The sequence below is a fragment of the Rhinoderma darwinii genome, chromosome 11 (genome assembly GCF_050947455.1).
Source record: "Rhinoderma darwinii isolate aRhiDar2 chromosome 11, aRhiDar2.hap1, whole genome shotgun sequence".
NCBI lineage: Eukaryota > Metazoa > Chordata > Amphibia > Anura > Rhinodermatidae > Rhinoderma > Rhinoderma darwinii.
The window spans coordinates 11,565,652-11,637,740 of NC_134697.1; the positions used below are offsets into that span (position 1 = coordinate 11,565,652).

The 72,089-nt window shown below is 45.7% G+C and overlaps 2 protein-coding genes and 2 non-coding genes across 10 annotated transcripts; all 4 read right to left on the bottom strand.

Moving 5' to 3' along the window:
- Positions 1-9,285: 9,285 nt before the first annotated feature.
- Positions 9,286-12,655, bottom strand: C11H12orf57 (chromosome 11 C12orf57 homolog). Of its 2 annotated transcripts, none has more exons than XM_075842941.1 (3): positions 12,081-12,655; positions 10,346-10,522; positions 9,286-9,542 (listed from the first exon to the last, which is right to left on the bottom strand). In XM_075842941.1, the coding sequence occupies exons 1-3, from the start codon at positions 12,280-12,282 to the stop codon at positions 9,400-9,402; spliced, it is 522 nt and encodes a 173-aa protein (XP_075699056.1). In that variant the 5' UTR covers positions 12,283-12,655; the 3' UTR covers positions 9,286-9,399. The 2 variants fall into 2 exon arrangements, with proteins under 2 accessions (XP_075699056.1, XP_075699057.1); XM_075842942.1 differs by having other exon boundaries at positions 12,005-12,174.
- On the bottom strand, positions 12,404-12,459 carry LOC142664218 (U7 small nuclear RNA). The gene has a single exon (XR_012851228.1). It is a non-coding gene; the product is annotated as a U7 small nuclear RNA (small nuclear RNA).
- Positions 12,656-16,576: 3,921 nt separating the features above from the next.
- Positions 16,577-16,632, bottom strand: LOC142664217 (U7 small nuclear RNA). Its single transcript, XR_012851227.1, has one exon. It is a non-coding gene; the product is annotated as a U7 small nuclear RNA (small nuclear RNA).
- A 7,065-nt stretch (positions 16,633-23,697) lies between these two features.
- ATN1 (atrophin 1) lies at positions 23,698-58,937 on the bottom strand. Of its 6 annotated transcripts, none has more exons than XM_075842944.1 (10): positions 58,747-58,937; positions 35,100-35,251; positions 34,804-34,944; positions 34,593-34,703; positions 31,355-33,093; positions 30,945-31,137; positions 29,845-30,661; positions 29,614-29,757; positions 28,688-28,868; positions 23,698-27,830 (listed from the first exon to the last, which is right to left on the bottom strand). In XM_075842944.1, exons 2-10 carry the CDS (start codon positions 35,124-35,126, stop codon positions 27,764-27,766), a joined length of 3,420 nt encoding a protein of 1,139 aa, XP_075699059.1. In that variant the 5' UTR covers positions 35,127-35,251; positions 58,747-58,937; the 3' UTR covers positions 23,698-27,763. The 6 variants fall into 6 exon arrangements, with proteins under 6 accessions (XP_075699059.1, XP_075699061.1, XP_075699062.1 ...); XM_075842946.1 differs by lacking the exon at positions 58,747-58,937 and adding an exon at positions 58,298-58,626 and having other exon boundaries at positions 34,804-34,941; XM_075842947.1 differs by lacking the exon at positions 58,747-58,937 and adding an exon at positions 58,298-58,626 and having other exon boundaries at positions 23,698-27,732.
- Positions 58,938-72,089: the final 13,152 nt, after the last annotated feature.

Below are 72,089 nucleotides of genomic sequence, written 5' to 3' on the forward strand. Positions count from 1 at the left end.
AGGGGGCAGTATTATAGTAGTTATATTCTTGTATATAAGAGCAATATTATAGTAGTTATATTCTTGTATATAGGGAGCAGTATTAGTTATATTCTTGTATATAGGGGCAGTATTATAGTAGTTATATTCTTGTATATAGGAGGCAGTATTATAGTAGTTATATTCCTGTATATAGGGGGCAGTATTATAGTAGTTATATTCCTGTATATAGGGGGCAGTATTATAGTAGTTATATTCCTGTATATAGGAGCAGTATTATAGTAGTTATATTCTTGTATATAGGAGCAATATTATAGTAGTTATATTCTTGTATATAGGGGCAGTATTATAGTAGTTATATTCTTGTATATAGGAGCAGTATTATAGTAGTTATATTCTTGTATATAGGGGTCAGTATTATAGTAGATATATTACTGTATATAGGAGCAGTGTTATAGTAGTTATTTATATTCTTGTATATAGTGGGCAGTATTATAGTAGAATATAACTACTATAATACTGCCCCCTGTATACAAGAATATAACTTTTATATAGGAGCAGTATTATATATATATATATATATATATATATATGCGCTATGTCATAACTTCTTCACTGCAGTATACTAAAATATACCGGCCAGACGGAGGCCAAAGTGCACTCACTGTCTGATAACGGAGCCCAATGGACACATTTATCGTGTGCGTCAGGAGCTCTCTTGACATTCATACTGAATGTATACACAAAACGTGATGTGAACAGCACCTGAACTGTCAGGATCCTGCACCTCAGCAGTTAACGGATTTGCAAATAGGGCCGTCCAACTATGGCTCGTATCAATCAGCTCCCATTATAATCTCTGGTAGAGACATACGTTGTGTCAGGATTATTTTGTCAGTGTATGAAAATTAACACACAACAGAAATAGCTCCACAAAGACGTCTATGCAAATAATGCTACAAGCTGCCAGCGCAGGACTGTCTCTATGGAGCTCTTATAAGGAGAGTCGCCTGCCTAAACTGCGCCGAGCCTTTAATAATCAGTCCTTAAAGAGTCTCTGTCACCACATTATAAGTGCCCTATGTCCTATATAAGAAGATCGGAGCTGTAATGTAGGTGACAGTAGTGATTTTTATTTAGAAAAACGATCTATTTTAAACCACTTTATGGGCGATTTTTAGCTTTATGCTAATGAGTTTCTTAATGCCCAACTGGGCGTGTTTTACTCTAGACCAAGTGGGCGTCATACACTTCTCTCCATTCATTTACACTGCACTAGCGATATAGCTATATCGTTATGTGCAGCCACATACACAAACATTACTGCAGTGTCCTGATAATGAATATACATCACTACCAGCCAGGACATGATGTGTATTCCGAATCCTGACCACTTCTGAATCTTTTCTGTGAGATTCCAGCAAGGCAAACGTAATCTTGCGAGATTACGATGTAACCTGTCATTTCAAACGAGATTACGCTTGCCTTGCTGGAATCTCACAGAAAAGATTCAGAAGTGGTCAGGATTCTGAATAAACATCACGTCCAGGCTGGAGGTCATGTATATTCATTATCAGGACACTGCAGTAACGTTAGTGTTTGTGTATGAGGCTGCACATAACTATATCGCTAGTGCTGTGTAAATGAATGGAGAGAAGTGCGTGACGCTGATTGGTCACCGATTGGTCAGCGTCATACACTCCTCTGTACAACGCCCACTTGGTCTAAAGTAAAAACACGCCCACTTGGGCATTAAGAAATGCATTAGCATAAAGCTAAAATCGCTCATAAAGTGGTTTAAAATAGATCGTTTTTCTAAATAAAAAGCACTGCTGTCACCTACATTACAGCGCCGATCTTCTTATATAGGAGACAGGGCACTTATAATGTGGTGACAGAGACTCTTTAACCATAGGCTCCAGCATGTACATACTATATAGGCGGCCCATGGAGCACTATGCAGATCTAAGTTCGGTTCACTTCAACCGTGGATGGTCTGCGTCTTGCGGTCGCAAAATAATAGCTAAAATCCTCCTTCTTTGGTCATAATATTGCGGTGACTCATCCTTCGGAAGGGGGATGGGATAACCCACAGCAGGGCCCCTTTCCTCTGGCCCGATAGTGTTCGCATGGGCCGCCTCTATAGTATGTACATGCTGGAGGCTATGGTTAAAGGGGGCCCGCCGCTCAAATGCAGCTACGGCAGGCGGGTCACCTTATAATAATTCAATAGACACAATCATGCGTTGGATATCAGCCTAAGGCCTCAATCAGAGCCATGATACGACCACATTTTAGCGTCCGCATTACACCTGCAAGACCCACGCCCTGAACCAAACTTAGACCACCATAGAAACATATAGTGAACTAAAATCAGTTCAGCCACATTACGGCTGCCTGAATGAGGCTTATTTACACCAATGAGGGGAAACTCAGACGTGTTTTTCAATCGTTTGGGACCCCTCATAGACTTGAGTCTATGGAGGGATCCATGAAAATGGAAGATAATATAACATGTTCTATTCTTCAACGGACCCTTCACACGTTCCATTGAAACAACGCGGCGAACGGCCCTATTGAAATACATGTGTCCGTGTGAATAAGCCCTTAGTGTCATAAGACCCTTGTCCAACAAGTGCTGGGGCACAAACGGCTATTGAGACTGCCAGGCCCCATCACTGCTATCAAGGATTGCACAAATTGGATTTTTCCCTTTCTAATTCTTTGTTTCCTCAGAGATAATCGTCACCAGAGGTATCTGGCAGCCACTTAAGGGTACTTTTAGGGTACGTTCACACGGCTTCTTTTCGGCCATTTTTCAGGCCGTAAACGGCCGAAAAATTGGACAGCAGAATGCCTCCAAATATCTGCCCATTGATTTCAATGGGAAAAAAGGCGCTGTTCCGATGGGGCGACTTTTTAAAAACGGTCGCGTAAAAAAAAGGCAGCGAAAAAGAAGTGCATGTCACTTCTTGAGCCGTTTTTGGAGAAGTTTTTCATTGACTCTATAGAAAAACAGCCACGAAAAACGCGTGTTGCTTACAAAACAGCTGAAAATCAGGAGCGGTTTTCCCTTGAGACAGCTCCGTATTTTCAGACGTTTTTGATTTTGTGTGCACATACCCTTACCTGGCCCGACGTAGGCCGTGTAAATGAGCGCCGGTCGATGAGACAGCTCGTTGATCGGCGCTCGTTTTCTCCTGTCACAAGGAGCTATGGATGGGGGCGAGCACTCGTTACACCGATCGCTCGTCCCCATGCATTTCCATCATGGCGGCAGCGCGTCTCCCTCTTTACATGTGCGGCTGACAACGATAATATTTAAGGCATTTAAAACTATACAATCAGCTGATGAACGAGTTTGCCCGATAATTGGCCCGTGTAAAAGGGTCTTATCCTTCCTTTTATTTAAATAACTTACATTGAGCTGATGGCGGTCACACAAGCTATGCCGAATGGTAATTTTTTGCTTTAAAAAAGGAGGGGGATGGGTTAATGGGAATTGTGCCTAGACCCCCTGAAACTTACCTGTGGACCACATCGATTTTCAGACGGAATGTACTGCGGATTCCAGGTTGGATACGCTGCATGATTTTCATGATTTTTACGACCTCTGGGAAACCCGGCCTAAAGCTTATCTTATTTCAATTTGCTATGCAGTTCAATACCATCTATTGTTCCCTGCTTTCAGCCATTCGGAATTACGGACGAGAAATCCAGTATACTTCCTGCTCCATGATCACTAATTTGTGTCACATATTTCGGGAGACGTTACATCCACCTGTGCTGAATGTCGGCCACTTATAACGCTACAGTACGATTAGGCCGGTTTCCCACGGGTCTGATACGCTGCGTAAAACCTGTGCACCGTATCCGACCTGGAACCCGCAGCCCCCTCACATTGTGGTGCGGTTTTTCGAACTGAATTTCTGCGGTGTAAAAAAAACCAAACAACTTCCATACTTACCTCTCCCTCTTCTCTGCGCGTAATCCGGCCTCCTAAGATTACGTAGCAGGCCATGTGACGATGCAGCCGGTGATTGGCTGCAGTGGTCACATTGGATGAAAAGTCATCCCAGAAGGCCGGACTGCAGGAAGAAGGAGAGAGTTCTGGGTAAGTATGTTTTCTTCGTTTTTCTGTTGCGGATTTTCCCCATTGAAGGGATGCAAAACCCGCAACAGGAAGCCAATTTGTTGCTGCGTAATCGCTGCGATTCCACCACAATAGTTGCAACACTTGGCTTCTTGTTGCTGGTTTTGCATCCACATCGAATTCAATGGGAAAAACTCGTAACAGAAAATCAACGAAAAAGCAGCACAAATTGACACGTGATGGATTTAAATTCTGCACCGCAGGTAAATTTATTAACGTTTACGCTGCGTGGGCAGATTTTCTAAATCTCATCCACTTTGCGGCTACTGTAAATGCTGCGGAATTTCCGCACAGAATTCCATTGTGGAAATTGCGCAGTGTTTATGCTACGTGGGCACCCGGCCTTATAAGCTGCTGATTCTATGTCCAGCAGCCATTTCTTTTTGAGGATTGGACCTTTTCGCTGAGACTTTTACAGATCGTGTATCCCTATATCCTTCCGTCTCATGACCTCGTGTGTGGCCGCTAATGTTTACCCAAGAGTCGTGTGTATTTTGGCTGGAATCAGAGTAGAATAGTAGCCCCAGAAGCAACACCATTATCAGCCGGCATAGAAAATCAACAGTAAATATAAGCCCTTGAGTCGTCCTTTTCTGTCGAGGAGTTCAAAATTCTTTACAGCGGTTATATCTGTTTCTGGGAAAGCTGGGTTAAAACCAAGATGGCTGCAGGTTACAGCTCCCACAGAGGATGTCACCCAGCTTTCCTAGACTCTAGATCTCTAGTAATGCAGCAACACAGATCAGAGCTTGTATCGCTGCAGAATTACTATTGAGGGTACTGGGAAAGCTGGGTGAACAAACCTTATAGGATGTGATGTTGGCACAATGAGAGACAGTTTGCAGCCTTGATCAAACATACTCCACTGTTTGTTGGTAGATGAAAATTATAGTTGCGACTGTCAAGATGAAAATGGGAGCATTGACCGTCACGCTAACATTACGTAATGGAACCCACAGGTTTTTCTTCCCTTTTTTCTCTGTATAATGTATTATAATAAGGGAGCAGTGCCATCTAGAGGATGTTAGTGGAATTACATATGAAGTATACTAAAAGTAGAGTGAAAAAACACGGCGCCACATGTGTGTATCAATTATGAATTTGATGGGCAAAAGATCGTAACTGCTCACCTGTAAAGTTAAAAGTAATCCGCGAGTTCAAAGCTGCTGCCGATCCCAACGCAAAACTCCAAAGAGATGCCAAAATTGATTGATAAAGAATAAAAAACGGGATACTGAGGCGCTGCTTGATAAAGAGTTAATACATTTAATTGAGGTAGTATAAATAGACAATTGCTACGCGTTTCAACGCCGGACTGGCGTCTTCCTCAGGCAAGTTAAGATGACAGCAAGGAGGCACATATTTATACACATACGGAATGCAGGGCTAATTAAGCCTAATTCAGACCAGAGTCCTGAAAAAACCGCCAAAACCAAATGTAACTTTGATTTCATAACTGTCACCCCTATTGAGTATATTCCTGTAGATATATCCAATAGGTTCATTAGGTTAAAACAAAGGGAACATTTTTGGATTTACAAACTGGGGACCTTGTATCCAAATGGCCTCAATGACATCGCAGGATCTACATTGGACTGATACCCTTTACTAATTTTAAAAAATGCACCTTTTAAAGCACTTTTACATATGAGCTTCTTCTTATGAATATTAATATTGCTTAATTCTTTTTGTACAATTATTTCTATATGTATCCAGCAGTTGCAAATGCATTTTTATTTATCTTACTTCAATTCTTGTGTTATTTTAAGTTTATGTTCAATGTGCAATTTCATAATCCATTGCCTTTTTGCGCAAATATTTTATGCCATTTTGTTTAAATGATTTAATTACTATATAATTATGCAATTATGCGGTTATGTACTGTCTGATCATTTTATTTCCATTAATGTTGTTAACATATGACAACAATGAATTGTTTTAACACTTTACGTTTGGATTGAACTCTGACCCGCTGGTTTTGGCGGTTTTTTCAGGACTCTGGTCTGAATTAGGCTTAATTAGCCCTGCATTCCGTATGTGTATAAATATGTGCCTCCTTGCTGTCATCTTAACTTGCCTGAGGAAGACGCCAGTCCGGCGTTGAAACGCGTAGCAATTGTCTATTTATACTACCTCAATTAAATGTATTAACTCTTTATCAAGCAGCGCCTCAGTATCCCGTTTTTTATTCTTTATCAATCAATTACATATGAAGTGGCAGGGTTTGATTTTAATAGGAGAAACTTTTTAGCCTGTGACTTGTTTAATAATATATATTATATATATATATATATATATATATATATATATACATACATATATACACACACACACACACACACACACACACACTATTCCGTAGATTCATTACACACAGAGGGATCTATTTCCAGTATTTTTTCTTTTAATGTTGATGATTATGGGAACAGTTCATGAAAACCCAAAATTTAGTCTCTCAGAAAATTAGAATATTGGGTAAAAGTTGAAGCTTGTCGACTCCCGGTGTGACACTCTAATCAGCGAATCAACACAAAACACCTGCAAAGGTTTCCTAAGCCTTTAACTGGTTGCCGACACAAGACGAGCATTGAAGGACCCCAGGGCTGTCTGAACATATTTCCTGTTGTTAGGGCATACTGAGGTCTGCCCTAGCAACTGCCTGTGTACTATCCGTACACGGGCTAATGTACTGGCATATAGATATGTTAAATTAATGTAAAAAAAAACAAAAAAACAATTATGTTGCATTTTTTTTTAAAAAGGAAAAAAAATACTTTTTTTTTTAAAATAAATAAACTTTTTAAAATATAAAGTCCCAAAACATGAAATAATATAGACATATTTGATATCGCCACGACCGCAACAACCTGTACAACAAAGGTAAAACATTATTTATGATGATTGGTGTAAAAATAATATATATTGGAACTGCTTTTTTTCTGCATTTTCGCTAAAATAAAAATTTATATAAATTAAACGATAATGTATTTGTACCAAAAAATGGTACCTACATAAAGTACAACTTGTCACGTAAAAAACAAAGTCTCATACAACTACGTCGTACAAAAAAAAAATGTTATGAGCGTCAGGATGCAAAGAGGCAAATACAAAAAAATTGTTCTGTCTTCAAGGCCAAAATTGTCAGTTTCCTTAAGGGGTTAAAAGGACGGGTCTGCTGCTCAGTGTCCACAGTCCTGTTTTCAGATGAAAGTAAGTTTTGCATTTCATTAGGAAATCTCGGTCCCGGAGTCTGGAGGGAGAGTGGAGAGGCGTCAATCCAAGTGTCCTGCGCTCCAGTGTGAAGTGTCCAGTCAGTGATGGTTTGGGGGCCGTGTCATCTGCTGGTGCCGGTCAATGTTATATCAAGTCCAGAGTCAGCGCAGCGTCTAGCAGGACATTCCCAGCACTTCATGCTTCCCTCTGCTGACGAGCTTTATGGAGATGATGATTTCATTTTCCAGCAGGACTTGGCACCTGCCCACACTGCCAAAAGTACCAACGCCTGGTGTAATAACCACAGTATCTCTGCGTATGATTGGCCAGCAAACTCACCTGACCTAAACCCCATAGAGAATCTATTGTCAAGAGGAAGATGAGATACCCCAGACCCAACAATGCAGACGAGCTGAAGGCCAAGATCAAAGCAACCTGGGCCTCCGTAACACCTCAGCAGTGCCACAGGCTGATCACCCCCATGCCACGCCGCATTGATAACAACTCAGCAGTGCCACAGGCTGATCGCCTCCATGCCACGCCGCATTGATAACACCTCAGCAGCGCCACAGGCTGATCACCCCCATGCCACGCCGCATTGATAACAACTCAGCAGTGCCACAGGCTGATCGCCTCCATGCCACGCCGCATTGATAACACCTCAGCAGCGCCACAGGCTGATCACCCCCATGCCACGCCGCATTGATAACAACTCAGCAGTGCCACAGGCTGATCGCCTCCATGCCACGCCGCATTGATAACACCTCAGCAGCGCCACAGGCTGATCACCCCCATGCCACGCCGCATTGATAACAACTCAGCAGTGCCACAGGCTGATCGCCTCCATGCCACGCCGCATTGATAACACCTCAGCAGTGCCACAGGCTGATCGCCACCATGCCACGCCGCATTGATAACACCTCAGCAGTGCCACAGGCTGATCACCCCCATGCCACGCCGCATTGATAACCCCTCAGCAGTGCCACAGGCTGATCGCCCCATGCCACGACGCATTGATAACACCTCAGCAGTGCCACAGGCTGATCAATGCGGCGTGGCATGGGTGTGATCACACCTCAGCAGTGCCACAGGCTGATCTTCCCATGCCACGCCGCATTGATGCAGTAATTCAAGCAAAGTCGGAGCCCCGGACAAATATTGAGGGCAGATACTGGACTGACTTTTCAGCAGGACGACATTTCGCAATTAAAAATCTTTTTTGAAATTGGGCTTATATAATATTCTCATTTTCTGAGACAATAAGTTTTGGGTTTTTATTAACTGTTCCCATAATCATCAACATTAAAAGAAAAAAATGCTGGAAATAGATGCCTCTCTGTGTGTAATGAATCTATATCATATATGAGAGACACTTTTTGAATTGAATTACTGAAATAAATTAACTTTTTGATGATATTCTAATTCATTGAGAAGGAGTGTGAGAGTGTGTCTGTGTCTGTGTCTCCTGAAGGGGAAAAAAAATAAAATAGAAACATTGAAGTTCCTGCAGACCACAGATCTAGGTGACATTCTGTAAATGATCCAGTCCAGAGGAATACATTTGGCTGCACGCAGATCCCTGCACCCCTGTGGACTGCAGCAGACCCTCGATTGGAAAATCTCCTGCAGAAAGTTTGTGTGTAGCCCTTACCTAAAGCTGGCCCTACACATGACATACTTGTCAGTGGATCCCAATGATTCCCTTGGAATTCACTGAATTTTTTTATGTATTCGGACAGTTGTCTATTCCTGGTTATCTTCCAATTTTTTTCCTCTGGAGATAAGCGGCACTAGAGATGTCCAACAGCTGATTTTCCCCCTTCTCAGTCGAGATGAATGTGCTTCTCCATGCAGGACCCTAGAAAGATAATCCGGCCTATACGTATCTTATTTGTATGGCCGGCAAAAGGAGGCTCACGATACACAGACACCACGACCGCTTCTCTCGGTAGAAAAGAACAATACATTTAATTGCAGATAATATATAGTCGTGTGAGATCCTGACGAGACAGTCCTGTGTGTAGAGTAGAGGCCGCGGCTGGGGGGGGGCTGTCCTATGATGAGGGGATAGGCAGCCCAGCATGAGGGGGTAGGGGCAGGGGTGGAAGGAAGAATGATTTCAGCTTGTTGGACATGGCTGCGATCTCCGGGTCCTGGGACTCAAAGGATTTCACCAGACGAGCAAATCGGAGGACACCTGAAAAGAGGGAAACCCAAATTGGACGTGAAGGGGTCGGCTCTATTACAATCTTGAATTAATATTTGCACCTGTCTAATAATTTCAAGCGGCTGCACTACAGGAAGAAGCCCGGACAAGAGGGGAGGAGATCTGTGAGCGGCTGACCGATCAGGGGACGGACGGACGCGAACACGCATTTACTGCACTGCAAACCGTTCAATAAATGAATATGAAATTCTATATTGCGGAGCTCAGAGGTTCCCCCTCTATTATTGTAGAGGTTACAGGGGCTTAAAGGGGATATCCCAGAATCCACCAAATTCCTGGCGAACTCTGTGGGTTCCAGCGATCAGACAATTATCACCTATTCTGTGGATAAGTGATAAAGGTCGATTCTAGGAATACCCCTTTAAGGGGATTATAGGATATAAAAAGCAGGCTGCGAGGTCTTAAATATAAGCTGTTCCTAAGCCGCGACTCCCCACCAGTTCCTGGTCCTAATAATGACATCACATGACCGTACCGGCCAATCAGCGCCCGGTGACATCCCCATGGTCACTAGTTGGCCGCCGTGGTCATGTGACATTGCATAAACATCACATGATCACATTAATGGGGTTTTGGAGCATAGGCCATCAATGTTTGATCAGTGGGACTTTCCTGACCAGCGTCGAGATAGAAGTCGAACAGAAAGATCGCCGCAGCACCGGTCTTCTAGAAACCGCTGGTTGTCCGAGCTCGGGGTCAGAAGATTAACTTTACAGGAGTTTCCCCTTTAAATATAACTTATTTTAACCCTTCGAAATGATGCAGACACTTACCCTCCCCGTCCGGGCTGAACCCGTAGTTCTGCAGCACCTCTTGTTGGATCTGTACAGCTGCGGGGAGGAGAAGCTGCAGAACTTTTCCCAGGTCGTTCCCAGAATTCTCTCTGGCCTCCTCCAGACGAGCGCTTCCGGTGGGAGACTGCAGAGCGTCCAGCACTTCCCCCAACGCCTCTGCAACAGAAGACGCGGTCACATCATGGAATAATCAAATGCTGCGACTTTACGTTTACAATTCTTCACGAGATCTCTGCTTGCTGAAAGTGAATAAAAACATTCTTGTGTGCATCCAGACGCTAAATCCCATCCTGCTCCCAGTGTGGCTGGTACTTATGGGAACATGTGGCGTGTATGGAGACAGTATGACTGGCACGTAGGGTGCCCCATGACTGGCAGTTGTGTAAGAACGTGGCTGGCACTAATCAGGGCACACTTATTAAGGGGCACCATGGCTGGCACTAATGAAGACCTTGTGATTGTCACTTAATAAGATAACATGGCTACCACTGAGGACCCTATGACCAGCATGTATGGGAACATTTTAATTGGCGCTATAGGGGCACAGTAACCGGCACTTATGGGGACAGTGTTTCGGTAGTGATGGCGACACAATGTAGTTGGCACTTATCTGGAGATAACGTGGCCTTTATGGGGACATTGTAGCAGGGACTTATGAAAACTGTGATTGGCATTAATGGGGCACCAAGGCTGGCACTTAAGGGGACGCCACTCTTGACAGGTGTGGGGTTACTGTAATTGGCGCTTCAGGAGCAGTTTCTGTCTGCAGTAAGTGAAGAAGAACATTCAGGGGCGCTGTAACTTGCCCTTAGGGTATAATCACACAGGGCGGGTACGCTGCGTAAAGGTACACAGCGTATCCACCATGACGGCCGTAAGGAAATTCCGGATGAAGAATTGGGGTGTAGTTTTTCGCCCGGAATGTCTGCTGCGAAAAAAACTAAATATTCCCACGCGTGCCCTCTGACTTCCTGCAGCCCGGCCTCCTGCCGGTTTAGCCCATGCGACCGCTGCAGCCTGTGATTGTCCTGTGATTGGCTGCAGGGGTCACATGGGATAGAACGTCATCCCAGGAGGCCGGGCTGACTGAAGAACAGAATTCTGGGTAAGTAGAAGATTTTTTTTATTTTGAGTTGCGATTTTTGCAGCAGAATCGCAGTTTTTCCCATTGCAAAAAAAACCCAACATTTGCTATTTGTTGCGGGATTTACCTCGCCAATAAAACCTGCAACAAAAAAGCAGCGATTACACAAATACAACTGAAATGTTGCGGATTAAAAAAGCGCACCGCAGGTAAATTTCTGAGCCTTTTTTCTGCTTATTATATACGCAGCGCGTGGATGGGATTTGTTCTCATTTTATCTACTCTGCTGCTATTGTATTATGCTGCCGATTTTCTGCAACAAAATCCGTTGAGGAAAATCTGCAACGTGTGAACTGACCCTTCAGATGCCTGGTAGTCATGGCAACAATGTGGCTGCCACTTCTGAGCATCCCATGGTCTTTATGTACGGACTGGCAGCTATGGGGGGACACGGACTGATAGAAAGGGGCGTGGCCAGTTTCCCTCAGCGCGTGACATAGAACGCTTAGATATCGCAGGGCTGTGGTGTTGGCGGGTTGTGGACACGTTCTTACCTTTCACCTGCTCTAGGCTGAGGGCGACATGCTGGACTGGAGGAGCCGGCCGCTGGAGGCTGGACATGGCGCTCACCTGTGTATAAGAATATCCGAGGACACCTCCGACTTATAACATCGCCGAGCTGTACGTGGTGTGTACACCGGAAGCGGCTCTCAGCTTGATGGCCTTTGAACCTGGCGAGTCGCCGCATGAGAGCGCCCTCTGCCGGGTGGAGGTTTGCGCCGTACGTCACGAACGTTTTTGCAGCGCTGGTCACCAATAATATGGCGACCATAGCTAATTCAACAAAGGGGTTTTCCAGTCGTAAAAATTGAAGCCTCAACTGTGTAGCGACGCTCAGGCGGCCACACGGTAAACCCTAAATCACTTTATACATTTATTTTGGAACAGAAAAGATCGGCTCTTGTTTCCAAGAACCTACTAGACAATTAGCAAAAAAGCTATAATACCAAAGAATGACACGCAGACTGTAGGAGCCCAGTTTTCGACGCTAAATATTCAAATTATGGCGACTCGTCACCTCGGACCAGCATTACAACGAGTGAAATTATAGAATCACCAAATAACGAGCTCTGTATTAGACAGCAGCCACATTACCTACTAGTGATAAATATCTGAGGGAATAATAGATTTACATACAACGTTCAGCCAAATTATTAATCCTGGTGTAATATGCAGATTAGCGAGCGCTGATTGGCTGGATAGAATAATGGGCGTTACCTTCAGGAGACCAAGGAAGGAGGCGGGACTTGTCTCTCTGTTGCTAGGAGACGAGAGCTGTGAACGTGTGTGCTGTCAGTCAGGCGGTGCATTGTGGGAGGCCGGACAGGAATGTCCTTGAGTGACTTGTTCCTGCGTCTTGCCGGCGCTCAGAATACAAATGTAAATAAATAAGAGATTAGTTCTAGGCTGGAGAACCCTCAGCTGGGGGCAGCAACGCAGAATGTGCCAGAATTTGTCCAAAACAATGGGGTTCCTACTGTTCATTAATGGGGTGTACTAGAAATGTTCGATGGGTGATCGCCAAATCTCTGGGACCTCCTTGATCAATAAAACTGGGGTCCCTTATTGTACAAATCCGAGGAGAGGATCAGGGAGAGTCAATTATGAATTTGCGGTCACTCTCTATTATAGTCTATGGGAGCTATGGAAAAAAGCTGAGTTCAACTGTCGACGTATATATCCCCCCGACGTATAATAAGACACGATCTTGTCATACGTTGAGTCAATGGGGTCCTATATACTTACGGCGTAATCGCGGCAGATTTTCACAGTGTGAACAGAGCCTAACGAGACATCAGACCCTCGTCCTCGTGGGGATCCCAGAGATCAGAGTGGCGGCAACAGGGGTCCACATGGCACCTAATGTGCGGTGACTGGTTTCCTTTAGACACACGAGATCCCACATTGAATTATAATTTTGACGTTAGTGCCCATATTGGGCACCGGGATCGATATAGGAGATTAACCCTTTGTGTGCCACTGGCATAACGATCATCCCCCCCCCCCCCCCTAAGTTTTTGATGGAGTCTTTGGTTCAGTTTCTTCAGCAAAAACCAGAAATGGATCCGAAAGGAAGGAAAGGTGTAAAGAAAAGACTGAGGCGTCTCCTTCCTTTTGTGTCCACTTCTGGGTTGGACAGAAAAAACGGAGCCCAAAACTGTGTGTGATCCTTAGAAAGATCCTTCAGAATTGTCTCCAAAAGTGGCAGTAAGTTGTCAGGAAGATGAATTATCACCTATCACCTTGTGAGTCCTCTCAGACATTCATCAGAGCCGAGGGGTCCCATGAAAAGACCCTCCAAGGGCAATAATCCCCTAAAACGCCCCTTATAATTTACTCAGTTTAGCTTCTCTTAAGCCCCATGCGCACGACCAGAGTTTTCACCCATAATTACGGATCCGTATTTGCGGACTGTAAAAACCATTACGGTTGTGGCCTTAGGCCCCACGCACACGAACGTATTGTTGCGGACACAATTCACCCGCAAATCTGCGGGTAAATTGCGGGCCCATTCATTTCAATGGGCCCATGCACACGACCGGGGTTTCCACGGTCCGTGCATCGCCCAGGAGCCTGGACCGCAAAAAGATAGGACATGTCTTATTACGGCCGTGTTTTGCGGTCCAGGCTCATAGAAATGAATGCACGCGGCCATGTGCACGGCCCAGCAGGTGACACTCCGCGGCCATCCGAGCCGAAAATCACGGCCATGCCCATAATCACGGTCCGTGATTACGGGCACGGCCGGCCGCATTTTCGGTCTGTGCTCCTGTACAAAGTATAGGAGCACGGTCCGTAAAAATCAAAAGATGGGACATGTCCTATCATTTGCGGAGGCTTTCTACGGCCCGGGCACCTTCCCGCAAATACACGGACACCTATGGGAAGGTGTCTGTGGGCCATAGAAATGAATAGAGACGCATTTTGTTCCGCAATTACGGTCCGTAGTCGCGGATCTAAATTTTGGTCGTGTGCATGGGGCCCCAGGGGAGTATAAAAGAAAATAAAAAGCAAAAATCAATTAAAAATATAGTGTATAAAGATTTAGTGTCTACTTTGTGACGCGGATGTCTGGAGCACACATAGGGACGGGTTTGAACGTCACTTGTTGTGAGCGAAACCTATTAAAAAAGAAATAATAAAAATGAACCATAAAGAAACTCATTCAGAGGGAATTTGCATGTAACCAGCTGGATTAAAATGAGTTTATTTCTCACACTGGCGGTTCAGGGGCGCGGTGACTGGCACCTATGGCGGACACTGACTGATAGAAGGGGTATGGGCAGTTTGCCTCAGCACGTGACATATAACGCTAAGGGCATGTTCACACAAGGCGGAATTGCAGTGGAATTCTCCGGCGGCCGTTTTTTTACATTTGTTTCAATACAAAGTTACTTCAGACGTTGCGGAAAACTCCGCTCCGGACCAGAGGCTGCGGTGTAAAATTTTCCCTTTCTGGACGTGGCGCAGCCGGTCGCTGGAGATGGCGCTCACCTCCGACCTGTAACATCGCCGAGCTGTACGTTGTGTGTACACCTGAAGCGGCTCTCAGCTTGATGGCGTCTGAACCAGGTGAGACGCAGAAGAAGAGTGCCCTCTGCAGTGCGGAGGTCTGAAACACATCGCAATATGACGCCGTACACGATGTCCATTCTTGCAATACCGGTCACCAATAACATGGCGGCTATAAATAACCCAACAACGTTGAAAGCACCACATTTAACCCGTTAGTGACCGCCCCATAGTGTTTTCACGGCGGTCACTAACGGGCTTTATTCTGATGCAATAGCCTTTTCACGACACAGCATCGGAATAAATAAACAGAGGTAGCTGAGGGCTGGGGGCGTCCCTGCTCGAACCGGTGAGATCGATATTAGTATCGATCTCACTCGTTTAACCCTTCAGATGCGATGCTGAATAGCGAGCGCCGCATCTGAGTTGTTTTGGAGAGAGGGAGGGCGGGAGCTCCCCCTCATCCCACTGACACCCGGCGATAAGATCGCTGAGTGTCTGTGTCTCTGATGGCAGCCGGGGGCCTAATAAAGGCCCCCAGGTCTGCCTGTGGTAAATGCCTTCTAGGTCATGCGTCTGGCATGTCCTAGCAGATGCCTGTCCGGTTTACACGGACAGGCAGTAATACACTGCAATACAGAAGTATTGCAGTGTATTATAATAGCGATCGGATAATCGCATATTAAAGTCCCCTAGTGGGACTAGTAAAAAAAAAAGTTTAAGAAAGGGTGAAGAAAAAAAAAAAGTGAAAAAAATAAAATGAAAAACCCACTTTTCCCCCTTACAAACTGCTTTATTAAAGTAAAAAAGTTACACATATTTGGTATCGCCGCGTCCGTAACGACCCCGACTATAAACGTAATACATTATTTAACCTGCACAGTGAACGTCGAAAAAAATAAAAAAACATGCAAAAATTGTGGTTTTCTTTGAATCCAGCCTTAAAAAAAAAATGTGATAAAAAGTGATCAAAAAGTTGCATCTACTCCAAAATGGTACCGATTAAAAACGACAAGTCGCCCCGCAAGAAAAAAAACCCTCATACAACTGCATTGATGAAAAAATAAAACCGTTACGGCTCTTCAAATATGGAGACAAAAAAACAAATCATGTTGAAAAAAAAAGTGTTTTCACTGTATTAGGGTATGTGCACACACACTAATTACGTCCGTAATTGACGGACGTATTTCGGCCGCAAGTCCCGGACCGAACACAGTGCAGGGAGTCGGGCTCCTAGCATCATACTTATGTACGATGCTAGGAGTCCCTGCCTCTCCGTGGAACTACTGTCCCGTACTGAAAACATGATTACAGTACGGGACAGTTGTCCTGCAGCGAGGCAGGGACTCCTAGCATCGTACATAAGTATTGTGTTATTTATACCACACGAAAAACGGCGTAAATTTAGGAGGCAACAAAGCGACACATTCCCTTTAACACACGGCTACGTCAACACAAAAATAATAAAGTTACAGCTCTTTGAATAAGACAATGGAAAAACGAAAAAAATTACATGATCATTAAAGGGTTAAGTCTACTTTGCACCAATAAAAGGCGGCTCCCGTTTCCAGGAACCTACTAGACAATTAGCAAAAGAGCTATAACACTGCAGAGAAACCCGAGACTGCAGGAGCGCAGCATCCGACGCTTACTATTCAAATGACGGCGACTTGTAACATTGTGACTAAAATGATAATGTGTGGTTATATAATGACGAGCTGTGTATTAGACATTGGCCATATCACCTGTGATAAATATCTAATGGAATAATAGATTCATCTACGACGTTGTTCCAAATTAATCCTGGTGTAATATGCAGATTTGTGAGCGCTGATTCGCTGGATAGACTAATGGGCGTTAAGAGACCAAGGAAGGAGGCGGGACTTCTCTCTCCGTTGCTAAGAGAGCTGTGAACGTGTGCGCTGTCAGTCAGGCGGTACAGGCCAGACAGGAGTGTCCTTGAGTGACTTGCCGGGCGCTCAGAACACGAAAGTAAATAAATAAGATGGTAGATGGTGCCTGAAGCGGGCGAGACGCACCATGAGAGCGCCCTTTGCCTCGTGGAAGGTTGAAGCACAGCGTAAGAAAAGAGTTACGCGCGCTCTCGCCACCACAGCCAACCAATCAGCTGCAATGTTTAAAGTCTAATATTAACCAGAAGAGTGCTGCTCCTGTAATTGCAGACCCAGTGTGACACGAGCTTGCGAAGAGCGACGTGCAGATTAAAGGACCCCAGTAAGCGGCGCGTTACCTTCAGGAGACCAAGGAAGGAGGCGGGACTTGTCTCTCTGCTGCTAGGAGACGAGAGCTGTGAACGTGTGTGCTGTCAGTCAGGCGGTGCATTGTGGGAGGCCGGACAGGAATGTCCTTGAGTGACTTGTTCCTGTGTCTTGCCGGCGCTCAGAATACAAATGTAAATAAATAAGAGATTAGTTCTAGGCTGGAGAACCCTCAGCTGGGGGGCAGCAACGCAGAATGTGCCAGAATTTATCCAAAACAATGGGGTTCCTACTGTTCATTAATGGGGTGTACTAGAAATGTTCGATGGGTGATCGCCAAATCTCTGGGACCTCCTTGATCAATAAAACTGGGGTCCCTTATTGTACAAATCCGAGGAGAGGATCAGGGAGAGTTGACTGAATTCACAGTCACTGTCATTTATAGTCTATGGGAGATATAGATATAGCAGAGGCCGACGATCGCCGTATATCCCCCGACGTATAAGAAGATGACACTATTTTGGCGTATGTTGAGTCAATGGGATCTTACATACGTACAGCCTATGCGCGGCAGCCAGGGGCGTAACTAGGAAACACTGGGCCCCATAGCAATCTTTTGACTGGGCCCCCTCCCCTGGGTGTCACACACAGCCCCCCTGTAGATAGCGCCACACACAGCCCCCCCCTGTAGATGGCGCCACACACAGCCCCCCTGTAGATAGCGCCACACAGCCCCCCTGTAGATAGCTCCACACACAACCCCCTGTAGATAGCGCCACACAGCCCCCCTGTAGATAGCTCCACACACAGCCCCCCTGTACATAGCTCCACACACAGCCCCCCTGTAGATAGCTCCACACAAGCCACCCTGGAGATAGCGCCACACACAGCCCCCCTGTAGATAGCTCCACACACAGCCCCCTGTAGATAGCTCCACACACAGCCCCCCCTGTAGATAGCTCCACACACAGCCCCCCTGTAGATAGCTCCACACACCCCCTGTACATAGCGCCACCCCCCCTGTAGATAGCTCCACACACAGCCCCCCTGTAGAGAGCTCCACACACAGCCCCCCTGTAGATTGCTCCACACACAGCCCCCCTGTAGATAGCTCCACACACAGCCCCCCTGTAGATAGCTCCACACAGCCCCCCTGTAGATAGCTCCACACACAGCCCCCCTGTAGATAGCTCCACACACAGCCCCCCTGTAGATAGCTCCACACAGCCCCCTGTACATAGAGCCACACACAGCCCCCCTGTACATAGCGCCAGACACAGCCCCCCTGTAGATAGCACCACATACAGCCCCCCTGTAGATAGCTCCACACACAGCCCCCCTGTAGATAGCTCCACACACAGCCCCCCTGTAGATAGCTCCACACACAGCCCCCCTGTAGATAGCTCCAGACACAGCCCCCCTGTAGATAGCTCCACACACAGCCCTCCTGTAGATAGCTCCACACACAGCCCCCTGTACATAGAGCCACACACAGCCCCCCTGTACATAGCGCCAGACACAGCCCCCCTGTAGATAGCACCAGACACAGCCCCCCTGTAGATTGCTCCACACACGGCCCCCCTGTAGATAGCTCCACACACAGCCCCCTGTAGATAGCTCTAGACACAGCCCCCCTGTAGATAGCTCCACACACAACCCCCCTGTAGATAGCGCCACACACAGCCCCCCTGTAGATAACTCCACACACAGCCCCCCTGTACATAGCACCAGACACAGCCCCCCTGTACATAGCTCCATACAAAACCCCCCTGTAGATAGCACCAGACACAGCCCCCCTGTAGATAGCTACACACACAGCCCCCCTGTAGATAGCACCACACACAGCCCCTCTGTAGATAGCTCCACACACAGCCCCCCTGTACATAGCACCAGACACAGCCCCCCTGTAGATAGCGCCAGACACAGCCCTCCTGTAGATAGCGCCAGACATAGCCCCCCTGTAGATAGCGCCACACACAGCCCCCCTGTAAATAGCTCCACACACAGTCCCCCTGTAGGTGCCACATTGCCGCCAGAGCGGAGAGCGGTAGAGGTAGCTGGCCCTACTGCTGCCACTCTCCGCTCTGCTTTTGACTTCACTCACCGTCAGAAGTCAGGAGTCTTGCAGCGGCGTTCTCACTGGTGTCGACGCCGGCCCGGGAGTGGACCAGTCCAGTCACCTGACCGGTGAGATCAGATGACAGGTCAGGTGAATGGACTGGTCCACTCCCGGGCCGGCATCGATCGCAGTGAGAGCACCGCCGCAAGACTCCTGCCTTCTTCTGATCGCCGCTGCAGTCAGCAGCGATCAGCTGTTTGGATGCAGCGACCAGCGGGACATTTTGCAGACCGCCGGGACAGCGGTGAGAAACCGGGACTGTCCCGCCGGATCCGGGACGGTTGGGAGGTATGCAAAGAGGGACAATCGATGCGGCACGCAGCTGATTATTTTGTTTCTTTTAAGCCACACCTCTGATCCCACCAAATCCCCACCCATACACACCCGATTCAGCACACACAGTATCATGCTCCTATAGTGCCCCCACACAGTATAATGCTCCCGTAGCTGCCTCCATACAGTATAATGCCCCCATACAGTATACTGACCCATAGATGCCCCCATACAATATAATGCCCACAGTTGCCCCATACAGTATAATGCCCACACAGATGCCACCATACAGTATAATGCCCACACAGATGGCCTATACAGTATAATGCCAACATAGATGTCCCCATGCAGTACAATGCCCAAATTCCCCCATGCAGCATAATACCCCCATAGCTGCCCCATACATATAATGCCACCCACAGCTGACCACCACAGTATAATGCTCTCCATATCTGTACCCACACAGTATAATGCCCCCCATACATTATAATGCCCACCATAGCTGCCCCACAGTATAATGCCCCTACAGTGTAATGCCCCTCCATAGCTGCCCCACAGTATAATGACCCCATATAGTAAAATGCTCCTATAGCTGCCACCATATCAGCCCCCCTTCCCTACCCAGTATAATGCCCCATAGTGCCAAATAGAAAAATAATAACATAATTACTTACCTATCCCCGTTCCTTCTCCTCCCATCTGTGCTGTGAGTGACTCGGCGCAGACAGGCGATGACGTCACAACATCGCGCCTGCCTGCGCCGAGCCGCTCACTGCAGAGTGAATACTGGAGCAAGGAGCCGTCAGCTCCTTGCTCCAGCATTAAATTAACTGTATCAGGTAGCGAGCCAAGCGCGGTCACCGCTGTGTGGCTACGGGGGCCCTGTGGCAGCCTATATTGCCTGTAGCAGCCATAGCAGCTGCTAGCGGAGTCTCCGGGCATGGGTGGGGCGTGCCGCCTGGCGGCACGGGCCCCGTCATGCCGCGGGTCCCATAACAGGCGCTATGGCTGCTACAGTGGTAGTTACGCCACGGGCGGCAGCTTTCCACAGTGTGAATGGAGCCTAACAAGAGACATCAGAGCCTTGTTCTAGTGATCGTGGGGGTCCCAGAGATCAGAGTGGCAGCAACGGGGGAATCAATACGCTATTAATTACATCAAACGACGGAACCCTTGCACAATGGAGACAAACTAAAACCATCGGTACCGGATCCTTTACCATTGAAATCAATGGTGATGGAAACGGAAACCTATGGCTTCTGTTTGTGTCAGTCAGGGCTCCGTTCTGGCGGAAAGCTCTGACGGAACGGAGCCCTGACACAGATGTGAACGAAGCCTTATGACCTTCCACCTTGTGAGTCCTGTCGGACATTTATTAGAGCCATGGAGTCCCATGACTCTCTAAATGTACCAATTGTTGAAGTCTTTACTGTCGTAATCCTATAACGTGCTCCTTACAATTTTTTCAGTTTAGAAAAACGCTTAGAAAATGTCTGGGGGCATCGTGGAAAGGCACATTCTTGTTGGGACATCTGCGGGTGATACACTGTTATGGGGACATCTGTGGGTGATACATTGTTATGGGGACATCTGCGGGTGATACACTGTTATGGGGACATCTGTGGAGGATACACTGTTATGGGGACATCTGTGGATGATACACTGTTATGGGGACATCTGTGGATGATACACTGTTATGAGGACATCTGTGGGTGATACACTGTTATGGAGACATCTGTGGTGATACACTGTTATGGGGACATCTGCGGGTGATACACTGTTATGGGGACATCTGCGGGTGATACACTGTTATGGGGACATCTGTGGGTGATACACTGTTATGGGGACATCTGCGGGTGATACACTGTTATGAGGACATCTGTGGATGATACACTGTTATGGGGACATCTGTGGGTGATACACTGTTATGGGGACATCTGCGGGTGATACACTGTTATGAGGACATCTGTGGGTGATACACTGTTATGGGGACATCTGCGGGTGATACACTGTTATGGGGACATCTGTGGGTGATACACTGTTATGGGGACATCTGTGGGTGATACACTGTTATGAGGACATCTGTGGGTGATACACTGTTATGAGGACATCTGTGGGTGATACACTGTTATGGGGACATCTGTGGATGATACACTGTTATGAGGACATCTGTGGATGATACACTGTTATGAGGACATCTGTGGGTGATACACTGTTATGGGGACATCTGTGGATGATACACTGTTATGAGGACATCTGCGGGTGATACACTGTTATGGGGACATCTGTGGATGATACACTGTTATGAGGACATCTGCGGGTGATACACTGTTATGGGGACATCTGTGGATGATACACTGTTATGGAGACATCTGCGGGTGATACACTGTTATGGGGACATCTGTGGATGATACACTGTTATGAGGACATCTGTGGGTGATACACTGTTATGGGGACATCTGCGGGTGATACACTGTTATGAGGACATCTGTGGGTGATACACTGTTATGGGGACATCTGCGGGTGATACACTGTTATGAGGACATCTGTGGGTGATACACTGTTATGAGGACATCTGTGGGTGATGCACTGTTATGAGGACATCTGCGGGTGATACACTGTTAGGCTGTGTTCACACGGAGTTTTTTGCAGGAGGAAAATTCCTCCTGCAAAAACTGCTCCAGTAGGTTTTTGCACAGTGGTTTGACAAAAACTCGTCAAAACACTCGTCGAGGGTTTTTTTTCCTCTTTCTGACTCATTGAAATGGGGTTTTGGAGGAGGAAACCGCCTCAAGATGGGTCATGTTGCTTCTTTTTACCACAACGAGTTTTTTTTACTCGTGGAAAAAAAACTCGTCTGCCTCCCATTGAAATCAATGGGAGGCATTTTCGGGCGGTTTTTGAGGAGTTTTTTGGTGTGGTTTCTGCCCCAAAAAACTCGTCAAAAAACTCCGTGTGAACAGGGCCTTATGGGGACATCTGTGGATGATACACTGTTATGGAGACATCTGCGGGTGATACACTGTTATGGGGAGATCTGTGGATGATACGCTGTTATGAGGACATCTGTGGGTGATACACTGTTATGAGGACATCTGCGGGTGATACACTGTTATGGGGACATCTGTGGATGATACACTGTTATGGAGACATCTGCGGGTGATACACTGTTATGTGGAGATCTGTGGATGATACACTGTTATGGGGACATCTGTGGATGATACACTGTTATGGGGACATCTGTGGATGATACACTGTTATGGGGACATCTGTGGATGATACACTGTTATGGGGACATCTGTGGTGATACACTGTTATGGGGACATCTGTGGGTGATACACTGTTATGGGGACATCTGTGGATGATACACTGTTATGGGCACATCTGTGGTGATACACTGTTATGGGGACATCTGTGGGTGATACACTGTTATGGGGACATCTGTGGTGATACAATGTTATGGGGACATCTGTGGATGATACACTGTTATGGGGACATCTGTGGATGATACACTGTTATGGGCACATCTGTGGTGATACACTGTTATGGGGACATCTGTGGGTGATACACTGTTATGGGGACATCTGTGGGTGATACATTGTTATGGGGACATCTGTGAATGACACTGTTTTGGGGACATCTGTGGTGATACACTGTTATGGGGACATCTGTGAATGACACTGTTTTGGGGACATCTGTGAATGACACTGTTTTGGGGACATCAGGGGGAGAATTAGGGTCCAGTAAAATAGGGTCATGAGAAATCTTTCCTGCCACATTGACCAAGTTCTGGATCTCATGTTATTTTTTTGTTTTTGAAGATGCGTCCCAATCTTCGTGCGACTGTAAATTGGATGTGAGGTTTAGACCTTGTTGATTTGTCCGCTGTTGGGTTTTCTAGGTATAATATTTAATAGAAGAACTACACAATTACACTTACTTGGGAGACCGCAGTCATCCCTTCAGATAAATCGGATAACATTTCAAACAGAAGCCCACAAATCAAAAAGTCTATTGCGGTTGTACACAAATTTCACACAAAAAAAAAAATCCTCCACATATATAGTGTAAGTGCCTTTTCACTTTATTCCAACCCCCCCTCCGCGCGTTACACCGGTGGCCGTGCAAAGTCATCGTGCAATGGCGCAAGAGGAGGCGGAGAGTACAAAAGGGGTGGGGCTTGGGTGGATGAAGGAGTGTAATATCCATATATATTTATACAGTTATATTTTCATAGGCTCCCACTCTCCCCCCATCGCTCTCGCACACGTATGTAAATATACAAGGTCACACATATATGTACAAATACACACATCGCTTTGTATTTCTCATATATACACACAGGGTTTACAGTCACACTTTCCTCTTACATACGTCATTTATAAAATGATGAGTAGAGAAGGTTGATATGTTTTACGTAATAGTTTTATATATTTGACTCGTTGTAGATGACGACCAACATATACATATATAGGTCCGTTTTTCATACGTACGTATATAATGGGGTGGAAGGGTCTTGGAAGACCTTTAGGGACCAAAACATAAACTATATTTAGTTAAAATATTTGGGATACTCTTTGGGTCTTATCTTGACCCTCGCAGTGTTGGACTGAGGCTCGTTGGGCCACCAGGGTTCTGAGGGACCGTCCTACCACTAAGCAGAACCAAGTACAAGACCGGTTTTAAGGGCGTTCCCATATAAATTGGAACAAACCCGAGCAAGACGCGTTCTTCTCACTTTCTGCTCCAGTTGGGGTTGTCCTCTGTTGGACGTTTCGACTATTAGGGGATCCGGCTTGGAGATAACCCAACATTTTTCGGATTATTATACCCCTACTATACATTTGAACACCCCAATGGTGGTTCTACCGATACAGTAGATGCTAAATCTAAAGCAAGATACTAAGAAATGCCCAAAAGGCCTAAAATACAACATAGAAGGACTATGACCCTCCAAAGACTCAAGAGTAGGATTACTCTCCAGACTCAACTATTGGATCTAGCAGTGGGGATTATTTGGGGTCAAAGTCAGCCCAGGTCAATGCTGCAATTGACTACAGGTGATAATTTGGGGGAAATATGTCATCCCAACGCCGATCCCTACAGTCTGATGGCCGAAGAAACATATCAATAACCTGCTGGAATATAACAATACGTGAATGAGGTTGTCAACCCCTTTTGGTTAAGCAGGTCCCTAACACGGAGCGATTAAGATTAGGAGAGATCCTCTCAGGGGCAACGGCTTCTGCATTATGTATACAGGTGGGATTCTTCTTATTGAGCGCTAACATTCAATAGGGCATGAGGGTCTTAGCATACCACCAATAGGAAGCCATCGTGATGGCCCACACAATCCAAAAAGTTCAGAGAGGGGGAAGGGAGGGGGTCTTTCACCTAGACCAGATTTCCTTTCACTCATATGTGGTGGGGAGTCACTTTTTTTTTAGCCAAACCACATAGATACCGGGCGGGGGAGGGGACTGTAGAGATGATCTATGGACCAAAACTCCCCTTGTTCAGGGAGTATAAAAGAAAAAAAGAAAAATAAATATAGTGTTTAAAGATTTTGTGTCTACTTTGTGACGCGGATGTCTGGAGCACACATAGAGTCAAAACCTATTAAAAAAAAAATAATAATAATAATAAAAATAAACCATAAAGTATCTCATTCAGAGGGAATTTAAATGTAAACTGAGGAGGCTGGAATTACTTTCAAATTCAATTATGTTTCACGTTGGGATTTATTCTAGATAGTTCCGGCTTTATTTTTAATTAGGTAGCACTTGAGCCGCGTTAGGGTCCCCATGACAACACTTCCTGCCTGCGCTCTGGCTGTTCAGCTTTGTTATAGGCACACTGTGGAGCTAAACGTGCTAGGATAGGGTTGTTTTTTTTACATGGATGGAGAGTCTTATCCACCTAATGTCCCTATGACACGGCTAAAACACAAGAACATAGGAAGAAGTTTTGTCATGGGGGCACTGAGGTAGAGGAGCTGCGACACGGTTGAAGAGATCCGTACCACTTGTACTTATTTTATTGATGATGTGTTTCGAGTTCTCAGGGCCTAGACTTTTATGATTCCAGCTGCCTTAGTAATCAGATTTTTATAAAAATATTTTTGTCTTTTTTTTTTAGAAAAATCAAATTAATAAGACCAACTGAGATGGGGATTTGAGACAGACTGGTTACTATGGAAACGCTGTAATTGATTCAGACATGTATATGCGGTTGTCAGGCAGCACATCCCTAGCAACCAATCTGTTTCAAAACCTTAGGTCCTTAGAAGGTATAGGTAGATGATACAAAGAAAATACGGCACTTGCATACCCCTGCACATATACACACACGGGCACACAAAAAGTTTTTCGTAATGGCATATACTGTGGAATGGATACGCACAGATATACTCTATACTCAGGGATCAAATATATGTATATACAAATCTGGAAAAAGGTCGATCATCCCTGGTATATACATAAATACATATACGTACACACACTCAAACATACGTGATCCACGACGCGCTCGCTGCTATATACAGGTTTACAACACACTCGTGTATACATACACATACATATATACAGAGTGACGTACATCCTCACTTACATACGGGTATATACAAGGTGAACCGTAGCTACATACGCACTTATATGTATGTACATCCATACACGGCTATATACAGACTGCGGAGCACAGAAGTAAATAGATGGCGTTTTCAATTCATCTGATGCCTCAAAGAATTGTAAAATAGCGACAACAAAGCATTTGTGTTTGTTGCTAAACATCATTTGGATATCTTTGCTTTTAGAAGTGATGATGTCATCATCATTCACGTGATATCAAAGGATGACGAGTTGTAGTGTAGATGACATCACAGGGAAGTTGATCAATGAGTTGTCATCATAAGGAGACCATGGTTACCCATCTATGGTCTAAAATATATAGGCCGTGCCCATTGTATATAGGCAGCCATTTTGTAACCTGTCCACAACAGATGGAAAAAAATCAGCCATTTTGAAACTCACCGTCACACCTTCAAGGCAGCCATTTTGTCACCCGTTGCCTTCATTCAAGGAAGTCAGCCATTTTATGAAGAAATATTTCACAAGCAACAACATTAGGGGTTGGTATACCAAAGAAAATACGTAACGTGGACTTCATTTTGGATTCCTCATTTGCTTACGTCATGCCATGACCGACTTTCTCCACACTCGACCGGTCAGGTGACTTTACCCGCCATCCATTCCACGTGCCTCAGTGCGAATGTCCAATTATAATAACATACAGACAGACAGACACATACATACGGGGGAGAGCCAAGCTCAGTCACACCCAAACACACTATTAGTGACACGTTACATACAAAAAAAAACAAAAACAGGTCCATTTTCTGTCAGGTTAATGGAGCGAGCTGTCTCTTTCTATAGCTGCGTGGACTCTCTCTGCTGGGAAAGGGGACTCTTTATGTGTCACTGATACAATCCTATGATGTCACTTTCCCATAGGATGTGTCTCCTTGCAGAAGACATTTGCCTCGGTCACAAGTGCTTCCGTCAGTTGTGGGGCTGTCGCTATCTATGTCTATATAAATTCTCACAGTGTACTTTCTGCGTAAGGGTCACGGACTGTCACGGGATGTCTCGGGTGTTACAGGGCATCTCTTTCTGTATAATATGTTCTGGGTTTCAAGGTGACGCGTTTCATCGAAGGGTTGCCTCACTGTGGTAGGGTGTCTATATATCCCGGAGAGTCACTCTCTTAGGTATATTTGGGGTTATTTTCCACATTGTGGCTCACTCTGGTATATCACAAGAGGTGTCACAGGCTCGGATACGGTATGTCTCTTGGCGTAGATTGTGTATCCAGGAGTATCTTTCTCCAATACTCTGCCAAGGCATGTGTCTCTTGCTACCAATGTCCATCTTTTGGGAGTCTTTTTTTATTTTTTTTGGTCCAGTTAAATATTCCTCCCTTCTCAGGGATCTGGATCTGTGATGTCATCCTTTCTTGTCCAATCAGATGCTTGCAACGAGTCAGATGACCTCCGACCCTATGACTTCATTACAGGGTTTTATCGGTTTCTTTCTTCAAGTGACTGTAAAAGGATTGCACAAATCTTAAAAGCGTCACATAGGTCTTGTTATTGTCATCTGGTCCTTTTGTTTCAACAGGATTGTTAAAGAGTTTCTCCACCTAAATTTTAGAAAAATCTGATTAATAATGCAGACAGAGATGGGGGATAGGATTGACCTGACTGCTGCCAGGCTGCTTTTCCTTCTCTGTTGTCAGTACCAATCTAGCGTTGAGCTGAGGAACTCCCATTATCTGAAATACAGTGTATCCATGGCAACCAGTCTAACAGATACAGCCTTGGGTTGTCAAGACAGCATGTTCATAGGAACCCACCTGCTAACATGTCCGCAACCCACCTGCTAGCATGTCCCTAGCAACCCATCTGCTAGCATGTCCCTAGCAACCCACCTGCTAGCATGTCCCTAGCAACCCACCTGCTAGCATGTCCCTAGCAACCCATCTGCCTATACAGGTCTTCAAGTCAAGTCAAAATTGGTACTGAGATGAAACACAAAAAAGAAGGGACAAGGAAGCTTGACAGAAGGCATCACCACCTGGCGAAACCTGGGTAGATTCAGGGCCCACTTGGCTGGGAAGGTGGGCCCATGGTGATCTGGATAAATATGCTCTACACTTGTCAAGCCAAGGCTGGCATAGACAGCGGGCCCACTGCGACTCTGTCCACAAGGGTCCACATACATCGGGACCACCCTTTTCTGTACCTCTTACTGCCATATTAATCAGATTTTCTTTAAAAAAAAATAAAAAAATTAATCTACCTCTTTAACAGGTAAAACATAACAAAATTCCTGCAAGGTGGACTATTCTAGCTTCGTAACACATTTAGAACTTTAATTATCCATCAGAACACCAGCCGATTTATTAATTGGTGCCGTTATATTTCCCAATAGCCGCCTGTCAAGTCTGATTCCATGTGATAATACTCTTATGGTATTTAGTAAACTAAAACTACTCACCTGTAATATTCTTCTTGTCCGGGAAGAGGAACACCCTGCAGTGGATGATGGGTCTGTAGCCAATGCTGTTGCTCCAGGGCCAGGCGCTGCAATTCTGCGGACTGGGCATGCATGGCCTGTAACTGGTGAGCGGCCGAGAGAGGGGCAGAAAGAGAGGAAGGGAGGTCTCTGTAAGGAGAGCCTGTTGGGAGAAAAGAAATGAAAGGGTCAATGTTTCTCCCTTTGACCATACAGGTGCGTTACTATTCATATATGCTCTTAAGGACTCTGCTAAAATTAGCTGACAACCCGCTGTAAGAGGTATAACGGTGGCCATATTGACTGTCTCTGACCAATTGATATAAACAAGGAACATCTGAAAAGTATTTTAGGTCCAAAATTATGTGTTGAATAATTTCTTAAAATATCTTTATAGCGGTCGGAGCTAGGTTTTTCTGACACAGAGCTCCAAATCTCCTGCACAAACAGTGCCTACAGCCACCACTAGGAGGAGCTAACTCCATACTGTTTTACTATCTAGTTTATTGTAAAACTGTATACAGTAAGCTCCTAAGCTCCCCCTAGTGGTGGTTGCAGGCAACGAGAATGTTATCTTTCGAAACTATGTCTATGCAGGGGATTTGGAGCTCTGTATCACTAAAAACAGAGCTCCAAACGCTATAAATATATACTATAAAAAATAATTAGTGACAAATTTTAACCCATTTAGATAAAAAAACAAAATGATGTTCAAGGGTGGGCATTCACTTTAAGATGCTCAGAGGTAGTTTGTGTGGAGTAATGATATTTTACTTGCCCATTCAGGTAAATTAATGGGCTTGAAAGGTGACAATCATTTAAAAAAAATAATTACTCAATAAAGTGTTCACTTCCCTTCCTCCACCCCCACAATATATAGAATATGAAATCACTGCTCTGGCACATACCAAATATCTGCTGTCGGAGGACGTCACTATCATGCAGAGGGTGAGGAATCAATGTATTTTGTAGGGCAGCTGCGGGGTATGGGATCCGTGTAAGATGGGAACCTGACGTGAGTGGATCCATCAGTGGGTGCACAGCAGCGGAAGCTGAGAAAAAATTGGAAAATGTTTTGAAAGACTGGTAAACGTCATGATTTTTTTTTCTGAATACAAAGCTACCGCTCTAGAACTTACCTGCGTGTATGGCGTCCTGCTGGTGTAAGTGGAGGTGTGAATGGATGTGCGAGTGCTGGTGATGATGTGGGGTAACGTTCAACATTTGGAGTCTGGTCAAGGGGTCTCCACTAAGAGCAGCCACCCTTTCTGCATGCTGTCGTTCTGCAGCCAGTCGTTCAGCGTAGGATAGCTCTCTTTGGGCCCCTCCGGCTGCTCCGTTTGCTCCTGGTCCAGCACCAGGCCCTGCTCCTGCGGCCCCCAGTGCCAGCCTTTCCCTCTCTAGAGCATGTTGGTGAGCGTGCTGCCCATGGTGGTAGGAGAAGGCAGGGTGCAATCCCATTTGTGGAGGGACTCCAGCAGAAGAGTGTGGTGGTTGTTGAGGAGGTTGGTGATGTGGTGGCGGTGGATGCGTCATGGAGAGATTAGATGGGTGAAGAGGGTCTAGCTCTCCTGGTTTTACTTCATACCCAGGTTTCAGCCTTTCTCGCAGCTCCCTTTCTGCCCGGTTAGGGTCGCTGGCAAACACAGCTGGTAAATTGTAGGCTAGCAGCGGATCTCCTAGAGGTAAATAAAAGGGGTGGTGTTGTGGGTGACCGGGTTGCGGTGCTCGGCCAGCTGGTGAAAGTACATGAGGACGGGCGTATTCACTTAAGGTACGAAGAGCAGGTGTATCAGGTCCCAAATATGGAGGAACGGCAGCCACAGCTCCTGGGGGTTCAAAGTGAGGTGGACGAGATGGGGCTGAAGATGGAGAAGGCAAGGCCAAAGATGGATGGTGAGAAGGAGGCTGAGGACACATCTGAGGACAGTCATGAGATCGGGACTCCAGTTTTTGCTACAATAAAAGAGGGGAAAAAAAACAGGATTACAATGACATACTTATTTGTAACCTCAATAATGCTGTTTCAGGGAACCAGATTTTGGGAGCACGATGCAATTAGCACATTTACTTGACTGGAAAGGTCTTCTCCGGGCTATGTAAGTTTCCTTCCCCTTCATATTTTTGTGGGGCAACATGCCTTTTGGGCGAGACAAAATGGTGGAGTTAACGACGACATGGCATACTACGGCTAATGGCTGGGAAAAACCACAGTTCGGGGCGATTGATGTGCTCTTACCACATTCCTCTCCAGTTCCCGTTCCCTCTCACGTTCTCGGTCACGTTCCTCTCGAGCCCTCTGCTCACTCTCTCGTCGCGCTCTCTCAATCTGCTCCGATCTTTTCTTAGAAAGCTTAGACCCTTCCAAGGGCACAAAATACAAGTCGGTCCGGCAGCATGAGTTGTAGCCCCGATCCAGGTGTTTGTTAAACCTGTTGATGCATGAAGCATTATTAGCTTAGTTATAGATGGATGGATAGTCTTGCTGCATAGAAATTGAAGCATTACATAACAGCCACAATGGGCCATACATTTAATACTTGTTTGAGTCAGGTCATAGATTTTTGCGATTGTGTAGTCCTCCTGGGTCATGCATTTAGACTATGGTCACACGTAATATTAAAATTAACATGATTAACTAAGTTTTACCTTGCAGATTGGCTGGCATGACTTGGCGTGTCTACGAGCTTGGGTGGAGGTGAGGGGGTGCTGGCAGGAGGAACAGGACTATCACCCTCTGGTTCGCACTCCTCGATTGGCTCCTGTTTTATCTGCACAGGTGGTGGAGGTGGTGGTGGGGGTGGTGCTGGTGGTGGAGGTGCAGGTTGAGGGGCCGGTGGGAGGGCAGTAGTTGGAGTAGTAGGTGAAGCATCTTTGTAACTCTGGGTGGGAACAGGTGGAGGAGTGGAAACAGGAAATGTTCCCGTCTTATAAGGTGGTGGGGGCCCACTTTTATAGGGTGGTGCTGCTGCTGGTGGAGTTCCTTTGTAGCCTTGGAATGGAGGGTAGTTAGAATAACCCTGATTGTTAGGAGGATAATGGCAAGCAGATGAAGTTGAATTGGGCTGATAGATGGTATGTGATGACTGAGGATTCTGGGGCTCCACTTGGGAAGAGTAACCCAAATTCCCACCTGTAGATGGAGGCTGTGATGGAAGATGAGATGTATTCGGGGGTGCAGGTGATTGTCCTCCGCCATTTCCAGACCCAGGAGCTGAAAGCTGAGTGTTGTTCTGATGGTGTGAATTTGGAGGCAAAATGCTACCAGGCAGAACATGAGGAGGGTGATGGCTGGATTGTGGGGCACCCCCTGGTGGTTGGCTACTTTGTGGGGTAGGAGAGCGTCCTCTGTTTGGTAGAATATGAGGGTGGTGAGAATTATTTGTATTATGGTTTGGAGACTGACCCTGTCCTCCTGTTGCCCCTCCATGAGGGTGGAGAACACTGCTTTGGGATGCTGGAGATTGAATGGTGCCTGGTGTAGGCATTGGGTGAGGGGGGTGGTTGTTATTATGAGGAGACTGAGCACGTGTGCTACCGTGGTGAGGGGCACCAAATCCACCTCCAAGGTTCTGGCCCCCACCTACTTGTCCATTTGGAGGAGGGGGCTGAGGGTACCGAGGGGCTCCTTCATTCCGTCCATAACCAAGTCCACCTTGACCCCAAGATGGATGGGGACCTGGCTGAGGCTGTCCATACTTCCCTTGTGTAGGGTACTGGTGAGAATAACCAGGCGGGTACTGTCCTGGGTAAGGAGGATATCGAAGTGTACAAGAGGCAGAAGGGGGAGGTTGACCATTTTTTTCTCCAACCTGTGATGGTAGTCCTGGGGATGCATTCAGAGGACGCAAAGCCGGAGGGGGAGGCAGGTTGTGAGAAACATGGGGGTATGATGTTGTGGATGAAGAACTGGTGGGTAATGAAGAAGGAGGAGCTGTTGGAGATGCCAACGGCCTTGGAGAACCCAACCCTGCTATAGGAGTAGTGGGTGGAGGCTTGGCTTGAGATGTCTGAGTAGGCCCAGTTTTTAACATCCCGCCACTACTGGGATATAATTGCGGAAGATGGGGAGCCTGGTACGGTCTAGCAGTCTGAGGCTCACTTGGTGCGGGTGGCTGAGAGACTAGGGGTATTGGTGGCGACAACACAGGATTTTCCACAACTGGTGAAGCAGGAGGTGGGGGAGAACCAGGTCCCCTGTACAGAGAAGGAAATGATTTTGGTGAAGGGACAGAAGACGCGTCACTCTCACTGTCCCCACTGTGCAAGCTCGGGGATGTGCTGCGGTTATCCTGGTCAATATCACAAGGGTCGCTTCCCCCATCTTCATTACCGCTTTGCCCATCTAAGCTTTCTTCATCGGGAGGCGGACGGGGTACTTCAGGAGACTGTTGATAAATACAGACGAATATAAATGATTATTACATTCGGGTTTTAATTATTCAGTATTGTATTCATAAATACCTTGATTTCCGGGTAGTTTCAACCACTTCTTTCAACACATTTCTTTTGTGTTGCACAAAGATGTTTGTCAGAGTCAAAGACGTTATACAGATTATACCATTACAGAAATATAAGAAGATCTGGGACTATAACCCTGCTTCACTTTAAGGCAATTTTCTTCAAGATCCTTGGATTCGGCGGTTCACTTCCTATTTCTGAACGTAAAACGCATTATTTATTCAATTGTTTACCACAATTGTTGAATTTTTAAGGATTTGCAAAGTAATTGGATAAATTTTGTAGCGTAACGCTAGATCTAGTTCCAAACGCTGTATGAGGCTTTCCAGTGTCATCAATTATGAAATTTTTAAAAAAAATGTAAAGGGGATTTCCGAACCCTTAATTTTGCAGAGCCATGAGGTGTCGTCAATATTGATGTCACCACTGTGGCCAGCAATTGGTTATAACGGCATGGACAACACTTTAATGTGCAGTCCAACGCCGAATTGGAAGGTAACTAAGTATATTAGAATTTTTTTAAAAAATGTTGTGCTCATATTACACAATTTATCTGGGTCTTTAAATTTCGCTGATTACAACCCCAAATAAAAAAATAATGCTAGGGGGCTTATTTATTATTTGAGATATAAAAGTCCATTCAACTCTTTCTTTCTAGAGGACAGGAAAAATGGGTTAGCATTTTGGTGTTGGCATCACCTTGTCCTCCACCCATCTGGCATTGAGAGACATAAGGCCTACCATCACTACCTCTCATCTATATATGTTTCGTACTAATACAGCTAGGTATTCTAAGAAGTTTTTATAAATGAGAACCATAAAATTTTTCCTCCATTTCAAAAATGGCAGCCCATCATTTTTTCATCTTCTACAACCTTTTTTCAGTTTTTAAGCATGTCCATTACTTTTTCTGCCATCTGTAATCGAAGGTCATGACTATAACTTGGCATAGATATGATTTTTTTTTTAAAAATGGTCTTCTTTAGAAACAACCACTCTAGCGATCAACTGATCGCCACAGATCCGGCTCCTAGAATCCACAGCAATCAACTGTTAGCTGCTCCATGATGTCCATATGCCCTAATATTGTATAGGGACAGGGGTTGTCTTGATGAGAAGATCTATTTATATGATGTCTGGAAACACATACCTAGCAACACTCTGTCTCAGATTACTCAGGTCTTCAACTCAGGGCTGTATTAGCCCAAAAGATGAGAGCAGAGAACAGGCAAGGAGGCTCAGCAGTGCCCCAACCAAGCTGTAGTAATCAGATTTTTCTAAAAATAAGGTGAATTTAAGACGATAAAGACAAGAGCTTCCTCCCACCCTATGTCTACCTCTATCAGCCAGTATTAGCGGAATTTGTAAGGAGAACGCATCAAGTTTGTGAACGCCTAAGAATTTTACTAAATGATGATTCCCTCACCTCCATTTTGGCTTTCTTCTGACTTTTCCCTGCTTCTCCTTCACTCTCGGAGGAGTCTTTTACTCTTTCCCGTTTACTACTCTTAGGGACAGAGTCATCCATGCGGCCCTTCTGCGGGAGAGAGAAGGGAAATTTCAAGAAAATTAAAAATATATAACCAAGGTGCTCCAAGACCACTAGACGGAAACGGGCATCACCTCCTATGTGTTACCTTTGCACTTGGCCTGCCCTTTTCACTCTTGCTGTCACTACTGGATGTGCTGATTGCACCAGGAGATGCTCTCCCCCTCGCTCTGCGCTCCTCCCGTGGACCCACACTCTCCTTTTTCCTTCCACTCCTCATCGACATCTTCTTGAGGACACAGAAAAGAGAAGACGTCATATTAACAAAGAGCTACCTGTGGTCTCATAGGTGGGGCAGTGAACGGTCTACTCATGTGATACACCATCAGCCTTAATATCTCCCCATTTCCCTACATGCACCTATATTGATTATATAGTACTCACCGAGTCTTTGTTCTGTCGGGTTTTCATATTGAAGGGTGCACAGGCCCCATCTCCTTGCAGCTACCAGATAACATGAACTGCCACTCAGACAGTGCCGGAAGGGGGGACGGTTAAGGGAAGGGGACAACTATATCCAGTAAGGGAAATCCTACCTGGAAAAAAAAAAACGAGAACAAACATCACAGTTTAGATTTTTAAAAAGTAGAAGGACTTGGCTTATACTTCGTACTTTAAAGAGGTTCTTCGCTTTGGACAATCCCTACTTTTTAGAAGGGTCCCTTGATATTAACCCGATCACAAAATGATCCCCTGCTGGGATCCCCAGCCATCAGCTGTAATCTGTGGGGAAACCTGGAAGTAAGTGTTTTATTTTCCTGCAGTGCCACCACAGGGGAAATTAAGCATTACACAGTGGCCATTCTTATCAATGTGTCGCCTGTGTAATTCAGGACAGGACAGGTCCTCCAGAGAGAGAGACGCTCTTTATAACCGCTCTCCACTCGGGTCAAGAGATGAAGATCCTGAACAGAGGACACCCCTCTATTATCTCAGAATTCCCTAAAAGGGTGAATGGAAATGGGTTTTCTAAACTGGACAATCACATTATTATCTTCACAAACCCTCCGTAAACCTTCATGTCCTTAGTAACCATGAATATTAATGCCATGACAGCTGCAACATGGGTTATCAGGTATCTTTTGTAGATCCAGTCCCTTGATGTCCCTTGTTGTTGACAGAGTCCAGTTTTGGGCTCTCAATCAGCACTTTTGATGTACGGAGGGAGGATGGGGGCAGGTGAAGTCACATCAATCCTAGTGGATGTATTATAAGATTGGAGGATCCCACACAGCTTGTTGTGCAGGTATCAAGTGGTAATATTTAAATAGATCAGCGGTGGGACCCCCCAGTTATCAGACAGATGGAAAAGCTGGACATGGAGCGATCATGTAACACCACACAAATCCATAGGGCTATGAGGACCTCCATGGCCTATACCCATTTACCCATCTTCAAATAATATGAAGGATATATGGGAGTTGTGTATAAAATGTGTCCGAACTGCCAAAGCCAGTCTGGAAAATGGCGCAGAGACGTCCTCCAAATTTGTAGAGGACAATACAGACATTCATGGACCAGTTCCAAAATCATAAGTAGAATACAGCCGCCATTTTGGAGACAGCCGAGTGGTTGTCACAATGTATTGACGGCTTTCCTTATTTTGTAAAATTACGAGATTATGGTAACAGGATTGTGGGTGACTTTGTGACCAAAGCCAGACCTGGTTGAATTTTTTTGAAAAAGACGTAGGGTCACTGCGATCTTAGGGAAACCTTGTGGTCACATCGCAATCATGTCACAATTTGACCGTGTCTCACACATGTAACCCCAGCCGGAAGCGCATCAGAATATGTTGGCGATGACTTTGGAGGCACAGATATTGTCGTACTGAATTAAAAAATGCTCAACAAAGAATTACACCTTAAAGGAATACTCCACTTTTTAACATCTACTACTTACAACATTCAAAGATATAAAAATATAAGTGTATTTGTAAATTCTTTGCTTTCCTTATCTTGTATTGATTTTGAGCTACACAATATTTTCGTCTCGATTCATGTAAGCTAAAATTCTGCTGATTTCCTGTTACCAGAAAGCAGTGCATTGTGGGAGGTCAGGTAACAGTTGCACCTCGGGTCACATGTCTGACAGCAGGGTGGAGCTAAAGATTTGTCTGTTTCTATGGGCAACCAGCAGAGTTCTGAATGTATATAGATGGAAACTCCATACACAAACAGTAAAGTAAAGCATTTTAAGGTAAATTTTTTAGGCCAATTTGCACAGGGTTTGTACAGAACTCCTATAAGGCACCTAACAGGGCTCCTCTTGGGGTGTATGGGACCTCTACTGTACAGCTTACGGAGGCACCTTACAACAGTATAAGGCTACGTTCACACGTAGCGGAATCGCAGCAGAAAACTTCCACAGTAAATCTTCAGAAAGCCACAGGGACGTCCGCAGTGGCAAATCCGCACAAAAACACTATACCCCCACCCCCGATTCCCCGCCAGTCTCTGTATACCCAGGCTTCAGCGATGATGTCATCACATGTGACCGCAGCCAACCACGGGCTGCAGCGGTCACGTGTCGACACGACATCACTAGAGGCCGGGTGTTCAACAACCAGCGGGGGACCAGGGAAACGTCACCAGGGGAGGGGAGTATAGTGTTATTTTATTTTAAACTTTCAGTATAGTTTTTAAGCTTATCTGGACTTATCGGTCCCATGTGGTGATATGCGTGAGCCGTTACCGCCATTAAACGCTCCCATGTGAAATCTCAACTACAAGCCTCATGCAGACAAAAAGTCCAGGAGTTGCCCATAGCAACCAATCAGATTCCAGCTTCCCTTTTTTCAGTGCACACAACAGAAGTCACCTGACTGGTTGCTAGGCAACCGTCCAATTTTTTTTCCCGTCTGCATTGCCTCATATATTTTTCCATTGCACATAATAATGGACTCCTCTATCAATGGAAAATATAGTATGGCAGAAGATGTAACCCAGAGGTTCAAAGCGTGCGCCGTATTTATTCACGCAGTGACCTATTTTTTTCCCCAAAAAATACTGTAATCGACAAAAATTGTCTTGCAAGCCGTGCTTTGGAAACTATCATTATGGCATTACGTAATAATCCGTCTCTGTCAGCCTGGACACGGTCGTAACGGTCCTCGCCAAATGACGTACGAGCCCTATACCGCACTATGTTTTGTCCCACTTAAGGTCCCATGCACACAACCGTAAAAATCGTCCGTAATTGCGGACCCATTCACTTCTATTGACCACGGACGCCTTCCCGTATATTTGCGGGAAGGTGTCCGGGCCGTAGAAGTGTTCCGCAAATTATGGAACATGTCCGTTCTTTTGCTTTTTAGTATGGGAGCACGGGCCGAAATGCGAGTGGCTGTCCGCGGCCGCACACGACCGTATTTTTCATCTGTAATTCAGATACCTTTCCGTATTTTTACGGATGGGTGTCCGTGCCGTAGAAATGATTGAACATTTCCTTTTTTTGTCCGTAATTACGGCACAGACTCCCCATAGAAGTCTATGGGCGCTTCCGTAATTACGGACGGCTATGGATGTGCACCCGTAGCCGTCCGTAATTATGGTAGCGTTGCTAGGCGACGCCAGGTTTGTGGTTTTCTTCTTTTTGAGGATCCGTAAATATGGATGCATTACGGATGATCTACGGACCGTATTTACGGACACCTTTCCGTATATGCCGATGATTTACGGATGACTATGGATCCGTATGTACGGACAGTATTTACGGAGGGATGAAATCTACGGTCGCGTGCATGGGGCCAAGAAAAAGTGCCAAGGTTAGAGAGTGGTGCACTTAAAAAACACAGAGCAGGGACTCTTGCATCCTGGGGGACTAGGGATTTGTAAGTCCCCATTGATTATCTGCTGCAGTATGTGAAATATATGTGAACCCGGTTTATAATCCAGTGAACTTGCTCCTGAAGCTCCGGCTCATACTCACATAACTCCCCAGTCACCCCGCTTGCTGGAAGATGAGCTGTGCAGCCTGGTGGTCACCTGACCAGGAGGCGGGGCTTAGCTGCAGGGCCTTGCAGGAGGAGAGTCCCCTGCAGGTGGGGAGCTGCTCATTGCCGGTTTCACATTTTTCTTGGTTATTGATTGAATTTTATGCAATCCTTGGAGAGGACGGGGTGACCTATGGCTTGGGTGCAGCATTTATTTACTACCTTTCCTAGGTCTCCTCAGCTTGGATACATCTTACAAGTTGACTGTGAGGGTATGTTCACACGCAGTGGTTTCAGACGTAATTCGGGCGTTTTACGCCTCGAATTACGCCTGAAAAAACGCCCCTAATACGCCTACAAACATCTGCCCATTGCTTTCAATGGGAATTACGATGTTCTGTTACCATGAGGTGTAATTTTACGCGTCGCTGTCAAAATACGGCGCATAAAATGACGGCTCATCAAAAGAAGTGCAGGACACTTCTTGGGACGTTTTTGGAGGCGTTTTTCATTGATACCATTGAAAAACAGCGGTAAAATATGCTGCGAAAAACGCGAGTTGCTACAAAAACGTCTAAAAATAAGGAGCTGTTTTCGCCTGAATACAGCTCCGTATTTTCAGATGTTTTTAGTCTAGCGTGTGAACATACCCTGACAGTCCTCCTGGCACTTAGATGCAAGAAATAGAGCTGAGCCGGCGTGGTGGGTACAACGTTGTATCTGAATGGTCCTGCTGAGTAAATGTGGCGCTCTTTTCATTGATGGCTCACGCCGCTGTATGATGCCTCCGCATGGCACTGTATTAGGCTATCGGATTCGCCGCAGATTTTCCATCTGGATTTGCGGACAGAAAATCTGCAGCGGAATACAGTAGCAGCAAAGTGAATGAGATTTGAACAAATCTTATTCACAAACTGAAAGACATTTTCAACCTGCGGTGCGGATTTTTAAATCTACAGCGTATCATTTTATGCCGCGGAAAGTGACCGAATTTCCCTGTTGAATTTAAAGGCTGTGTACATCTTTGAAAGGGATTTTTTATTTATTTTTTAAATAAAAAGTTCAGTCACTGTGTTGTGCAACTTTATAATTAGTTTTTATTAACAATTATTTTTACTTTTTGGGATACAGCTGCTTTGTATCCTGTATATAGAGCAGCTGTATCTAGCGCTGAAACCTGAATCCGTCAGATCAGCGGCACTGACGGGTTCAGTGTCAGCAGGTCCTGCGTGTTCATAACTTAGATGTGATCAATTACAGGTGGATCCGGCAAGTCAGAGACACGCAGGACCCGCTGACACTGAACCCGTCAGTGCCGCTGATCTGACGGATTCAGGTTTCAGCGCTAGATACAGCTGCTCTATATACAGGATACAAAACAGCTGTATCTCAAAAAGTAAAAATAATTTTTAGTAAAAACTAATTATAAAGTTGCACCAAACACACTGATTGACATGTACTATTTATTTTTATTATTAAAAAAAAAAATCCCACAATTTGGTGCGGACTTGCTGCTGTGGATTTTACCTGTGGCTTTCTGCGGATTTGCTGCAGAGATGTTTGTGTTGCCTTACAGAACTATTCATCCCTGGATTCAATGCTTCAAGGGGAGAATGCCTCCGAAATGCAAAATGTTATGAAGCATGCCATAGCTTGTATCTGGTAAGACAACTCACTGCAATTACTAAACAGTTGCAATACCAGTCACAACCCGCAGACAAAAGTGGCGCTGTTTCATGGCATCTATGGCTTATTCTGGGGAGTTTTGGAGCCTGTTTATCGCTAGGGATCACATCTCCTGAAATCTTCCTATAGATTTATATTAATAACTTTGTATATCTATTCAATATAAAACTGTATATTTCTGTCTGATTGTAGCATTTTTTTTAAAGAAATTGTTGCATCTTAAATATTCCTAAAATTTTTGGCAATAAAAGGAGGTCCATACATGAGAAGTCTCACTGACACCAACAGCCAAATAAAGGATCTGGTAATCCCGTGCAGGTCTCCCAATAGCTGCCTCAAGATATTCAGAAGCAGCTTCTGATAGGCAGGTATCTCATCTGCTGATCTTCAAAGCCCATGCACCGCTGATCTACTATTAGAGACCTGGCCTTAGTGTTGAGTATCATTGAAGTTTCATTCATTAGAGAATTTCCAAAAAGTTTATCTATCTATCTAATGTGAACCCGAATGTTTATACCCAAATAATACCTCCACATGTTGGTAAATACATAATATATAATATATAAATAATACTACCATACAGTACCCACATAATAGTGCCTTTCAGTCACCAAATCATACTTCTATACAGTGTGCTCGGCAACATCCCTAGTAATAATACTCTGCAGCCTCTCTACTAATAATACTCTTCAGCCTCTCTATTAATGATACTCTGCAGCCTCTCCACTAATGATACTCTGCAGAATCTCTACTAATGATACTCTGCAGCCTCTCTACTAATAATACTCAGCAGCCTCTCTACTAATGATACTCTGCAGCCTCTCTACTAATGATACTCTGCAGCCTCTCTACTAATGATACTCTGCAGCCTCTCTACTAATAATACTCTGCAGCCTCTCTACTAATGATACTCTGCAGCCTCTCTACTAATGATACTCTGCAGCCTCTCTACTAATGATACTCTGCAGCCTCTCTACTAATAATACTCTGCAGCCTCCCTACTAATGATACTCTGCAGCCTCTCTACTAATGATGCTCTGCAGCCTCTCTACTAATGATACTCTGCAGCCTCTCTACTAATGATACTCTGCAGCCTCTCTACTAATAATACGCTGTAGCCTCTCTACTAATGATAATCTGCAGCCTTTCTACTAATAATACTCTGCAGCATATTTTATATTGATACTCTGCAGCCTATCTACTAATGATACTTTGCAGCCTCTCTACTAATGATACTCTTTAGCCTCTCTACTAATAATACTCTGCAGCCTCTCTACTAATGATACTCTGCAGCCTCTCTACTAATAATACTCTGCAGCCCCTCTACTAATGATACTCTGCAGCCTCTCTACTAATAATACTCTGCAGCCTCTCTACTAATGATACTCTGCAGCCTCTCTACTAATGATACTCTGCAGCCTCTCTACTAATGATACTCTGCAGCCTCTCTACTAATGATGCTCTGCACCCTCTCTACTAATGACACTCTGCAGCCTTTCTACTAATAATACTCTGCAGCACCTTTACTAATGATACTCTGCAGCATATTTTATATTGATACTCTGCAGCCTCTCTACTAATGATACTCTGCAGCCTCTCTACTAATGATACTCTTTAGCCTCTCTACTAATGATATTCTGCAGCCTTTCTACTAATGATACTCTTTAGCCTCTCCACTAATGATACTCTGCAGCCTCTCTACTAATGAAACTCTGCAGGCTTTTTACTAATAATACTCTGCAGCCTTTCTACTAATGATACTCTGCAGACTCTCTCCTAATAATACTCTGCAGCCTCTCTACTTATGATACTCTGCAGCCTTTCTACTAATAATACTCTGCAGCCTCTCTGCTAATGATACTCTGCAGCCTTTCTACTAATGATACTCTGCAGCTTATCTACTAATGATACTCTGCAGCCTCTCTACTAATAATACGCTGTAGTCTCTCTACTAATGATAATCTGCAGCCTTTCTACTAATAATACTCTGCAGCATATTTTATATTGATACTCTGCAGCCTATCTACTAATGATACTTTGCAGCCTCTCTACTAATGATACTCTTTAGCCTCTCTACTAATAATACTCTGCAGCCTCTCTACTAATGATACTCTGCAGCCTCTCTACTAATAATACTCTGCAGCCCCTCTACTAATGATACTCTGCAGCCTCTCTACTAATAATACTCTGCAGCCTCTCTACTAATGATACTCTGCAGCCTCTCTACTAATGATACTCTGCAGCCTCTCTACTAATGACACTCTGCAGCCTTTCTACTAATAATACTCTGCAGCACCTTTACTAATGATACTCTGCAGCATATTTTATATTGATACTCTGCAGCCTCTCTACTAATGATACTCTGCAGCCTCTCTACTAATGATACTCTGCACCCTCTCTACTAATGATATTCTGCAGCCTTTCTACTAATGATACTCTTTAGCCTCTCCACTAATGATACTCTGCAGCCTCTCTACTAATGAAACTCTGCAGGCTTTTTACTAATAATACTCTGCAGCCTTTCTACTAATGATACTCTGCAGCCTCTCTCCTAATAATACTCTGCAGCCTCTCTACTTATGATACTCTGCAGCCTTTCTACTAATAATACTCTGCAGCCTCTCTGCTAATGATACTCTGCAGCCTTTCTACTAATGATACTCTGCAGCTTATCTACTAATGATACTCTGCAGCCTTTCTACTAATGATACTCTGCAGCCTCTCTACTAATGATACTCTGTAGCCTCTCTACTAATGATACTCTGCAGCCTCTCTACTAATGATACTCTGTAGCCTTTCTACTAATGATACTCTGCAGCCTCTCTCCTAATAATACTCTGCAGCCTCTCTACTGATGATACTCTGCAGCCTTTCTACTATTAATACTCTGCAGCCTCTCTGCTAATGATACACTGCAGCCTTTCTACTAATGATACTCTGCAGCCTCTCTACTAATGATACTCTGCAACCTCTCTACTAATGATACTCTGCAGCCTCTCTACTAATGATACTCTGCAGCCTTTCTACTAATGATACTCTGCAGCCTTTCTACTAATGATACTCTGCAGCCTCTCTACTAATGATACTCTGTAGCCTCTCTACTAATGATACTCTGCAGCCTCTCTACTAATGATACTCTGCAAACTCTCTGCTAATGATACTCTGCAGCATATTTAATATTGATACTCTGCAGCATCTCTACTAATGATACTCTGCAGCCTCTCTACTAATGATACTCTGCAGTCATTCTACTAATGATACTCTGCAGCCTCTCTGCTAATGATACTCTGCAGCATCTCTACTAATGATACTCTGCAGCCTCTCTACTAATGATACTCTGCAGCACCTTTACTAATGATACTCTGCAGCATATTTTATATTGATACTCTGCAGCATCTCTACTAATGATACTCTGCAGCTTCTCTACTAATGATACTCTGCAGCCTCTCTACTAATGTTACTCTGCAGCACCTTTACGAATGATACTCTGCAGCATATTTAATATTGATACTCTGCAGCATCTCTACTAATGATACTCTGCAGCCTTTCTACTAATGATACTCCGCAGCATCTCTACTAATAATACTCTGCAGCATCTCTACTAATGATACTCTGCAGCCCCTCTACTAATGAAACTCTGCAGCCTCTCTACTAATGATACTCTGCAGCCTCTCTACTAATGATACTCTGCAGCCTCTCTACTAATGATACTCTGCAGCCTCTCTACTAATGATACTCTGCAGCCTCTCTACTAATGATACTCTGCAGCCTCTCTACTAATGACACTCTGCAGCCTCTCTACTAATGATACTCTGCAGCCTCTCTGCTAATGATACTCTGCAGCACCTCTACTAATGATACTCTGCAGCATATTTAATATTGACATTCTGCAGCATCTCTACTAATGATACTCTGCACCCTCTCTACTAATGATACTCTGCAGCCTTTCTACTAATTATACTCTGCATCCTCTCTACTAATGAAACTCTGCAGCCTCTTTACTAATGATACTCTGCAGCCTCTTTGCTAATGATACTCTGCAGAATCTCTACTAATGATACTCTGCAGCCTCTCTACTAATGATACTCTGCAGCCTCTCTACTAATGATACTCTGCAGCATATTTTATATTGATACTCTGCAGCATCTCTACTAATGATGCTCTGCACCCTCTCTACTGATGATACTCTGCAGCACCTCTACTAATGATACTCTGCAGCATATTTAATATTGATACTCTGCAGCATCTCTACTAATGATACTCTGCACCCTCTCTACTAATGATACTCTGCACCCTCTCTACTAATGATACTCTGCAGCCTCTCTGCTAATGATACTCTGCAGCCTCTCTGCTAATGATACTCTGCAGCATCTTTACTAATGATACTCTGCAGCCTCTCTACTAATGATACTCTGCAGCATATTTTATATTGATACTCTACAGCATCTCTACTAATGATACTCTGCAGCCTCTCTACTAATGATACTCTGCAGCATATTTTATATTGATACTCTACAGCATCTCTACTAATGATACTCTGCAGCATCTCTACTAATGATAATCTGCAGCCTCTCTCCTAATAATACTCTGCAGCCTCTCTACTAATGATACTCTGCACCCTCTCTACTAATGATACTCTGCACCCTCTCTACTAATGATACTCTGCAGCCTTTCTACTAATGATACTCTGCACCCTCTCTACTAATGATACTCTGCAGCCTTTCTACTAATGATACTCTGCAGCCTTTCTACTAATGATACTCTGCAGCCTCTCTACTAATGATACTCTGCAGCCTCTCTACTAATGATACTCTGCAGCCTCTCTGCTAATGATACTCTGCAGCACCTCTACTAATGATACTCTGACGCATATTTAATATTGATACTCTGCAGAAGTTCTACTAATGATACTCTGCAGCCTCTCTACTAATGATACTCTGCAGCCTCTCTACTAATGATACTCTGCAGCCTCTCTACTAATGATACTCTGCAGCCTCTCTGCTAATGATACTCTGCAGCACCTCTACTAATGATACTCTGCAGCCTCTCTACTAATGATACTCTGCAGCCGCTCTACTAATGATGCTCTGCAGTACCTCTCCTAATGATACTCTGCAGCCATTCTACTAATGATACTCTGCAGCATCTCTACTAATGATACTCTGCAGCCTCTCTACTAATGATACTCTGCAGCACCTTTACTAATGATACTCTGCAGCATATTTTATATTGATACTCTGCAGCATCTCTACTGATACTCCGCAGCCTCTCTACTAATAATACTCTGCAGCCTCTCTACTAGTGACACTCTGCAACCTCTCTACTAATGATACTCTGCAGCCTTTCTACTAATAATACTCTGCAGCATCTCTACTAATGATACTCTGCAGCCTCTCTGCTAATGATACTCTGCAGAATCTCTATTAATGATACTCTGCAGCCTCTCTATTAATGATACTCTGCAGCACCTCTACTAATGATAATCTGCAGCATATTTTATATTGATACTCTGCAGCATCTCTACTAATGATGCTCTGCACCCTCTCTACTGATGATACTCTGCAGCCTCTCTACTAATGATACTCTGCAGCACCTCTACTAATGATAATCTGCAGCATATTTAATATTGATACTCTGCAGCATCTCTACTAATGATACTCTGCAGCCTTTCTACTAATGATACTCTGCAGCCTCTCTACTAATGATACTCTGCACCCTCTCTGCTAATGATACTCTGCAGCCTCTCTACTAATGATACTCTGCAGCACCTCTACTAACGATACTCTGCAGCATCTCTACTAATGATACTCTGCAGCATATTTTATATTGATACTCTACAGCATCTCTACTAATGATACTCTGCAGCCTCTCTACTAATGATACTCTGCAGCCTCTCTACTAATAATACTCTGTAGCCTCTCTATTAATGATATGCTGCAGCACCTCTACTAATGATACTCTGCAGCATATTTAATATTGATACTCTGCAGCATCTCTACTAATGATACTCGGCAGCCTCTCTACTAATGATACTCCGCAGCCTCTCTACTAATGAAACTCTGCAGCACCTCTACTAATGATACTCTGCACCCTCTCTACTAATGATACTCTGCAGCCTCTCTACTATTGATACTCTGCAGCCTCTCTACTAATGATACTCTGCCGCTTATCTACTAATGATACTCTGCAGCCTCTCTACTAATGATACTCTGCAGCCTCTCTACTAATGATACTCTGCAGCATCTCTACTAATGATACTCTGCAGCATCTTTACGAATGATACTCTGCAGCCCCTCTACTAATGATACTCTGCAGCCTCTTTACTAATGATACTCTGCAGCCTCTCTACTAATGTTACTCTGCAGCCTCTCTACTAATGATACTCTGCACCCTCTCTACTAATGATACTCTGCAGCATTTCTACTAATGATACTCTGCAGCCCCTCTACTAATGATACTCTGCAGCCTCTCTACTAATGATACTCTGCAGCCTTTCTACTAATGATACTCTGCAGCATCTCTACTAATGATACTCTGCAGCCCCTCTACTAATGATACTCTGCAGCTTCTCTACTAATGATACTCTGCAACCTCTCTGCTAATAATACTCTGCAGCCTTTCTGCTAATAATACTCTGCAGCCTTTCTACTAATGATACTCTGCAGCCTCTCTACTAATGATACTCTGCAGCTTCTCTACTAATGATACTCCGCAGCCTCTGTACTAATGATACTCTGCAGCCTCTCTACTAATAATACTCTGCAGTATCTCTACTAATGATACTCTGCAACCTCCGTACTAATGATACTCTGCACCCTCTCTACTAATGATACTCTGCAGCCTCTCTACTAATAATACTCTGCAGCATCTCTACTAATGATACTCTGCAACCTCTCTACTAATGATAGTCTGCAACCTCTCTACTAATGATACTCTGCAGCCTCTCTGCTAATGATACTCTGCAGCCTCTCTACTAATGATAATCTGCAGCCTCTGTACTAATGATACTCTGCAGCCTCTCTACTAATGATACTCTGCAGCCTCTCTACTAATGTTACTCTGCAGCACCTTTACTAATGATACTCTGCAGCATATTTAATATTAATACTCTGCAGCATCTCTACTTATGATACTCTGCAGCCTTTCTACTGATGATACTCCGCAGCATCTCTACTAATGATACTCTGCAGAATCTCTACTAATGATACTCTGCAGCCTCTCTACTAATAATACTCTGCAGCCTCTCTACTAATGATGCTCTGCACCCTCTCTACTGATGATACTCTGCAACATCTCTACTAATGATAATCTGCAGCCTCTCTCCTAATAATACTCTGCAGCCTCTCTACTAATGATACTCTGCACCCTCTCTACTAATGATACTCTGCAGCCTCTCTGCTATTGATACACTGCAGCCTTTCTACTAATGATACTCTGCAGCCTCTCTACTAATGATACTCTGCAGCCTCTCTACTAATGATACTCTGTAGCCTCTCTACTAATGATATTCTGCAGCCTCTCTACTAATGATATTCTGCAGCCTCTCTACTAATGATACTCTGCAGCCTCTCTACTAATGATACTCTGCAGCACCTCTACTAATGATACTCTGCAGCCCCTCTACTAATGATACTCTGCAGCCTCTCTACTAATGATACTCTGCAGCACCTCTACTAATGATACTCTGCAGCACCTCTACTAATGATACTCTGCAGCCTTTCTACTAATGATACTCTGCAGCACCTCTACTAATGATACTCTGCAGCCTCTCTACTAATGATACTCTGCAGAATCTCTACTAATGATACTCTGCACCCTCTCTACTAATGATACTCTGCAGCCTTTCTACTAATGATACTCTGCAGCCTTTCTACTAATGATACTCTGCAGCCTTTCTACTAATGATACTCTGCAGCCTCTCTACTAATGATACTCTGCAGCCTCTCTACTAATGATACTCTGCAGCCTCTCTACTAATGATACTCTGCAGCCTCTCTACTAATGATACTCCTTTAACCTCTCTGCTAATGATACTCTGCAGCACCTCTACTAATGATACTCTGACGCATATTTAATATTGATACTCTGCAGAAGTTCTACTAATGATACTCTGCAGCCTCTCTACTAATGATACTCTGCAGCCTCTCTACTAATGATACTCTGCAGCCTCTCTACTAATGATACTCTGCAGCCTCTCTACTAATGATACTCTGCCGCTTATCTACTAATGATACTCTGCAGCCTCTCTACTATTGATACTCTGCAGCCTCTCTACTAATGATACTCTGCCGCTTATCTACTAATGATACTCTGCCGCCTCTCTACTAATGATACTCTGCAGCATCTCTACTAATGATACTCTGCAGCCCCTCTACTAATGATACTCTGTAGCCTCTCTACTAATGATACTCTGCAGCATCTTTACGCATGATACTCTGCAGCCCCTCTACTAATGATACTCTGCAGCCTCTTTACTAATGATACTCTGCAGCCTCTCTACTAATGATACTCTGCACCCTCTCTACTAATGATACTCTGCAGCCTTTCTACTAATAATACTCTGCAGCATCTCTACTAATGATACTCTGCATCCTCTCTGCTAATGATACTCTGCAGAATCTCTATTAATGATACTCTGCAGCCTCTCTATTAATGATACTCTGCAGCACCTCTACTAATGATAATCTGCTGCATATTTTATATTGATACTCTGCAGCATCTCTACTAATGATGTTCTGCACCCTCTCTACTGATGATACTCTGCAGCCTCTCTACTAATGATACTCTGCAGCATCTCTACTAATGATAATCTGCAACATATTTAATATTGATACTCTGCAGCATCTCTACTAATGATACTCTGCACCCTCTCTACTAATGATACTCTGCAGCCTTTCTACTAATGATACTCTGCAGCCTCTCTACTAATGATACTCTGCACCCTCTCTGCTAATGATACTCTGCAGCCTCTCTACTAATGATACTCTGCAGCACCTCTACTAATGATACTCTGCAGCCCCTCTACTAATGATACTCTGCAGCATCTCTACTAATGATACTCTGCAGCCTCTCTACTAATGATACTCTGCAGCACCTTTACTAATGATACTCTGCAGCATATTTTATATTGATACTCTGCAGCATCTCTACTAATGATACTCCGCAGCCTTTCTACTAATAATACTCTGTAGCCTCTCTACTAGTGACACTCTGCAACCTCTCTACTAATGATACTCTGCAGCCTTTCTACTAATAATACTCTGCAGCATCTCTACTAATGATACTCTGCAGCCTCTCTGCTAATGATACTCTGCAGAATCTCTATTAATGATACTCTGCAGCCTCTCTATTAATGATACTCTGCAGCACCTCTACTAATGATAATCTGCAGCATATTTTATATTGATACTCTGCAGCATCTCTACTAATGATGTTCTGCACCCTCTCTACTGATGATACTCTGCAGCCTCTCTACTAATGATACTCTGCAGCACCTCTACTAATGATAATCTGCAACATATTTAATATTGATACTCTGCAGCATCTCTACTAATGATACTCTGCACCCTCTCTACTAATGATACTCTGCAGCCTTTCTACTAATGATACTCTGCAGCCTCTCTACTAATGATACTCTGCACCCTCTCTGCTAATGATACTCTGCAGCCTCTCTACTAATGATACTCTGCAGCACCTCTACTAATGATACTCTGCAGCATCTCTACTAATGATACTCTGCAGCATATTTTATATTGATACTCTACAGCATCTCTACTAATGATACTCTGCAGCCTCTCTACTAATGATACTCCGCAGCCTCTCTACTAATAATACTCTGCAGCCTCTCTATTAATGATATGCTGCAGCACCTCTACTAATGATACTCTGCAGCATATTTAATACTGATACTCCGCAGCCTCTCTACTAATGAAACTCTGCAGCACCTCTACTAATGAAACTCTGCAGCACCTCTACTAATGATACTCTGCAGCCTCTCTACTAATGATACTCTGCAGCCTCTCTACTATTGATACTCTGCAGCCTCTCTACTAATGATACTCTGCAGCCTCTCTACTAATGATACTCTGCACCCTCTCTACTAATGATACTCTGCAGCCTCTCTACTATTGATACTCTGCAGCCTCTCTACTAATGATACTCTGCCGCTTATCTACTAATGATACTCTGCAGCCTCTCTACTAATGATACTCTGCAGCATCTCTACTAATGATACTCTGCAGCCCCTCTACTAATGATACTCTGCAGCCTCTCTACTAATGATACTCTGCAGCATCTTTTCGAATGATACTCTGCAGCCCCTCTACTAATGATACTCTGCAGCCTCTTTACTAATGATACTCTGCAGCCTCTCTACTAATGATACTCTGCAGCCTCTCTTCTAATGATACTCTGCACCCTCTCTACTAATGATACTCTGCAGCATCTCTACTAATGATACTCTGCAGCCTCTCTACTAATGATACTCTGCAGCATCTCTACTAATGATACTCTGCACCCTCTCTACTAATGATACTCTGCAGCTTCTCTACTAATGATACTCTGCAACCTCTCTGCTAATAATACTCTGCAGCCTTTCTACTAATGATACTCTGCAGCCTCTCTACTAATGATACTCTGCAGCATCTCTACTAATGATACTCTGCAACCTCTCTGCTAATAATACTCTGCAGCCTTTCTACTAATGATACTCTGCATCCTCTCTACTAATGATACTCTGCAGCTTCTCTACTAATGATACTCCGCAGCCTCTGTACTAATGATACTCTGCAGCCTCTCTACTAATAATACTCTGCAGTATCTCTACTAATGATACTCTGCAACCTCCGTACTAATGATACTCTGCACCCTCTCTACTAATGATACTCTGCAGCCTCTCTACTAATAATACTCTGCAGCATCTCTACTAATGATACTCTGCAACCTCTCTACTAATGATACTCTGCAGCCTCTCTTCTAATGATACTCTGCAGCCTCTCTGCTAATGATACTCTGCAGCCTCTCTAATAATGATACTCTACAGCCCCTCTACTAATGAAACTCTGCAACCTCTCTACTAATGATACTCTGCAGCCTCTCTACTAATGATAATCTGCAGCCTCTGTACTAATGATACTCTGCAGCCTCTCTACTAATGATACTCTGCAGCCTCTCTACTAATGATACTCTGCAGCCTCTCTACTAATGATACTCTGCAGCCTCTCTACTAATGATAATCTGCAGCCTCTCTACTAATCATACTCTGCAGAATCTCTACTAATGATACTCTGTAGCCTCTCTACTAATGATACTCTGCAGCCTCTCTACTAATGATACTCTGCAGCCTCTCTACTAATGATACTCTGCAGCCTCTCTACTAATGATACTCTGCAGCCTCTCTACTAATGATACTCTGCAGCCTCTCTACTAATGATACTCTGCAGAATCTCTACTAATGATACTCTGCAGCCTCTCTACTAATGATACTCTGCAGCCTCTCTACTAATGATACTCTGCAGAATCTCTACTAATGATACTCTGCAGCCTCTCTACTAATGAAACTCTGCAGAATCTCTACTAATGATACTCTGCAGAATCTCTACTAATGATACTCTGCAGCCTCTCTACTAATGAAACTCTGCAGCATCTCTACTAATTATACTCTGCAGAATCTCTACTAATGATACTCTGCAACATCTCTGCTAATGATACTCTGCAGCATCGTTACTACTGTTATTATTTTACTCTTGATTATTTCATTATCCTGGAGTGTGAATATGTGCATAGTGATTGCATATGTTGCATGACTTTAGTGGCATTTTGCTGCTTCCCTACTATGGTGCTAGTACACCTGCAGGTTTTGTTCAGGTATTTTAATGCAGGTTTTTTAAGCTAAAAACAGAAATGGATTCAGTAAGAAGCGAATTGTATCTGGCCTTTCAAACGTTCTCTCCCTCTATGATCCCGACCTGGTTTTGGCTTCAAAAACTGCATCACAAAATAGGATCTACACCTGCATGTGTGAATACAACACTACTGTTACTCTGCAGCATCCCTACTACTGTAACTCTGCAGCATCCCTGCTGCTATTACTCTGCAGCATCCCTATTGCTGGCACTCTGCAGTACCCTTACTTTGGTTTCTCTGCAATATCCCTGTTGCTGTTACTTGCCAACATCCCCACTATTGTTACTGTGCAGCATCCCTGGTAATTTAACTCTGCAGCATGCCTACTACCATTACGGTGCAGCATCCCTACTACCCTTACTCTGCAGCATCCCTGTTATCATTACTCTGCAGCATCCCTGTTATCATTACTCTGCAGCATCCCTGTTATCGTTGCTCTGCAGCATCCCGTTTACTCTGCAGCATCCATCTTACTGTTACTCTGAAGCATCTCTTCTACTGTTACTCTGCCGCATTCCTACTACTATTACTTTGCAGCATCCCTACTACTATTACTCTCCACATCCCTGCTACTCTTACTCTGCAGCATCTCTGTTACTGTTACACAGGCCAATTATCTGGCAAATGCTCATTTATTTGCTGGTCGTATCGTTTTAAAAATGAAAAATATTATCGTTGTCGGTAGCACAACTCCCTATGTAAACAGGGATACTCGTCAGCAAGCTTTCTCCTGTTACTCTGCAGCATCTCTGCTCCTGTTACTCTGCAGCATCTCTGCTCCTGTTACTCTGCAGCATCTCTGCTCCTGTTACTCTGCATCATCTCTGCTCCTGTTACTCTGCAGCATCTTTTCTTCTGTTACTTGTCCGTGTGAATATACCCTCAGGTGCTCGTACATATAACATATAGTGGCTGTAGCATGCTGCACGGCCAAGAACTAAGCATAGCATGTGCTTCATCTGTACAAGCTTTGCAGCCAAAAACTGCATTGTAAAATTGCGGCTATTTGCCGTAAAGCCTAGTACGGTTTTGCAGCATGGTTCCTTGTTGCTTGGCATATTACTGACATACAGTCGCTACGTCTATAGGTACCCTAAGTAATGAAGCTGACCATTGACATAATGATTTTCTTAAAGGGGCTCCAAGTCCAAAGCCAATGCCATGGACCGTTACTGCCCAGTTACATGCAATATTGCATTCTCAACCATTTCAGCCTGAGGAAGTTATACAAGTTAATACAGTCTGTTGTCCACTTTTATCAGCCATTTCAGACAAGCTAAAGGATTACTGTAGTGTTCTTCAATGGGATGAATGATCCCCCCCCCCCCCCTATGATCACCACTACCAGATACTCCTGAAACATTTTCATCCATATATGTGACTGATATCAGCCGCTCCTCTTATAACGCTGCTAGATTTTTATAAGCCGCTGAATTAAGATTTAGTGTCCCTTTAACTATCCGATCAAGAATGACGGCCGTTCATAATAATTTTTACTTTTATGATACTAAAACAGTCCATATGATCAATCAAAGTACATTACATTTTTATGAGGCTTGTTTCCAAATTTCGATGGAAATCTTAACTTTTTTCAGGGGGATATTTCACTATGAGGCACATTGACATTACTCCTAGATGATTCTGAGACAATAATCAGTCAAGTTCTATAAAATCTGTACGGTTATTATAGTTATAATTATGGGACAATATTAAAGCGTCTCCATCATTATCATTTCTGTTTTGCATAAATCAGTAGTACATGTGAATACATGAAATTTGTTATATATCTTATCAGGGAAGGTGGCATCTTCCTCGCCCTCCAGCAGCCTGTGTTTCCTCTTTCCCTACCTGCAGGCAGAAACCTCAGTGACCAAAAAATCCATTTAGAGTAACACAGTAGATAACAGACAGGGAGGAGGGGGATGAAGCTGCAGTTTCTCTCTCTGTGTCTGTGAGAGGGGAGGGGGAGCTAAAGTTAGAGGATATCTGATTAGCTTATAGTGCTGGACATAGCATGGGCATCACAAATATACATGAGGCCGAAACATAGAGAAAAACAAAAGTAAAAATACACACATTTCCGACTGCATTATATCTAATATACATCTACTTGTAACAAAAGGAGCACCTTAAATCAATATGGTAAATTAAAATTATTACGCCCACTTCTGGAATACCTACCTACTGGGGGAATGAGGGTCAGATGACCCCCGTTTTGCAATCTTAAGGTGGCCGCAAGTAGGAGTAGACGCGGTGAGCATGTTCATTGGTTTCCATATCTCATAGACGAATGGACAACCAGCTCTTCTAGTCTTTTAAAATTTGTGGTCGGCCACGGTAGGTTGCGAGATGGGGGTGATGGGACCTCCACCTATCAGACATTTATGACATTTACTGTGGATAAACTTTTATCTGCCCTAGTGAAATTAAAAGCAAGTGGGTGCTATAGTGGATCAGGCCGAGTATTTCTTCTCAGCTGATTGGCGCAGCAAACACTCTCTTATGCAGCGGTGCACATCCTATGAGGAGCGGTGGCAACTTTGCCTCACACAGCACAATTCCCTGCCTGCAAGAGGGCATCTTTTTGGCAAATATACACAACCCTGCACTTTCCCATCTCCAATTAGGAGGAGAGTGTCCTACCATTTATGGCCTCGGGCAGCACAGAGGCAGAAGCATCCCCACTCTTGCAGCAACAACCAACTAGCTTAGTTGTGTTATGGAATGTAATTAATGCCCAATTTAAAGAGGTCTGTCTCCATAGCAGAAATACTATAAGAAATCCTGATTAATTCTGTAATCTGAAATTAATTATATTACATATAACACCATTAAAGGGGCTGCCCAAAACGTCTTATATTCTCGGTTAAGGAGGATTGGTCACCAAGGAGGACCCCTGTAAAGCATACAAATCATTACAAAAAATCACAATCACTTCTTAAAGCGATTGTCCAGTAGAGAAAAATAATTTTCATACACCCTATTATGAGTTAATAGAGGGGGGGGTCCTTTGTTCAGAATCCTCATCTCTTGGTCAGAGTGGAGAGCGGTTGCATAGATCGTCTCTCTCTCCGGAGGACCTGTCCTGTCCTGTATTACACAGATAACGCGTTGATCTGGATGGGCAATGTGTAATACTGCATTTTTCCTGTGGTGGTGCTGCATGATATGTAACACCTACTGCCAGGTTTCCTCAAAGATTATAGCTGATCGCTGGGGGTCTCAGGACAGGGACACATTGTGATCAGCTTATTGTCAAAGGACTCTGTCTGTCCTGTGATTTTTGTGTTTTTTTTAATTTATTTTGAAAAATGCATATTTTTTCTTTCCATTTTTGCTTTATATGTGGGCTCTTGCTGGTGTGACGCTACTGTTGCGCTTACCACTCTCTAAGCCAATCAGGCATCTCCCCACTGCTGCTCCCTCTCCCCTCTCACAGCATGTAGTCTTGTAGATAAAGAGAGAGGAACTGCAGTCGCATCCCCCTCCTCTCTCTTTTTCCCTTGTCTTCTATTTACTGTATTACTCTAAATTGCTTTTTTTTGGTGACTGAGAAGGTTTCTGTTCTGCTGGCAGGAAAGGGGGAACTACAAGGTGTAGAAGATGCTACTTTCCTTCAAATAAGATATATGATAAAGTTTTACGTATTCCCATGTACCGCTGGAGCAGATGTGTGACAAGCGTCAAAGATTTACATTGGGAAAATCTCCAACTATGGCCGAAGAGGTTCAGATATTCTATAAATCCTGGCGAGGCCTGGAACATAAGCTACTATGATCAATGTACGGTGGCAGATATAGCTATGATATACAATATAAAGGGGGACCAAACAGCCATAAAATAATTTATGTGGTTTGACATAAAGACATGTATATTATTTAATGCTGGATAGGGTCACAAACTGAAATGGGTTTTACAGCTAATAACAAAGATCAAAAACGTGTGATCAGCAGGGAAACAGCCGATATCCCCCTAATCTTAAAAACAAGGGGGTCCTGTTCCCCATTTTTTATAGGATTGGTTTGAAGTGAATGGGAACTATAGGGACCGCAGAGGTAGCAGTCGCACCCGGGCCATGCAGCCTAAGGAGGCTCAAAATGTTCCTCTACCCCATATGAGACCAGTACTATAAATACATTTTAATAATTGGGGGCTCTAGTAGATTAGATATTGCATTGGGGTCCAGGAGCTTTAAGTTACGCCTATGAAAGTAGCTATGGGAACCTCCATGTTTTATCAGTAGGGGAGCAACGGTACCCACTAACTATGCTGGAAGTCCTGTTCCTTATTCTTAGAGGAGAGGTGGGCACTCTCATGGAAGGGAATGGGCACTGGATAGTTTTTGGAACTCCTGTTTATTTCAATGGGGAAGACTAGTACTTTTTTGGGCACCTCTCCATTTGAGAATGGCGTATCGGCCCCTTGTTTTTAGGATTGGTTTGAGTCCCAGTGGCTGGAGGTGCCTATAACTCCAAGTCACCTCAGTGGAGAGTGATCACAAATACACGATCACCTCTCCACCAAGAATGGGGAACATTAATGCCACCATTTGGGGCTCTGTGCAGGTACCCCCATTAATTACACATTTATGAAGTCTCAGATTGACCTTTAATTCAAATAAAATTGTATATATTGTACATACACTAGGACATACCATAAAGATAGACCTGAAGGCCATTATAAGGCTGAAAGGAGACGCACCCCGGTTTATCTTGAACAAATTGAACCCCCTATCTACAGGAACCGCAACAGCATCGAGGGGCCCATGATGGACAAGGGGACAAACAAGAGCCGGCCCCTCCTCTCCTAGAATAAGGTGGTAGTGGAATAAGCCAACAGGGATGAAGGGATCTCATTTTCAGTTTTGCAGTAGCACCCCACTCCTCAGTATACACGCATGTACATACTAGAACGGGGAAAATAATCTGACAAATACATAATTTTTGGGGTAATGCACTGAACTATGTAATCATAAATAAGTGTTCACCCAGTTTTTCTACAGCCCTGCATGGCATATCTGCCCATATTTCCAGAGATACAAGAGTGGGGGCATAACAAGACAGATTTGTCATTCAGGGCACCAGTATAGCTGGGTGACAATCCCTATGGGATTTGGCCATATTAATAGTGACCCAGGTTTCCCAGAAATTAATATAATTAAGATAGGGGCTTAGAAGAATTATTATTTTTTTTTACAGCTTGACAGAAGAAGACGACTCAAGGAGTTTTTGATTTTTTTTCAATATTATATATTCTAACAATTCATTTCCATATAGCATCAGAAACAACATTGCAAACCTCATCTGACCTCAGTCTATGCACAATGCAAGAAACGATGTGCATTAACCCTTTAAGTTATTGGTATGACAATCCACATACATGTATATAATCTTAAGAAATGTGAGCCGAGTGCGTAGGGTACATTGACGATTAAACATTACATAATCCACTCGTAGAACCATACACACAGTCACTGAGGGACCAACAATTCTATTACTTACATGGGAATGCATATCTATTTACAACAAATATTATATATATATCTATAATAACATGGTGGAATAGGTTAGTACTTAAAGGAACAGTACGCATTTAATTGCAATAACCCTTCAGCAGTATTCCAAAAATCTAGCAATACCTGCTCCCCCCGCCCCCGTAGGCCTCTCCTGTGTTCTCTCCATGTAGATTGCAAGCTGTTGAGCACAGGGCAAATAGAGAGTGCATGATTTACCCCTCCATGCGTACTGCGCAGTTGTGTATGTTGGTGCCGGGGGTGTGTACATGAAGGGGATCCCACAGGAGGGTGTGTGTGTGTGTGTATATCTGTGTATCTTTGTATGTCTGTGTGTTCAATGTCTTTCCTGTCCGCCTCTGTGATCAATGGCTTCATACGTGTCTCATGTAGCGTGTCGCTCAGAGCCTGCGTCCCCTGCACGGCTAGAGCGTTACATAGATATACGTGTGTGTGTGTGTACGTGTGTAAATCTCTGTACACCTCCGTCTCAATCTCAGCTCCCGAATCTCTGGAAGGATCCAGAACAAGCGCAGCGGCACCCACCTAACAAAAGGATTCGGGGCGCAGGAGGCTGCGATTCTTCGTGTATCTCTCTCCTTTAAATTTGCAGCATTCCAGATCCCTCCGGAGAAGACGTTCGCAATCATCCAGGGCCAAGCGGACCATCGCCGTGGGAGCCCCGACGAATCATTGTGCCAAGGGTTTCTGTGCCTGCGAAGCTGGCTCAGGCCAAAAGGAAAAGGGGGTGCGCAAGAAACCAGCCACACGGCAGAAAGAATAAAAAAAAAGAAAGCTTTTTTTTCTTTCTTTTTTTTTTTTAATCCGTTGTGCAGTGAAAATCCCACAAAAGACGAAAATTTTTTTTTTTTACCTCCTCCTCCCCCCCTCCAAAACTGCACCCTCCCTCCCCCTCCTGCTGGCTACTCCCCCTGCCTTGTTACCTCCCTCTCTTTCTCTGCATCTCTCCGTCTGTCTAACCCTCCCTCTCTCACCTCTCTCTCTGTTACTCTCTTCCTTGAGGTCTCCGAAAACAGCAGCAATAAGCAGGCATCATTCTTGGGGGGTCTCGCAGAGACAGGCGTATAGATTGGGCAAGGGGGGGTCCTGCAAAGTTGGGCTTTTGGGTCCAAGATGTCTCATGTCTCCTCCATATGTAAAAGAGGGAGGAGAGAGAGAGGTCACAGCGACAGAAATGTTTTCACTCTCCCACTAGCTGTCTCTCTCTCTCCCCCTCCTCGCTTTTCTCGCCCCCTGCTCTTCCTGTAATTTCTAACACAAAGGGGGGGGGGGATTTATCTGCAGGACTAGAAAGTAACTGTGTGTGTGCTAGGTATTACATTGGACGTACGTGTGCAGTGTTTTCCGGCATGTGTAAGGCCTCGTTCTCACCGGCGCTGTTTTAAAGGGCGATATTTATATACGATCAATGTTCCCATATTCTATAGGTGATGCATTACTTAAATAATGCAAAAAATGCATCAATTATTCAACTTCGCTACACCAGGGAACAGCGTATTCGATTCTATGCATGTAGCGTGCAAGTGTCCGTATAAACATGTTTCTGGGACCTTGGAGGGCCCTTCAATTATAGTACTGCTATCCTTTTATGTGACAGAAGGGCCAGTGGACCCCCCTCAGGCGCCAGACGCAACTGCATCCTGATTATATAAATATAGTAATATGTTTTAAATGTCACCCCGAAATTTAAGACCATGATTCTCTGCATTATTATGTGGAGGGGATGGACCGACGCTTATTCTATAAACAATTAAAGGGTATCACACTATTCCCATAGAAAAATATGGTGGTATATGGCAGCATAATCTATCAAGAACCGTATATTGTTTGCGATACGCTACCTCATGTATAACTCCATATTGCACACCATTTTACGGGCTAAAATGCAACAGGCAAAAAAAAATGTCACATTTTCAACAGATTATGTTTAGGAACAAAACTCCAGTGCAGCTCCGGAGTATAATACAGGATGTAACTCAGGATCAGTACAGGATAAGTAATGTAATGTATGTACACAGTGACTCCACCAGCAGAATAGTGAGTGCAGCTCTGGAGTATAATACAGGATGTAACTCTGGATCAGTACAGGATAAGTAATGTAGTGTATGTACACAGTGACTCCACCAGCAGAATAGTGAGTGCAGCTCCGGAGTATAATACAGGATGTAACTCCGGATCAGTACAGGATAAGTAATGTAATGAATGTACACAGTGACTGCACCAGCAGAATAGTGAGTGCAGCTCTGGAGTATAATACGGGATGTAACTCAGGATCAGTACAGCACTGTCGAGACATTTGGATGACAGTCATGTGGAAGAATGGGGACAGCTGAGGACCGGAGAGACAGTGGAGAACTTTTGGTCCTGTCTGGCCATGCGGTGGGAGGAGTATCGGGACCTCAGGAAGTCGCTGCAACGGCTCCGAGCGGAGTTGGCGGTCGCCAGAGGCAGGGCTGCAAAGGCCTCAGGAGGTAAGAGGTCCCGATACCGTTTAAAAACTAAGTCTTTGTTAGAGGAAATAAATGAAGTGGAAGAGAGACGAGAAGAGATTGTGGCAGGCGGAGGGGTGTTTGGAGAAAAACTAAAAAATGAAGAGAGGGAGCCCCAGAAACAGCAAAGAAAAATGTGGTGGAGAAAATGGAGAGTGACACAGTAAAGTCCAGAGAAGACTCAGATTCTGAGGCACTGAGAAGCAGTGAGGAGGAGGAGGGTGGACACACAGCTGGGAGAGCTAACAAGGGTTTTGAAACTGACACTGAGCGGCCTCCAGGATTACTCACTCAGATCCGTGATGTGGAGTCGCCGGTATCCTTCCAGCGATTTTGTTTTGGTGCGGAGTTACCCGCAGAGGAGAAAAAGAAAAAGAAAAGAAATTTAAGAAGAAAAAAAAAAGGAAAAGGAAAAAAAATCAGCAAAGGGCTCATTTAAACTGGTGCATACAGCAAGGTCTTTCCTGTGCTCTGAGCCAGATGAAAGTCAGGATCAGGGCGCAGGTTCCGCAAGACCCCCAGCTCCAGCCTCTGCAGTGAGGCTGGAGCGGGATTGCGGGGAGAGTGTTACGGGTCCGGCAGTAAAACACGTGGTGGTCAAAATGGCGCCGGACGCCAACCCCTGCAAAGGGGGCGGTGATGGTGGCCTGGTGACGCCAGGGGGTGTGTCCCTGTGTCCGGTGGATGGCGAGCCCGGGAAACTGGTCTTTGATGCGAGTCAGGGGTCAGGAGAACGGGTAAACCAGAAACCGGATGTGGTGTCTGAAAGCCGGAAGTCTGTCGGTGTCGCAGTAAAGCCGTCAGACGTTCCGGACAAGGGCGGTCACAGAGGGGGCTCCGGCTCTGTTGGCCACTCTGTGGGAGGGGGGAGTGGTCCGGAGGCGGCTCCAGTGACGTCAGTGGCTCCTTCGTCCGCATCGCTGAAAAGTGGTGTAGGCGAGAAGGGGGCTGCTGGCGTCGGGGGCGACGGTGGCCCCTTTCCCAAAAATGTTCCGCGCATAGAACAGATGGAGGTTAATGAGGCGGAGGGCACAGCAGGGACACCGCTTATAACATCTGGTGGCGTCCCTGCAAAGGTGCCTGATGATGCAGAGACTGTAGCAGTGTCTAGCCACACAAAATGTAAAACAAAAATGCATAATATAGAACCAGGCCTGGCCGGAAGGATGACTGCAGGGGGACCAGGTTGGTTAAATAAAAAAGTTGCGGCTGTGGATGTGTAAAGTGCTGAGGGTATGCAGGTGTCTGTAAATAAAGTTGCTGGAGTGTCTGCTGGTAATGGGGTGTTGGTGTTGAGTGCTGTGTCTGTAGGTGGTGAGGTGGTGGGTGGAGGGGATGAGGTATCAACCAGGGGCAATGGGCCTGGCGCTCCTCTTGCGCTCCTCTTGCTGTGACATCTGGTAAGTCTTATGCTGGTGTCGCAGCGGGGGGACAGCGGGTCCACGCATCTTCATTCTCAAGGTCCGGGGACGGTAACTTGCAACAACGTCTCTTGGATGCTTTAAGAGAGGGAAAGCAAACCCTAACCATAGGGGGAGTGCAGAAGGACCTGTCTTTCTGGATAGACAGATATGGTCTAAATTCCTTCCGAGAGCAACGAGGAGATCAGTGGTCGCTCCCAACAGCCGGTCAGGCTGTAGCCAGGAGGAATGTGGTCCTTCTCCGGTGGCGTGGCAATGATGCGTGCCCTCCCAGAAAGAGGGTGGTGGAGCTGCTGCTGGGGAAGGGCTTCAAGGCGAGTGACAACTTTTGCCTTGATACATCCTCATGGCTCGGTAGAGTTCGACATCAGCTTTGTTCACCTAGGGGGCCTTGAGGTCTTCTGGGGGAACTACGAGCTGGTGAAGGACGAGCCTGGCTGGCGAGACTTTGCTGCACGAGCATTTTCTCGCCAAAGTGGTCCCAGGAGAGTGACCGTTCTTACCCGTAATGAGTCACTCTCTTGTATTGATATCATGACCTGGTTGGGAAGGTACGGAGAGGTAGTAGAGATGCCACGGAAGAAGACGAGTTTGGCATCTGGTCAGGGGCCTGGACATTCATGGTTAAACTAAGGCGTCTGGGACAGACAGTGTCCCACATACCATCGTCTGCTTTCCTGGAAAGAGATCGGATCCCTGTCTTCTACCAGGGGCAGCCGAAGCTGTGTCACCGGTGTGGCGACCCCTCCCATTTGAGTGCAGGCTGCAAGGTGCAGAAGTCCCCCCGATTGGTCATCTAGCCGCATTGTGTGACCGGATTCGCTGCAACCTGTGTGGTGACTTACGTCACCCGTTCAGTCGGTGTCCTCGCTCTGTCGTCATTGCTTGTTCCAAACCTGCGGAGGATGAAAGGAGGGAGGCCTCCGTGGGTGAGGGTGCGGGCAAAGATGATGGGGCACAGGGGCAAGGGAAGAACACGAAGAAGGGTCCCCCTTCTCGCCAGAGAAGGGCAGAGAAGCGAAGGAAGGAGAGGGAGTGGAGGGCGCTCCAGGAAACTGGGACGACCTCTGATTCGGATCTGGATGCCCCCCCTGAATCTAATGCCCTGTGGACCCCGTATTGAACGAGGAGATGAGGAGGATCCAAAGGGAGCAGAGGGCTGGGGACTCTGAGTCCTCCCACTATGAAAGTGTGGGGGAGGAGGAGAGGACTCAGCCTACAGCAAAAGGGACACCGGGCAAAACCCAAGGGCCACGTACATCTGGCCCCGCCCTGGCCCTGGAAGGTAAATCCTGTACCCCCCTGGTGTGCTCTACTGATCGATACCATGCTCTCGTGGACGTTCCAGCCTCTCATACTAAGAGGGAGGGCATGGTAGGGCACCCTAGAGTCATTGAGCCTCCCCTGCTACAGGGGCCGATGTCCCCAGAAGGGGAGGTTGACCCGGAACTTGGGGATGAAGATGGGAATCGGGTAATGAGTATGGACTCCTCAATGTGCAAAAAGCGAGGCAAAGCAGAGGGGTCCTCATCAGATAGAGGGGGGGGTGGGAAGAAGAAAGCCGTCTAACTCAAACATCCATGATGGCGGCACCCACTCCATTGATGCTGGCATCAATTAATGTTGCCAGCATTAAGTCAGATAGGGCGAGATTTGCAGCCTTTGATTTTTTTGGCCGAGTTGAAGCCGACATTTTGTTTTTGCAGGAGACCAGGCTATCACTTTTGGCAGACGTCGTTAAATCTAGGAGGGAGTGGCGACGTGGGCCCTCCTACTGGTCTCTTGCGGCTGAGCCTTATAGCGGAGTGGCGGTCCTTTTCACTGCACCGGTAACATGTCGACGGATGATTGAATTAGAAAGGGGGAGGTGCTTGATCTTAGACGTCCTCATGAGGGGACAGGAATTAAGATTAATATATACGGACCCCAGAGCAAATGGGACCGTAAAAGTCTCTTCATGAGGATTAAGCCTTTCCTTTTTTCAGGTCGACAAGTTATCTTTGGAGGGGACTTCAATACTGTCATTAGGCCCCGAGATAGAGGAGGTTCCGGAGATAAAAAATTGACCTATGATAGTGTAGCATTAAAAAGTATAGTTAGCGATGCTCGCCTGGTGGATATCCACATCAGGCATACCCCAGGCCACTCGGGGTTCACCTATCGTAGAGGTAGTTGTAGGTCTAGGATAGACAGGTTTTTTTTGAAGGAGGAGGCCATCTCTTCGCCAGTGTCCATTGTTGAGGTGGAGTTCTCCGATCACTGTATGATTATTTTTTCTTTTAACATTGAAGAGACCCTCCAGATGGGAAGAGGTATATGGAGGCTGAATTCTACTCTCTTTGAAGAAACGGAGATAAGACAGGCCTTTGAGGATTTTCTTCAGAGCCAGGTACCTTTGTTAGATCTCAGTGGTACTAAGTCTGAGTGGTGGGAGTTGTTTAAAGGCCGGGTGGCAGGATTTTTCCGCAGGCTCTCGAGCCTCAGGTCCATGAGTAGGTACCGCCTATATCAGGAACTGAGGAGGAAACTCGAACATCTGGTTTCAACCGGGGGTAGTGGGGAGGAGATCTCCGGGGTGAAAGCTTTGCTCAGGAGGTGTCAGTATGATAGGCACGCATCTTTAGTTCTTGAGAGGGATTTCGGGAGGTACCGCTCGCCCGACCCCTACAGGAACTGTAAGATGTCAGTGGGTCGTAAGGTTGTGACAGGACTGATTGATAGTACAGGATCTCTGAACAGATCCAAATCAGGGATCTTGGAGGTCGTCAGATCCCTCTACTCACACATCTTGGGGAAGCAGGATCCAAACCGAGACGAGATGTCGGCTTTCCTGGCTGAAACCATCCCTGAGCCAGGGGTAGACCCCTCTCTTGGTCTTTTGATGGATTCGATCAACGAGGAGGAAGTGGGACTGGCGATTGATGGGCTTGCCCTCAAAAAATCGCCAGGGCCGGATGGCTTAAAGAGGCTCTGTCACCAGATTTTGCAACCCCTATCTGCTATTGCAGCAGATCGGCGCTGCAATGTAGATTACAGTAGCGTTTTTATTTTTAAAAAACGAGCATTTTTGGCCAAGTTATGACCATTTTTGTAGTTATGCAAATGAGGCTTGCAAAAGTCCAAGTGGGTGTGTTTAAAAGTAAAAGTCCAAGTGGGCGTGTATTAGGTGCGTACATCGGGGCGTTTTTAATACTTTTACTAGCTGGGCGTTCTGATGAGAAGTATCATCCACTTCTCTTCAGAACGCCCAGCTTCTGGCAGTGCAGACACAGCCGTGTTCTCGAGAGATCACGCTGTGACGTCACTCACAGGTCCTGCATCGTGTCAGACGAGCGAGGACACCGGCACCAGAGGCTTCAGTTGATTCTGCAGCAGCATCGGCGTTAGCAGGTAAGTCGATGTAGCTACTTACCTGCAAACGCCGATGCTGCTGCAGAATCATCTGTAGCCTCTGGTGCCGGTGTCCTCGCTCGTCCGACACGATGCAGGACCTGTGAGTGACGTCACAGCGTGATCTGGCAGAAGCTGGGCTTTCTGAAGAGAAGTGGATGATACTTCTCATCAGAGCGCCCAGCTAGTAAAAGTAGTAAACACGCCCCGATGTACGCACATAATACACGCCCATTTGGACTTTTACTTTTAAACACACTCACTTGGACTTTTGCAAGCCTCATTTGCATAACTACAAAAATGGTCATAACTTGGCCAAAAATGCTCGTTTTTTAAAAATAAAAACGTTACTGTAATCTACATTGCAGCGCCTATCTGCTGCAATAGCAGATAGGGTTTGCAAAATCTGGTGACAGAGCCTCTTTAACATCCGAGTTCTATAAAACCTTCAAGGGAACCCTAGTTCCCCTCTTGCCTGAGGTGTTTAATGAGTGCCTTTCCTCGGGTACTTTGCCAATGTCAATGAGGAGGTCGGCCTTGGTCATTTTATCAAAGGGTAAAGACTCGACCTGTATTGAGAATTGGCGTCCCATAGCGCTTCTCAATATAGACAGAAAGGTTCTTGCGAAAGTACTGTTTAATCGGCTGGTGAAGTTTGCATCCCGGCTCCTTTCGCTGGTCCAGCATTGCTCTGTTCCAGGCCGCAGCACATTTAGTACTGTCCTCAGTGTCAGAGAGGCAGTGAAGCAGGGAAATTCTGGACGGTGGGAGCAAGCTAAAGCTTTTGACCAGGTAAATCATGAGTGCCTCTGGTTGGTCCTTCTGAGGTACCGCCTACCGGAACGGTTTGTAAATTGGCTCCGGACCCTATATGCTGGAGCAGAGACTTTTGCGCTAGTGAACGGTTGGGTTGGAACCCCCTTTGAGGTTGGGTCTGGTGTCCGCCAGGGTTGTCCCTTGAGCCCTTTGCTATATGTGTTCGCTATCGATCCTTTTCTCAGAAGGATTAATTGTGGACCATTGGCGGGAGTCAGGGCTAGCCTGGTAGGGCTAGAGGCCGCTCAGAGGGTGGTTGCGTATGCGGACGACGTCTCCATCTTTGTCTCCTTGAAAGGGGAGGCAGAATGAGTGATGTCGGAAGTGGAACGTTGCTCGTTGGCATCTGGGTCCAAGATCAACCGGGATAAGTGCAAAAGTCTCTGGCTGGGAGGAGGAGGTCCTGGTTTTGACCTCCTGGACACCCTTCCAGAGCCTGCTAAAATTTTAGGAGTGGAATTTGACCCAGGTGATTACCTCAAGAAAAACTGGGAGGGTAGGCTGACTCTAGTTGCCCAGAAGGTCGACCAATGGAAGGGTTGGTCCTTAACCCTGAGGGAAATGGTTCACTTGGCCAAGGCCTACCTGGTGCCCATGTTGTTTTACCTGGGCAGTGTGTGCGTAGGAGGGCAAGTGAAAGACCTGCGCACACCCCATGGACATCTCCCGGCTTATGCCACCTTGGTTCTGAAGGTTGTTCGTCGGTGGGGTCTGGGAGTGTGGGAGATCAGGACCATGTCGAGAAAATTTCTTGACAGGAGGATCCTGATAACCCACTTCCAGAAGCCCCTGGCGCTCAAAGACTGCCCAAGTAGTGACCTCGGGGTGGGATTAAGACTTTTGAATTCGAAGAGGATTCCCCAGAAGTTTTGGGATCTGGCTTGGCGTTGCTTCCATGGGAGACTGTACGTGAGGGGCAATCTAAAGTGCAGGAACTCTGATGATAGGGGTTGCTCCCGGGAGGAGTGCTGCAGAATGCTGGAAAGCATGGAGCATTTTCTGCTTCATTGCCACTTTAATACAGAGGTACACAAAAGGGTAGGGGCCTCCATAGGTTGGCCTGGCCTAACCAGCCCCTCTTATGCTGGATGGGCCTATGGGGTGTTCAGAGACCTTGGTGGGAGGGACCGGTGCACTATGTTTTTAGTTAGCATAGTAGTTAGGCACTTTATATATAACGCACGGTGATTAGTGTCAACGGAGAAAAAAATCTTTCTCAAGGAAGAGGTCGTTAGCAACATCCTGGGTGACCTGGTGAAGGTTAAATCTTTGGAGGTCGGCAGATTGGGTGCATCTAGAGCCTCTCGCCTGTGGAGGGGCTTCTTCTTTAGGGTGCCCTAATGTGTCGGTTTCCATGAGGGGAGGAGGGGTCGTCACCGGTGCTCCGCTGGTGGTGGGGGTCTGCGTTCCTCCGGGGCATCTTAAAGTAAGCAATAGGGTCAGGATAGGGAAAGGGAAGGTCAGCATAGGGTTAGTTTTTTTCTGCAAGGCAAGATGGAGGGCTAGCAGTAGGACAAGGCGATAGGGCAAGCGATAGGGATGGTGCGTCGGTGGGCGTGGACCTTGGCCTCTGGGGGGGGCTCTCCCCTTCTCTCTCTCTGGTGGTGGGCTGGCATGAAACAGTAGAATTTTTGTTTTGTTTTGAGTTGACAGGAAGAAAGGCTTACAAGTGGCCGAACTTGGTGCTTTCGGGTATGGATTTGATAGGATTGCTGTGGTAAATTGTATATATTTGTGGTGATGGTACATTTGTATATAATAAAAACTGTTAGATTAGGGTTAGATGGGGGAAAAAATAGGTAGGGAGGGGGGTTGGGGTGTGTGTCTAGCCCAACCCTAGACTATGCGGACATGAAGAAGACATGGGGCGAGAGGTTGGGCTGGGGTGTTGGATGTGGTGGAGGGGCCAGCATCTGGACTATGCGGACATGGGAGGACATGAGGCGAGATGCTGGCTAGGGTGGTGAGGGGTAGATAAGGATGGTTAGGGAGAGTTAGGTAGTAGTTGTGTAAAAAATAAATAAATATATATATATATATATAGTCTATATTAGAGATGGTTTCAGTTATTATATTATTATTATTAGTTTATTATTATTAGTATTTATTTCTTGTGTATCAGTGATTGGCCCCTGGTTGATAAGGTCGGTGTATGTTTTATTTCTTGTTATAATATATGTTGGTGAGAGAATATCTGACGCGTGGATTGTGTGTGGCCAGGTCTGGCTTGTTTCTGTATATAGTAATGTATATAGTAATGTGTAAGGTGTAAGAGGCTGTTTTGATTATTGTGGAGTATGATATGTTTTGTACTTTTATATAAAATAAAGAGATACAGGATATAACTTCGGATCAGTACAGGATAAGTAATGTAATGTATGTACACAGTGACTCCACCAGCAGAATAGTGAGTGCAGCTCTGGAGTATAATACAGGATATAACTCAGGATCAGTACAGGATAAGTAATGTAATGTATGTACACAGTGACTCCACCAGCAGAATAGTGAGTGCAGCTCTGGAGTATAATACAGGATGTAACTCAGGATCAGTACAGGATAAGTAATGTAATGTATGTACACAGTGACTCCACCAGCAGAATAGTCAGTGCAGCTCTGGAGTGGGTGGAGTAGGAGGTGTGGAGAGAGCTGCTGAGACTTCCGTGCAGGCCTTGGATCCAGGGACTTTCCTTATCCTATCTGCCCAGGCCTCATACCATCTGCCTGGGCTTGGAAAGTACCCTGAGGGGGGTTCCATCCTAGGATGGAGCCTCAGACCTCTACCTCCCGGAGCATGCCAGCGGGGGGTAGAGGGTCATCCCAGCTGGCTGGGAATATGCAAACAGTCGCGGGGGTGAGGAGATCATCTCGGGGCAAGGCTGTCCTGGCTCCCCCTGACGCTGGAACCCTGGATAAGGGTATGGAGACGCGGTCCGGCAGGGTGATCGAGGTGTTGTCATCTGGAGAAGGACCAGCGCCGTCCGGACATTTGGATGACGGTCGTGTGGAGGAATGGGGACAGCTGAGGACCGGAGAGACGGTGGAGAACTTCAGCTCCCGTCTGGCTATGCGGTTGGAGGAGTATCGGGACCTCAGGAAGTCGCTGCAACGGCTCCGTGCGGACTTGGCGGTCGCCAGAGGAAGAGCTGCAAAAGCCTCAGGAGGTAAGAGGTCCCGATACCTTTTAAATGTGAAATCCTTGTTGGAGGAAATAAAAGAAGTGGAAGAGAGACGTGAGGAGATTTTGGCAGGCGGAGGGGTGTTTGGTGAAAAATTAAAAAATGAAGAGAGGTTTGCCGAGATGGCAGAACCTATAAAAATAGAAAGTGTGGAGGAAGACAGCAGAGCCCCAGACACAACAAAGGAAATTGTGGGGGAGAAAATGGAGCATGAGAATGCAAAGTCCAGTGAAGGCACAGATTCTGAGGCACCCAGGAGCAGTGAGGAGGAGGAGGGTGGACTCACAGCTGGGAGAAATCAGGAGAGTTTTGATACTGACAGTGAGCGGCCTCCAGGATTACTTACACAGATCCGTAACGTGGAGTCGCCGGTATCCTTCCAGGGATTCTGTTTCGGTGCAGAGTTACCCGCAGAGGAGGAAAAGCAAAAGAAAAAAAAATTTAAGAAGAAAAAAAAGACAAAGGAAAAAAAATCTGCTGAAGGTTCATTTAAAATGGTGTATACAGCAAGATCCTTCCTGTGCTCTGAGCCAGATGCAAGTCAGGATCAGGGCGCAGGTCCCGCAAGACCCCCAGCTCAAGCCTCTGCAGTGGGGCTGGAGCGGGAATGCGGGGAGAGTGTTACGGGTCCGGCATTAGAACACGTGGTGGTCAAAATGGCGCCGGACGCCAACCCCTGCAAAGGGGGCGGTACTGGTGGCCTGGTGACGCCAGGGGGTGTGTCCCCGTGTCCGGTTAATGGCGAGCCCGGGAAACTGGTCTCTGATGCGAGTCAGCGGTCTGGAGAACGGGTAAACCAGAAACCGGATGTGGTGTCTGAAAGCCGGAAGTCTGTCGGTGTCGCAGTAAAGCCGTCAGACGTTCCGGACAAGGGCGGTCACAGAGGGGGCTCCGGCTCTGTTGGCCACTCCTCTGTGGGAGGGGGGAGTGGTCCGGCGCCGGAGGCGGCTCCAGTGACATCAGTGGCTCCTTCGTCCGCATCACTGAAAAGTGGTGTAGGCGAGAAGGGGGCTGCTGGCGTCTGGGGCGGCGGTGGCCCCTTTCCCAAAAATGTTCCGCACATAGAAAAGATGGAGGTTAATGAGGCGGAGGGCACAGCGGGGACACCGCTTATAACATCTGGTGGCGTCCCTGCAAAGGTGCCTGATGATGCGGAGACTGAAGCAGTGTCTACCCACACAAAATGTACAGGAAAAATACATAACGTAGGACCAGGCCTGGCCAGAAGGATGACTGCAGGGGGACCTGGTGGGTTAAATAAAAAAGTTGCGGCTGTGGATGTGGGAACTGCTGGGGGTATGCAGGTGTCTGTAAATAAAGTTGCTGGAGTGTCTGCTGGTAATGGGGTGTTGAGTGCTGTGTCTGTAGGTGGTGAGGTGGTGGGTGGTGGGGATGGGGTATCAACCAGGGGCAATGGGCCTGGCGCTCCTCTTGCTGTGACATCCGGCAGGTCTTATGCTGGTGTGGCAGCGGGGGGACAGCGGGCCCACCCATCTTCATCCTCAAGGTCCGGGGACGGTAACTTGCAACAACGTCTCTTGGACGCTTTAAGAGAGGGAAAGCAAACCCTAACCATAGGGGGAGTGCAGAAGGACCTGTCTTTCTGGATAGACAGATATGGTCTAAATGCCTTCCGAGAGCAACGAGGAGATCAGTGGTCGCTCCCAACAGCCGGGCAGGCTGTAGCCAGGAGGAATGTGGTCCGTCTCCGGTGGCGTGGCAATGATGCGTGCCCTCCCAGAAAGAGGGTGGTGGAGCTGCTGCTGGGGATGGGCTTCAAGGCGAGTGACATCTTTGCCTAGATACATCCTCATGGCTCGGTCGAGTTTGACATCAGCTTTGTTCACCTAGGGGGCCTTGAGGTCTTCTGGGGGAACTACGAGCTGATGAAGGACGAGCCTGGCTGGCGAGACTTTGCTGCACAAGCAATTTCTCGCCAAAGTGGTCCCAAGAGAGTGACCGTTCTTACCCGTAATGAGTCACTCTCTTGCATTGATATCATGACCTGGTTGGGAAGGTACGGAGAGGTAGTAGAGATGCCACGGAAGAACATGGATGAGTTTGGCATCTGGTCAGGGGCCTGGACGTTCATGGTTAAATTAAAGCGTCTGGGACAGACGGTGTCCCACATACCATCGTCTGCTTTCCTGGGAAGAGACCGGATCCCTGTCTTCTACCAGGGGCAGCCGAAGTTGTGTCACCGGTGTGGCGACCCCTCACATTTGAGTGCAGGCTGCAAGGTGCAGAAGTGTGCTCATTGTGGGGGGATTGGTCATCTAGCCGCATCGTGTGACCGGATTCGCTGCAACCTGTGTGGTGACTTAGGTCACCCGTTCAGTCGGTGTCCTCGCTCTGTTGTCAATGCTTGTTCCAAACCTGCAGAGGATGAGAGGAGGGAGGCCTCCGTGGGTGAGGGTGCGGGCAGGGACGATGGGGCACAGGGGCAAGGGAAGAATGCAAAGAAGGGTCCCCCTTCTCGCCAGAGAAGGGCGGAGAAGCGAAGGAAGGAGAGGATTCAGAGGGCGCTCCAGGAAACTGGGACGACCTCTGATTCGGATCTGGATGACCCCCCTGAAGCTGATGCCCCTGGGGAGGCCGAATTGAACGAGGAGATGAGGAGGATCCAAAGGGAGCAGAGGGCTGAGGACTCTCAGTCCTCCCACTATGAAAGTGTGGGAGAGGAAGAGAGGACTCAGCCTACAGCAAAAGGGACACCGGGCAAAACCCAAGGGCCAAATACATCTGGCCCCGCCCTGGCCCAGGAAGGTAAATCCTGTACCCCCCTGGTGCGCTCTACTGATCGATACCATGCTCTTGTGGACGTTCCAGCCTCCCATACTAAGAGGGAGGGCATGGTAGGGCACCCCAGAGTCGTTGAGCCTCCCCTGCTGCAGGGGCCATTGCCCCCAGAGGGGGAGGTTGACCCGGAACTTGGGGATGAAGATGGGAATAGGGTGGTGAGTATGGACTCCTCAGTTTGCAAGAAGCGAGGCAAAGAAGGGGGGTCCTCATCAGATAGAGGGGG

Bases quoted from the DNA above. Each gene is read 5' to 3' on its own strand.
- ATN1 (XM_075842944.1), bottom strand. From the start codon at position 35,126: ATGAAAACCCGACAGAACAAAGACTCG. The intron at 34,945-35,099 runs GTGAGTACTATA...TGTGTCCTCAAG, and splicing joins CCCGACAGAACAAAGACTCG to AAGATGTCGATGAGGAGTGG. The intron at 31,138-31,354 runs GTAAAACTTAGT...ATGCATCAACAG, and splicing joins CATGCCAGCCAATCTGCAAG to GTTTAACAAACACCTGGATC.
- C11H12orf57 (XM_075842941.1), bottom strand. From the start codon at position 12,282: ATGGTCGCCATATTATTGGTGACCAGCGCTGCAAAAACGTTCGTGACG. The intron at 10,523-12,080 runs GTGAGCGCCATG...CTTCTGTTGCAG, and splicing joins TCGGATATTCTTATACACAG to AGGCGTTGGGGGAAGTGCTG. The intron at 9,543-10,345 runs GTAAGTGTCTGC...CCCTCTTTTCAG, and splicing joins GTTCAGCCCGGACGGGGAGG to GTGTCCTCCGATTTGCTCGT.